The 72,089-nt window shown below is 38.2% G+C and overlaps 1 protein-coding gene across 1 annotated transcript; it reads left to right on the plus strand.

The window, feature by feature from the left end:
* The first annotated feature begins 11,114 nt into the window (after nucleotides 1-11,114).
* Adam7 (ADAM metallopeptidase domain 7) lies at nucleotides 11,115-45,524 on the plus strand. Its single transcript, XM_051195780.1, has 23 exons — nucleotides 11,115-11,166; nucleotides 12,131-12,234; nucleotides 17,078-17,154; nucleotides 18,440-18,518; nucleotides 19,813-19,889; nucleotides 21,004-21,193; nucleotides 22,501-22,554; nucleotides 24,743-24,814; nucleotides 26,282-26,451; nucleotides 29,962-30,046; nucleotides 31,725-31,855; nucleotides 34,552-34,726; nucleotides 36,150-36,239; nucleotides 37,353-37,548; nucleotides 37,908-38,010; nucleotides 38,847-39,033; nucleotides 40,661-40,741; nucleotides 41,359-41,437; nucleotides 41,842-41,947; nucleotides 42,310-42,409; nucleotides 42,785-42,847; nucleotides 44,458-44,514; nucleotides 45,480-45,524. Exons 1-23 carry the CDS (start codon nucleotides 11,115-11,117, stop codon nucleotides 45,522-45,524), a joined length of 2,373 nt encoding a protein of 790 aa, XP_051051737.1.
* The last annotated feature ends 26,565 nt before the right edge of the window (nucleotides 45,525-72,089 follow it).

Here is a 72,089-nt window from a genome sequence, read left to right on the forward strand (position 1 = left end):
GTCTGCATCAGATACAGTAAGCATTCAATGAACAAAACATGGTGTCTGCAAGCATTGGTAATAGACATTGTTTTTCTTTTTTGTTCACCCTGGGATTTTATTTTTGAAAAAATCTTCCAAAACATTACCATCTCTCAGACAGAAGAGAGTATCTCAGGCCTAGTTGGCTAGAGTCTTTCTGTGCATTTGTTGTGTATTGTACTCTGCTACAGCACATAATCTCATACAAACAATTGCATACATTAACAAAGAACTGTGCTCCAGTATTCAGGTAATACCAGCTATGCTATTAAAAAGAGAGAAGATTCATTGTTTAATTAATGAAAGCATTATGGAATCAACTTGCAGAAAGAATAGTGCAAGAATTTTCTCTCTTCTTTCTTCTTTCTTTAGGTTTTGCTCTCTTTTTGTTTTAAGTATATCAGTTCTTTGCCTACTTCATACATGCCTATAGTGCATCTGGGTCACTTTTCTCCAATCTTGTCTTATCTCCTATCCACTCTTATAAACGGTCTCTTTACCTAAACTGTCTGTTTCTGAGGTCTGTGACTTTGGTTTGGTTTTGTGACCCATTTAGTTTAACCAGGGCCATCTGTGTGACCATTGCATTGACTATCTCTTAGAGCCTGGTGGAGTCACCAGTGGGCACACAACTGAAAGCAACAACTCCTTTCCCTATATCTATTAGTGGGAAATAGTTCAGCAGTCTTTCTTTTATCTGTGTATGCACATGTGCATTGCACATGGATGCAATATTTTATTGAATTTAGCTGTTTGAGGCTTTTTATTCATTTCTTTTCATTCTATTTTTCTGTATATATTTTTCTTTGACAATATTTTTTATTTAAATTTGCAACAAGCTTGCTTTACATGTCAATCCCAGTACCCTCACCCTCCTCTCCTCCCATGTCCCCCTCCCAACCCCTATTCCATCCCCTTTCTGCTCCCCAGGGAGGGGAAGGCCTTCCATGGGGAGTCTTCAAAATCATATCATTTGGAGCAGGGCCCAGGCTCTCCCCCATGTGTCTAGGCTGAGGGAATATCCCTCTACACGGAATGGGCTCCCAATGTCCATTCGTATACTAGGGATAAATACTGATCCACTACTAGAGGCCCCATAAATTGCCAAGTCCTCCTAACTAACACCACATTCAGAGAATCTGGGTCCTTCCTGTGCTGGTTTCCCAGCTATCAGACTGGAGTCCATGAGCTCCCCCTTGTTCAGGTCAGCTGTTTCTATGGGTTTCTCCAGCCTAGTCTTAACCCCTTTGCTAGTCACTCCTCCATCTCTGCAACTGGATTCCAGGATTTTGGCTCAGTGTTTAGCTGTGGGTGTGTGATTCTGCTTCCATCAGCTACCAGATGAAGGTTCTATGATGCCATATAAGGTAGTCATCAATCTTATTATTGGGGAATGGCGTTTAAGGTAGCCCTTCCATTATTGCTTAGATTGTTATTTGGGGTCATCCTTGTAGATCTCTGGACATTTCCCTAGTGCCAGATTTCTCTTTATAACTATAATGGCTCCCTTTATTATAGTATCTCTTTTCTTATTCTCCTCTATTCTTTCCCTACTCAATTTTCCTCCTCCCTCATGTCCTCCTCGCCCCTCCTCTTCTCCCCTTCTCTTTCTCCTAACTTCCTTTCCCATACCCCCATGTTCCCAATTTGTTTGGGAGATCATGCCCCTCTCCCCTTCTCCAGAGGACCATGTATGTCTCTCTTATGGTCCTCCTTGTTTCCTAGCTTTTCTGGTGGTGTGGATTGCAGGCTGGTAATCCTTTACTCTATGTCTAAAATCCATATATGTTTGAGTACATACCATGTTGGTCTTTTTGTGACTGGGTTACCTCACTCAGGAATTTTTTCTTCTAGTCCCATCCATTTGCCTGTGAATTTCAAGATTCCATTGTTTTGTTTGTTTGTTTTGTTTTTCACTGAGTAGTACTCCATTTTCTCCATCCATTCTTTATTTGAGGGGCATTTAGGTTGCTTCCAGGTTCTGGCTATTACAAATAATACTGCTATAAACACAGTTGAACAGATGTCCTTGTTATATGAATGTGTTTCCTTTGGGTATATGCCTAAGAGTGGAATTACTGGATCTTGTGGTAGACTGATTCCCATTTTCCTGAGGAACTGCCATACTGATTTCCAAAGTGGCTGTATGAGTTTGCACTCTCACCAGCAGCAGAGGAGTGATCCCCTTTCTCCACATCCTCTCCAGCATAAACTGTCTTTGGTGTTTTTTTCTCTCCTTCATATTTCCACTTTATCTCTTCTAGGTAAAATACATGCTGCAGATACTTTTTAGGGATAATAAATGCCTTGAGAAAGATACACATCTGTGGGGAAACACCCTGCCTCCATGTAAATAGCACCAGTTTGTGACTACTGTATAACTGTAAAAAATTTGCTTCCTTAGAAGTTATGGTTATAAAGAAGCAAAGACTTTTATTGCTTCTATTTATGCTTGGTAATTGATTCCTTGGAATTTATTCTGCCTGGCATCCACTTTTTCTTTTTCTTTTTATTTCTTTTCTTTTGTTGGGGAAAATCACTGTTAGAGTAGATATTTGATGAATTTTCCACAATTCACAGTTTGTGTAAATTATCTTGCAACTTTTTCTTTTAGAGTTTTCAGACACCAGTAAGTATCTGTTCTTGCAATGCCTGTAGGCTTGCCCGTGGGTGAGTCTAAGAAGCAATTCCATCTTCCGTGGAATGCTATGTTGAAAACAAAGATTATCTTCTACAAATTTTTTATTCTGTCAAGCTGCCTTCTGATTATTTTTATAGTCATAGACCAGGTTTGCTCCCAATGTTGGCCAAAGAAGCTTCTTTCTCCTGTGGGCAGCAGTCACTGCAGAGATCTGTCACTGGTCAAAGTGCTGAGAGTGAGTGAGACACTAAGTGTTCAGACACAAACAAGACACAGAGACGAAGCTTCCCTCCCACCACTAAAACTCACGAACCATCACAGAAGTTGTGGAAGGAGTACAAAAGCTGGGTGATGGAAAGGACCGCTGTGATATGCTGTCTTTTGAACATGATCCTTGTAATCTTTGAACTCATGAATTTACAGTATCCATGGCTACTGGTGTAGTATCAAACCAGATGAATTTCCAGCACAGAGTAAGATCATTAGGGCCACCTCTTTCTAAAGAGATATTAGCAGTTGACAGGGTTTGAAGGAGGTACAATTATTCCACTTAAGGCTGTTCCTTCAGATACATACCCTGTGATCCTGTGGATAGCTCTACACTCACAAACATGTAGACACCACTAACTGGACTTAGCAGGTTACCAAAATACTGAACAAAACACATACATGAAATTTAGATAGGGCTGTGATGGCAGATTATGGGAAGAGTTATAGGAGGCATATAGGGAGTAGATGTGATCACATCTTATTGTTTACATGTATGAAATTTAAAAACAAATACTTTTAATACTCAAAAAAAGAAAAGACTACACTATTGCCTCACAATCAGCATTGTCGGGTCACTCCAGAGCCAGGCGTAGGTGGGAGGCAGCATTTCCTGAGAATTAGAATGTAGACCTGGATCCCTGTTTACCCAGAATCCATCTGGTTGCTCTACCTGGTCATCTTTAGGTTTCATCGATTCAGCGACTGTGCTGACTGTTACACATGGGAAAATGTGCAAAACACTGAGAGGAGAGCAGTGGGATCCATCTGTGTGTAGACACAGAAGTCGGGGAAGAAAATAGACTAAAGAAGCAGGACTTGTGAGTCGAGGGAAGAAGAGACAAGTTTCAGTTTCAAGCTGATGGAAACCCATTAGAAGATTTAAACAAATAAGTTGATGTGATTACACTGCAAGACGTTAATGCTCAGGAGGGTCCAGATGATTACAATGGCTGTCCCCAGTCTGTATATTGGAAGCATGATTTCCCAAAGTGGCAGTTAGGAGAGGTGGACTTGAGCAAAGGTGCTTGAATCTGGGGGCTTGAGTAGGTTGCCTTCCCTTATGTGTGAGAAATACATGGGCATGGCTATGTTTAAATAAAATCTTATTTATGAACCTGGTTGTTGCTCATGCACTAAGCTATCCTTTCTCCATTCTTAGGAAGGTACATGGTTATTTATTATTTATTTTGTTTTATGTGTGTGAGTATTTTGTCATGTATATCTATGCACTATGTGTATGCCTGGCACCCTTGGAGGTCTCAAGACGATGTCAGGTCCCCAGAACTGTGAGTTATTGATGTTTGTGAGTTGTCAGTGGGTGCTAAGAATCAAACCCAGGGACTTTGGAAGAACACTATGTGATCTTAACCACTGAGTCACCTCTCTAGCTCCTCAATCTATTTCTCAAAATTCAGAAAAATCACAGGTCTTCCAAGTCACAGAGATAACCCCACCCTCTAAAACCAGCAAGAAATCATGATATCTTTCCCTGTCCCATACCAAATATAGTCTGGATATTCTGCCTATGTAAGAAAAGGGCCCCGGAATAAAATTCTATAAACATATGAAAACTGGATTAAATTCAAGTTATTCTTTATTGCTAGCAGTTTAGCTCAATCAAAATGAGTATCTGCATACTCAAACCCCATTATTTCTGTGTTCATACCCAGAAAACATTGCTCATGACACTATTTCTGTGATTAAAATATTTATCAGAATATTTTCAGGATCTGTTTTCATGTTTTCACCATGGAACCTGAGCTCTTCATCATCCACTTTTTACCTACTAGGGTAGCATCATCTCCATGCTCTACTCTGGAGGATGATGCATATCCAGATTATTAAAACAATATGGCCTTACATAGAGCATTTGATAGTTTATGAATAGCTCTTACACACAGGCAGGGTCCTTGTGTCACTACACAAAACCTAAAGTCTAGAAAACTTAACATTGTAGAAGGGTCTTCAGTTAAGGTGGATAACATACTTGCCAACTATTCCATGAACCAAATACAAAAAAAGGGGTTACAATAACTTGAGTGAATTCTTTTAAACTCCTAATTTCCTTTTGAAATTATTTTTATGGGAGTACAAAACAATGGGTTTCATCAGGACATCCTCATACTAATCAAAGCCTTAATCTATTATTTATCAAGCCTCAATAGTATTCTCACTCTATGGTTAAGAGAATCTTCAAGGAACAGATGAATATTAATCAGGGGTACTGCCACTTGTTTGTTTCCAGAAATAAAATGAAAGGAGAAAAATTAATACTGGAATTCCTAGTGTTTGATGGCAGTCACAGGGGGAGTGACATATACCTTCAGATATATCACTTTGTTTAGGTCTCAAATCTACACCAACATAGAAACTTAACAGGTCTTACCATCATATGTTCACACTAGAAAAGAGAAACATCAAAATTCACTCATAGGTATTCACATCCTAATGGACAGGAAGGCAGAGGTGGTTAGTGTTTTGGGAATTGAAAGGCACTGTTATCATGAAGAATGTGGTGCCAGGTGTGTGGGTTTGGGAAGTGGACGGTGGAGAACCCCATGTCCTAGAGTGACTTATCGCATTGCCAAGCTGAAGGAGAAAGTTGGCATCAAGTAAGGAATATGATTTAACCACCAAAGACTAACTGGTGCTTTCAGTTCTGCCTATTCAACCTTGAAAGTCTCTTTGAGTTAAGCTGTAGGAAGATGAAAAGAAAGACATCTATGCACAACTCACACAGGTGGGACAACAAAGGAGATAGTGGTACCAAGAAATGAGTAGGCCAGTCAAAGAAATGACCAGTTGGTTAAAAGTAAAGTTCTTGATTTGTTGACAATGATGATTATAAAATATTTTTCAAGTAATACCTGGCTATGATACCCTAAGTTTCTTTATGTTGCACCATCCATGGCAACTAGGAAATCCTGGACAGCAAGGTAAAGAGTTTGAGGTCTCAGCAAGTCTTTTATAATACTCAGGTTCTTGAAAATAAAACACAAACTATAACGAATCCTTAAGCAAATAGGAAATTCACTAGAAGCACTTAATGAAAGTCTATTGCATATGAGGGACTATTAAAGATATTAGAGATGTAGCAACTGACACAAATCTATATTGCATTATAATTCAGGTAACTAGATGAAAAACAAATACTCATACATCATTTAATGAGGAGAAACCCAAGAGATGCATTTGAGGTTATTTTTGTCATTGTGGTCATTGTGCAAGCATCAGCATTACACACACACTCACATACAACACACACACACACACACACACACACACACACACACACACACATACACACATCCATAAGCATGCTGCTGGCATAGCAAAGATTACTATTCTAGAATAAGCATTTTTCTTTTGTAAACAGGACTACACCTTAAAATGATGGTAAAACTATAAGTCTTACCAAAATAATAGATTAAAAAATGTTTTCTTACCTTTATTGCATAGCCTAATAACAGATGTTTATTCTTAATAGCAAGTATTAATTTTTATAACAGTGGCTGTATGGTAAGCTAGGAGCAGCATCACCACATGCACACGATGATTGTGCTAAGCTATTATTATAGTTCAGCTAGCTGTAATATCTCTTTGTGGTAGGGATTTTTAGCATTATTATAATTGTATAGGATTTACTCTCTTACTGACTTAACCTGTAAATCAATCCTACAACTGATAAAGAAGTTGTAGAAATTCAAGTGTTAGCTGATTGTGGTTTTACTCAGAATGGTCATGGTGAAAGGAGTAGAGAGAAAGCCAAGTGTTCCAGATGACTTCAATGTTTTTGGCTTGCATAGTCAAACTGGCAGTGTCCATTTCTCTGAGAGAAGAAAAATACTTGGAAGAAGATTTTTTGTGAATAATGATCATGATTTAGTTTGTGTATTATCTATGAGACATCAAAATGCAGAAACCAAATAAAAGCAAAGTCATGGAAGTATTTTTGAGTTATGTGCATTTGGCAAGCAATAGCATAGCATATTAATAGTTTTTAAAATAGTTTGTGAGATGTGTAATTGAGTATTTGTAGACAGAAGACACAGTACATGAAATAAGTGAACCCTGGAGCCTCTCAAATATTCAAGAATGTGGATTATAAAGAGAAATGTATGGGGAGGTTAAGAGAAAGCAACTAATGTGGGGAAAAACCCTAAAATACTGGTCATGAAAATAAAATGTGTCCAAATGCTTGGAAAGATAGTCAATGAATCAAACATAAATGCTAAGAAAGGTCATTGCATTTATGATCTGAAGGTCACTGATGACCTTGATGAGGAAGCTATTCAGAGCAGTGAGGACAAAGACTTGACAGAGTAGATTAAAGAGAAAAGTTGAGAACCTGGGACAATAATAATTGAAAATTCTTTCTGAGCATTTTGAAAACTAGTGAGGTTTGTAGAAGAGGATATGTGTTCAGGAGAATGACTACAATGTGTTTAAAGATTAAAGAAAACATCTGAGGTGATAACAGCTGACTAATGAGGTCACTAGAATTAGAGGTGATCCTGTGCAGTTTATGTATAGTATCTGGGTACCTTGTACCCTTAGTATCAGAATGTGTTAATATTTATAGATTATGTTGTATTCATTCTGAGACATGTCCCGTGTGCATTAATAGAAAAAAATCTGTATGTTTTTGTCTCATTTGTTAAATGGAAAATATTTTTCAATATTTAAATTTTCCACAATTATATTTTCTTTTTCTTTTTTTTCCCAAATGACACTTGGAAAACTAAGTTAGGTCTTAGTAAAAGTAACACAGAATCAAAGTGCAGAAGCATGGCATCTTGATGTTGAAGACCTCTTCAAGGTTAAACATTATCATAGCAGCCCCTATTTATAAATCAGACATTGAAGTCCACAGAAATAAATGATTTGCCAAGGGTAGGTGAATCAGTTAATGTGGAACACACAGTTCCCAATTCTGAATATGATGTTCTTTTCAGTGCATTGAAAACATAATTAATAGACTGAAATTGGCTCCTGTGTCTGCAAAGAAAATTACAAGCAGACCTTCATTAGTGAGGCTTTGGACTAGTTTATTTACTTTCAAGTCAAATAGAGTGTTCTTTTTAACCCACTGTTAGATTACAAATGCTTTCTCCAATTGTGAAGGTTATCACTTCATTCTGATATTGGTTTCCTTTTTGGTGCAGACCTTCATGACTTTACAGAACCCTGTTTTTCCCAATCTCCTTTGTCTCCAGTGCTTGTTTGGACTCACACATGAAGAATTCTTCTCATCCCACTCCTTGGGATTCCTTCCCTTTGTTTTCTTCTAGAACTTCACTGTTTTAGGTCACAGATTTAAGCCTATGTCCACTTAGGTTGATTTTTCTAAATCATGAGAGCTAGTAGCCTACTTTCATTCTTCTGTACATAGATGGTCCATTTTTTAGCAGTACTTACTGAAATAAATGTCTTTTACCCAGTCCAAGTTCCTGTGATCTTAGCTGCACACGCCTGTATTTGCTTGTAAATGTCCTGCTTCACTTCATTGGTCTAGTGATCGCTTTTATGCTAATACCATACTGTTATGAATAGATTAGATTAAATCATAGAATATGTTTAAATAAAATAGTATTAGATCTCTTGCTTTGTTCTCTTTGTTAGGTTTACCTTGGATTTCTAATATTTTATAGGTCTATGAATTTTAAAATTACTTTTCTATTTTCTGTGAAAAAAATATCATTGACATTTTTATAGGAATTGAAACTAAAACTGTTCTGAATAGTGTGGCTTGGCTAGCCCTGGTTGAACTAAATGGGTCACTAATCAAAACATAAAGACCTGAATCTGGAAAAGAGACAAGAAGAAATGAAGGGGGCTTATAATTAATGACAGTGGGGAGATAAAGAGGGAATGGGGTTGGAAGGGAGTAACCAGAATGCTTTATGCATGGAATGTTAAAGAACAAAATTAATTAATAAAAAACTGCATACTTTACTAAATACCTGGTAGAGAAAGGAAAACAAATATAACCAGTGGTCCTTCAATAATGTGTCAGAGTGAAGAAAGAACCTGAAACTCAGAGAGAGACAAGGATGGCAAAACGGGATGCTGAAAATTTAAGTGCTGAAAATTGATCCCTGGTAGAGGATTCCTAATAGGTGTTTGTTTCCTTCACTGTTTAACTTCCTGATAATTAAATACTAAAATAATTATAGCTTACTTTAAATTTTCAATTTTAATTTTAAAATCATGTGTACAAACAAGTGTGTGTGTCTGAAGGAGGGTCTGAGCATGTGAGTGCAGTGCTCATTGAGGCCAGAAGATGGCATCTGATATCCTGGTGCAGCTGTGAGCCATTAAACTTGGTGCTGGGAGCCAAACTCAGGTCCTCAGTGAAAGCAATATTCAGCTTTAACTGCTGATTCATCTATCTAGGCCCCAACAGTTTACTTTTAATAAATACTTACTCTGAAACTGATACTATCCCAAGTTTAATAAGGCATTCATTCAATAAATATGTGTTGAAGATTAACCTATATGCTAAGATAAAATCTTTTCCTTTAGAAAGTTTCATTTTAGAAGAGTGGTCAAGGAATTCGAAAACAAAATAGATTAGCAAAACATATCATTTGAAAAGGAAGTTAAATAAAGGCCACAAAGATTAGTTTTGCATAAAACATTTAGAGAATATCTCAGTAATAGGATATTTACATAGATAACTGAAAAGAGAGGGGAAGCAGGTCATGTGACTCTCTTTGAAGAGAACTTTCCAGGCAGAGGAACAACCAGCCAATGTCCTTGATGTACAATGTATGTGGCATGCTCCAGGAACATTCAAGAACACACAAGAACACACGGCAGTTCACTCAAAGAAAATGAATAGTGAAATGCAGAAACAAAAGGGTATCAAGCAGAGATCATGGAAAGCCTGAAGGTTATTACAGACTTGGACTCTGAATTTAAAAGGTGTGGTTAGAAGAGCTATATAATATGATGATGTGTACTGATAAAATAATTCCATATGTGTACGTAAGAGGAAAATAGGAAGATACATTAAGAGGTTATTTCAATAAACAAGGGTAGAGGTAATGATGTCTTGTTAGAACACAGGAGAAGGGCCTGTGAGCAGTTATCAGCTGTCGCTTCAAGACAAACTGGGTTTGCTGATGGGTGAGCTACACACTGTCAGATAAGACTGGAAGATGAGTCCTGGGTGGGTGAAAAGATGAAGCTGTAGTATTCTACGTTAAGAGTCTATGAAGACTCCAACTTGCAAGGGTGAGAGTAGATGTCCAGCTTCATACTAACATTTGAGATATCAGACATTTAAGTAAAGAAAATTCCTCCTAAGGATCTTAAATTCAGATGTCAGTTTGGACAGGTAAATGAGACAGTAGAAAACTACCGCAGGAAGTTGAGGTAGGTCTGGAAGGGAGTTGAACTGGAAAGAGGTTGGCAAAGAAACTGAGAGTGACTAGAATTTTCTGGGAGTATGGTGAGTTTGTTTAAATCAAAGGAAGCTGAATATCATGGGAGATAGTGTGAACTGGAGGAGGAGACAGAATGGATCCCAAATAGAAACAAAGGGGGTGCATTGACATTGTAAGACAATACAAGTGTGTAAAAAGGCCTATCAATGACTCTTTGTACATCTGTCTGTCAGTATTTTCTTTTTTGTGTCAGGAAACTTTGTTATATTATGCAACTTACTTTTCTCTTTCAATGTGTCTTTTGTTTTTAATTAATATATAATTCATAACATGAATATATATATATATATTTTAACATTTCTTGTTTTTTATTGTTGTTGGTGTATTTTGTTTGTTTTTGTCCAGTGTTCTCAAGTGGCTTTTATATGTTGTCCTCTACTTCACCCACTTCAATTCAACTATATATAAGTAGACTTCATGATATATTTTCCTAAAATGTTCTTGACTCTTTTCACCTCAAAAGTTTTGAGACATCTATAATCACATTAGATACAAAGTAGAATCTGTGCCAAGTCCACTTCCACCCCCAGTATCTCAACTGTTGTCTTTAATTAGTACATTATGTCTACCTCTGGATTTTAGCCTCAAGCCCTGCATGAATTGTGTAACTGGGTCTAAGAGTATTTCCTGTGCTGGATCAAAACTGCCTGTCTACCTTCTAGGCTGGGCATCCTTGCAGTGGAAGCAAGAACGAGGACTAGAGAGAAGCTTTTCTCAAATAACCATTCAGAATGTTCCTCATAGGTATATTCTGGATGATTGTACTTATTTCTCTGATTGAAGGTATGTGTTATCCTTTTCTGTAAGGTTTATTTATTATACCTGATCCATTATCTCTTTAGCTACAATATTTAAACTGTAAGTTATAAAAACTCTAACTGTATTTGTGAATTGTCTGAGGATGTCATGTTGGTGTTAGACTGGGTTAGAGCTGATCATGATATTTAATGAATCTGTGAAAACTTCTATCACTCTTAAACACTGACAAACATGAGAGATGGAAAGGAATGGGTATTTACAAAATACCTACAGAAGAATAGACACTGTGCTAGCCCTTAGCTACCTTGTATGTTGGAAGGCTTAAAATCCAATACTATTATCCCTTTTAGTGATAAAGAATATGAAAATACTGTTTGCAGATAGACTAGATAGGATACTAGTGGTCATATCACTCATAAACTGGTGAACCCTTGATTCATATTTGAGTACACTCCAAAAATACATATTATTCTATGTTTATTGCTATACATGGTCCAAACTAGACTCACTGCTGACTGCCAATGTGGTAGGAGATGATAAAAGATAACGGTTAGCACGGGCATGGGGCTACCTAAGATTATCTAAGCCATGAAAGCTTTGAATTTTACCTGTGGGAGTTAAGACTTCAAATGCAAATTTTGCTGAGTAGGAAAAAAACCCAAGAGTTATTTAATGTTGAAATAGGTCATTCCTGTACAGTCTTTGGCAGGAGGTAGCATTTGGAGAGAGATGTGGAGAATAAAATCAGAAAGGTGAAAAGAGCCAAAGGACACTGTGTCTTTGTCCTTCTCCCTCCTCTAGTGTTGCTTATATCTTCCTCATCTGTAAACAGCCACTTCATCTTCCTCCCATCACCAACCTCAAGGATGATTTGAGCTCATGGCTGGTAATTGGAAACACATGAACTAGATGAGCATAAATCCATTTGTCACTCACTGGAAGATGGGTTGAAATAACACATGAGTTTTCCTTTTATGTTTTCTTCTAGAAGAGGTGATTGTTGGAGTAGAGGGTCAAGAACTGGTTCGTCCTAAAAAGCTTCCCCTTATACGGAAGCGGGATCTTGAACACATCCATGACTCTGATATGCCGGTATGCTTTAACTTAGTAAATATGACTTAATGGCTTTCACAGTTGTGCAGTAGAGACTTTTTACCAACCTCTGCAGATCTGTTTTTGAGAACTGGGATTTGAGGATGTCAAAGATTAGGAAAGACTACACTTCTAGTGCTGTAGACAATCTTACTTCAGTTTCATTGTACTTTTATACATGAATGTAGCAAAGAAATTGATGATCCATGGAGGACTGTTTGAGTTCAGAAAAAGATGATCAGAAAAACATGTAAATAAAAGCACATATGAAATATCGACAGAGCAGCCCTTTCCCAGAACTTTCCCAGGACAGACCAGTTTAAACACAATTGCTTGGCATGCACTATAGGTTATATCTGGGAAAGCATGAAAGCGAGGCAAAGGCCATATCCATATTCAGGGTTCACTGACCAGATTGGTTCTATAGTCCATCAAGAATAGCATGAATTATAAATTTAATGTAAATGTCAAACATGGGAGGCAAGAACAACTGGTGAACAAAATGCACCTGAGGTAAAAGGCCCTCTGCCTTTTTCCCTGGAGCCTCTCTCACAGTTCCCCAAGGCATTGTTCACCATGAGTCTTTTACTGACAGTGTGAAAAGCTGCCTCTTCCTCCAAGCAGAAATGAATATGAAGCAAATATGGGTTTCAGTTTTTTCTTTTTTTCTTATTTTTTTCTTATTTTACATACCAATCCCAGTTCCCTCTCTCCCTCCATCCCTCCCTCCTTCCCATGCCTCCTGACCATCCTCCCAACCCACTCACTCCCCCACTCCACTGGGAGGATGAGAGTGATGCCTTCCAGGAGGGATCAACAAAATCTGTCAAGTCATTTGGAGTAAGGACTAGGCCCTCACTAATGCCTCTAGGGTAAGGGAGTATCCCTCCATGGTAAATGTGCCCCCAAAGTCCTTTGGTGCACCAGGAATACATCTTGATTCTACTGCCAGAGGTCCCTTAGACTTCTCAGGCCTTCTAACTGAGACCCATGTTCAGGGGGTTTGAGTCGGTCCAATGTTGTTTTCCTAGCTATCAGTCTGGGGGTCCATTAGCTCCCCCTTGTTCAGGTCAGCTGTCTCTGTGGGTTTCTGTAGTTTGGTCTTGTCCCATTTTCTTATCACTCTTCCCTCTCTGCATCTGGATTCCAGTTCGGCTCAGTGTTTAGCTGTGGGTGTCTACTTCTGTTTCCATCAGCTAGTAGATGAGGGCTCTATGATGGTAGAAAAGTTAGTCATCAATCTTATTATCAGGAAAGGCCATGTAAGGTAGCCTTTCCACTGATCCTCAGATTATTAGGTGGGGTCATCCTTGTAGGTCTCTCTCTGGACATTTCTCTAGAGTAAGTTTTCTCCTCAAACTTATATATTAATGGCTCCTTCTTTTATGGTATCTCTCTCTTTTTTTTTTTTTGGCTCTTGTCTATTCTTCCCCTAACTCAATCTCCCTTGTCCCACATGGTCTCCTCTCCTCCCCTTCTCTTTTTCCTAGCTCCCTCTCCCCTCACTACCCCCCCACTCCCAGTATGCTCAGGAGTTCTTGTTCTTTTCCCCTTCTGTGAGGGACCTTGTATGAATCTCTTAGGTTCCTCCTTATATCCTAGTTCCTCTGGCAGTGTGAATTATAGGCTGGTGATCCTTTGCTCTAGGTCTAAAATCCATATATGGGTGAGTACATACCATGTTCCTCTTTTTGTGACTGGGTTACCTCACTCAGGATGATTTCAGTTTTGTAGAAACCCACCACTTGGTTTACAGCATTGCTTGGGTGTAACTGACCCTCAAAAATTTAGCAAACAAAAGAGAGAAGTGCTCATACTTTAGGAGAGCTGCTTTCTATGTCTCAGTTTCGGGGAGGCAGTCTCCTGAGTCTTTGCAGACTTGTGTGATGCACCCTCATATATTTTTTTTTTTGAGCTGGTGACCTTGAAGTGCAATCCCATGCCTTTCTTTTGCTTTTGCAGATTTTCAGTGGTCAGGCTTACTTGCTTTACAGATTCTGCAGCACAATGAGACAGCTCTCACCGAAACAAAAAGTACCAGCCTTATAAAGGTTTTCATTGGAGTGTTATCATTTAAAAATACCGCAAATATTATTCTAAAAAAATATTTACTATATAAAACAATATACATGAGATGGAGCAAGCATTATAATTTATTCAATATCTAGGATTATGATGATCTTAGATGTATGTCCTTAGAGAGTTGAGATGACTCAACTATTAAAGGCTAGGCTCACAACCAAAAATATAAAAGAGTTATAATTGGATACTTGCATTTTACAACCTAGGTTTCCACTTGGGTTCACAGAAAACACTGACAGGTCTTCTGCCCTGAGAATGACATAGTACAAACTTCTCCTAGTGCCATGATTTTTCTTCCCTTTCCCATGGTGGCAACTAGTTTTTCTTACCCTCACTTATTAGACTTCTCAGTCATTAGAAAGCTATATTTCATCTTTTCATGTGATCTCATAACTTGATGCCATGAAGAAGCAGCTCTCTGCTCACATCCTTCTGTTGTGTTATTTTTCTCTAAGAGGTTCTTCACAAATATTATTTGACCTCAACTCTTTCCTTGTCTTCTCAAACATCTATGTAGTTAAGGGTTGATAACTAGCCAAGAGGGAAACTGCTTCCTACTCTTCACCGTGTGGGAGCTGTTGTCTTATGTGCCATGAGAGTCAAATTTTATATCAGAAGCTCTACTCTGACTGTAAAATTAGCCTGGGCCAGAGTGGAAATACATGGGGTGAGCCTGGAGCTGAAAAGTGTCCCCCTGCAACAAAAGTCCTGCCCTCCAACTCCAAATCTGTATTTGTGGAAATATATCAAAAGAGATCAGGTACCAACCTATAGCACCCCTAAGAGAAAACATGGGACAATACAAGTAATAAAATAAAACATTTTTTCTACAATATCAATAATCCAGTAGGATCCATGAAGTTTTATGGATATTAATTGTTGTTGGATATTTTCCTCTATATTGCCCAGTTCCACTAAACTGTTTTCTCTCCTGCCACCCCCTCTCCTGGATCCTACAGCCACTTATGAAGTAATACTCTGAGACTTACTTTCAAGTACTGTTTGGACAATGGCTGAAACATATTCCTGGCTAGCTTGCTCTTATAAATTAACCCATTTCTATTAACCTATATATTCCTATGAGGCTGTGGCTTACCAGTGATGTTCTGGCATATTACTCCTTTGGTGACTACATGGCGTCTCCCTGACTCTGCCTTCTTTCTCTCTGTAACTCTGTTTGGATTTCCTGCTTAGCTATATTCTGCCTTGCCATTGGTCAAAAACAGTTTTATCCATCAACCAATAAAAGCAACACATTTTGTAGGTCTCCACCCCTTAACCATAGGTTTCACAGTATATTTCATTCCGACGAGTGAAGTATAGGAAAGAAGAAAGAATCACTTCAAAAAAAAAATTGTAAATAAGTAATATGTCTGCCAGGAGACCAAGGTGTGCCCCACCCATAAGAAGGCATGTTGATAGTAAGGACTCTTGAGGTGACATCATGGTACTGTCTTTAGTGATTTTTCATTGGGAAAACCATAAACTGCAGTCTAGCCTTAAGAAGAGCAATCAAAAACCCCAAGAGACATCCTATAAGACATCTGATGGGTACAAGACAAAAATGTCAAAGCCATCAAAAACAGAAAATCCATGAAACTTACAGGTTTGAGAAGAACAAGGGGCTATGGCAAACAACCACAACATGGCATTGGGGTTAGAACTATGCAAAAATAAGAAGATAGCCAGTAAAATTGAGAGCATTAAAATTACATATGGACTTCAATGATAATACAACCTTGGTTCATGAGTTGTAAAAATTATAATCATATAATACGGTAATAATAGAAAGCTTGGATGGGAACTCAGTAGTATCTTCTCAAATAGTTTTAAAATTTACTCTATTGATCTTATTAACTGCTATGCCTGAAGAAGCAATTTTGTCAAACAAATGGAGAATTAACTTAAAGAATGAGCAACACATGTGAACAGCAACAATTACGAACCAGTATTATAATGAATTCTCACAAAGTATAAAAAACAAACAAACATAATGAATCAAAACTCCAGCAAATGCCTAATAACTATACCAGAAGAAAACAGCTCTGCCAATATTCATCAAAGGAGAAAGTTAGAGTTTTGTCATTTATTACTGACAGCATCTACAACTAATAAGCCAACCTGTCAGGACTAGACACTCCTGTTGGCATATCCAGTCACAGCTGCCATGGATTGTGCTGGTGGCATTTCTAAATCTATATCCCCTTTTCTTCAGAGCATCTTACCGGTCATATCAAAAGCCTTACTTATTTTAACCATGTAGTAGAAAATGCAACTCTAGCTGTAATGAACATCCCAAACTAATTTCTGATAACCAATGTAGAGTAAGTGAATTAAGTTCTTTTTATGTTTATGTACAACAACTATAAAACACCTTCTATATAAGACTATTCATAATAGGAAGTGGCAATTATTTATGAAGAAGAGATGAGGAACACGGAGTATATTTACAAAAATGTTTTTAAAACACAAAAGGAAAGGTCTTTTATAAAAAAAACAAGTTAAGTTATATAAGTGAATAATAAGTGATTTATTCATTACTGAATGAGGGGTGAATATACATTATCCATTTTATTTCCTTAGTAGAAATGTCTTTTTAACTAAAATATAATTGGTAAAAATCATCCTTATAATTCTGTCTCTCTTTAAATTCACCTTTGTCAATGTTTCTTTTCCTGAAGTTACTGTGGGGAGCTATAACTCTATCCACCCCCTTACAGTAAATAGATGTGCAAGTCACAGGGGGGATCTTGTCTTCCAGGAAACATATGAAGAAGAAGTGTTATATGAAATAAAATTGGGCAGAAAAACTTTAATACTTCACCTTCTGAAATCAAGGTAAACTGCTTTGTTTTGTTTCAATAGAGTCTCTTATAGCCTAGGCTATCCTTAAATTCACTATGCGGACGAGGATAACCTTGAACTCCTTAGCCTTCTATCTCTGCCTACCTAGTGCTAGGATTACAGCTGTCCACTTACCTTTCCCAGCTTAGATCAAGATAAGTTGTATTGTGGTGGCATATCTTATGTGGTTAGATGCATATAGTATCCCCATTTTTGTATAGACTACCAGTAATGTGAATTCCTCCTCCTCAGATATAAGCCTATCATATCTCAGCAGCAAAAAACACTATAGGTTCTGCTCTCTGGTTACTAATTTGCTCTTCCTGTTTCAATTCCTGGGAACATTTTGAGAGCTATCTTGACCCTTTGAGAAGAATATTAGTACACTGATACAAGCTTGAGTCACTGTTCATTCTTAGTAGGAGGGAAGCTAATGATTACAGAGAAATTTCTATGTGACCTTCTTCAATGCTGTTTTTTATTATTTCCTTCAATATCTATATGTAGTGTGTACATTAAAACAAACAAGCAAAAAGCATGCGGGAGGCTGAGATGCATTTCTTTGAACATTTAAATTTATCTTGTCAATTCAAGACACCATCTGCTGAAACTTTAGTTGGGCTTTTATTAAATCTATAAATCAGTGTGGCTAGATCTGGTTGACACGTCAAAAGGTTTCTTATTATGACTCTGTTTATTTAATACACAGAGATATGTCACTGAGCTCTTTATCAGATTTGGAAAGTACACTGAGAGGTGTTTGGGGATTACTTTGTCTTAGCATAAGTGGATCAGGGTGTGGAAAATCTGAAGACAAATTAAAAATATACATTTATATACAACAGGGCCATATCTGGAGTAGGCATTCTTTGAAATAGCCATAGTGTGATTTACATTTGTTGCTTTTAAATGTTGAGCCATCCTTGCATGACTAAGTTAAAACCCTATTTGCACCTTATACATTATTTTTCAGAAGTTTCAAAATACTGCTTTATTAAAATTGCCCATTTTTTCCCGAAGTTTTTGTAGCATGTATAACCATATGTGATTCAGTTTTGAAAGGTTTCCCATCAGTGTTTTTGATTCTGTAAGTATGTATGCATGTATGTATATGTATATAGAGAGATTATAGATAGATATGTGGTGTGTGTGTGTGTGTGTGTGTGTGTGTGTGTGTGTGTGCAGGAAAGGGCTTCTTGATATTAGAGGGCATCTTTGAGGTTTTTTATATAATATTTTTAGAATGAATAAATCTCATGACTTCTCCTCTCTCTTTCAGGGAATTCCTCACCTCAAATTACAGTGAGACGCACTACAATGTAAAGGGAGAGATGATCACCAGGCAGCCACAGATCTTGGTACCTTGTAAAACCATCCTCTGCCTCCTCTTTGAAACCATTATTTCCTGATAGACTTTTTAAAAACCCAGATTTACAGACTGTTTCAAAGCTTCTCTAATGGAACTAGCCTTGAGTTGACTGCTACTACTAAATGGTGATAGAATGGAAACAGAATTCTGTAAATGGTGGTAAGAATAGAAAACAGGAGCCAATAAGTCCTGGAGAGAGCTGATCAATTCCTAACAAGCAGAGCAAAGATATTATTACATCTTTCTTTGCTAAGGTTTCTCTATATTCACTATGGTGGTAAGTGAAAGAAAGCTGAAGCAGGAGTCAAAATAAGCATAATATATCTTGATGGGGTTGTAATTAAGTAAAAGAGATGAATTCTATCTAAGGACAAGAAACAACTTTCAAGATTTACTATAGCGAACTAGTTCTTATGTGGTCTGTGATAGCTACCCAGCCCTTCTGATACACTAGCATTGGGGTCTCCTCTTCATTCTCTGGAGGAAGCTTTGCATATATCATTACTATTATTCTAGAGGTAGAGAATCTCTCTTTTCCTTCATCACCTTTGCAGAACTTTCTATCGATAGCCCTTAAATGAGAATGATCTCTTCTGCCCAAAATCATCCTTTCAAAACTCTATTTCCTCTGTGTAAATCAACTTTAAACTTCTTTAAGATATGCATCACCATGCAACCTTAAAAATAGAGGACAAAAGGGACACACAGAGGAGCAAGTGCATGGCACTTGGAAGGCCACGGAAAGTGTAATCTGTGGGCTGGTGAGCAGACAGAAGAGACAAGAAGAGTTATTGCCTGATGGAATTACAGTGAGCAATGTACCAAGCAGGAATAATGAAGAAGCCAGCTGGATTGAAGCAGAGAAACAAGAGATAGGGGTATTGAGTTGGGGTGGATGGAGAGCAAGAATTAATTTTAGAAATATCAAAAGCTTGGCTTGATTTAACAGGAATCTGGCGAAATGATGGAATTTTGTCAAGGATTTGAGGGTGGACAAAAGGAACCATATTTATAAGAGAAAGTCACATCTGAAACTGGTCTCATTGCCTAATAGACAAACTTATGAAGAAATAGTTTATATATGGGTTTACACAAAGTAGTGATTCACTCAGGATAAAAGATCCCTAGAGCAGGTTCAAATATATTATTTAAATGAATCTATGAATAAATCAGTGTAAGTGACACTTATGAAATATTCATTTATTCTCAAAGGAAATTAATTAACTATCAATAATTTAGAGGCGCAGCATTTGTATCTGCCTTAATCAACTCTTCTGTTTTAGGATCACTGTTTTTACCAAGGATCTATCATACATGAATTTGATTCTGCTGCTAGTATCAGCACTTGTAATGGTCTGAGGTAAGACAGTGTAGCCTCCTAAAGCATTTCCTGTAGATTTTAATGACAGCCACTTGATTGATTTCTTTTCACCAGTCTGGTAAATAAAAAATTGGGAGGGGGTCAAGGGCATGGGAGGGAGGGAGAAGGAACTGGAATCAATATGTAAAATAAGGGGAATATATATATATATATATATATATATATATATATATATATCATACACACACACACACACACACACACACACACACACATGTTAGCTGGAAGGGGGCACTGTGGTCTCTCCATAGTAAATGTAAACTGTAGCCTGTGGTTTACAGTCAACAATTAGATGCCTAACACACAACCCCCAATAAGGTGCCTCTAGCACAGGATGGAAGGATTCGGATGGTAGATTCCAGGACACCATCTAGCATGTACTCTCAGAGGTCAGGATGCTGGAAGTACACAATTGCTTCAGAACACAGAACTTGCAAGCATTGGACTGATTCCACAGTGCAGGTCCTCTTACTCCAGGGTATGTGGGTTCCTCTGACATTACAATGTTTCAATCAGTTTGCTTTTTAGTATCTAGGGCCCATTCTGGTTTAGAAAATGAAAAGTCAGAAACAAAGCTTGTAATCTTTCTGTAAGTCTTAGACTTAAAGATAAAAATAAAAATAAAAAAGGTGAGGAGAGATGGAAGGCCAAAGGGGGTGGGGGGGTTCTTTTTTCATTTGTCTTGACTTTCCTTGAGTGGTTCTCAGAATTCTCATGAATTCGAACGACCATTATGATAAAACTACCTAACAATTGTACATTTATATAACTACCCTGTAGTTAAGGCATGGTAAATATATCAAATTTATGCAAAAACTTGGAGGCAACCATGGATGAAAACTGCTTTTCATCTCTGCTCTACGCAGAAAGCATGGTGACCAGCTTCTGAGGACAATTGACAGGTTGACTTTTTCTTAGAAATGTTGACTAATTCAGCCAAAGGCCTCATGCTGTGTCACTCCTCTGCTACCCAAGATGCCCAGCTCAGGAGGTTTGGTTCCCAGTCATCTCCCTGACATTAATAAGGCTGATGTTAATAAGATAGAGTGGGAGAGCTAAATATTTGAATAATGTTGTATCCCCACTTCCATAGGGGCTTCTTCAGAGTGAATGAGCAACGGTATCTCATTGAACCAGTAAAATACTCAGATGAAGGAGAACATATGGTGTTCAAATACAATGCTAAGGCACCGTATGCTACCAATTATTCCTGTACGGGGCTCAATTTTACCAAGACGTTTGCTCCGATAGATGCTAAGAATATAAAAGAGCACAAAGTAGAAGTGAGTATTCTAAATCCTCTTTATTTTAAGAGACAAAACAACCCCCCAAACAAAAAATACTCCTGACATCCTTTATGATCTCCCAAGAAAAAAATTATGCTATGAAATGCAGGTCGTCTTATTCTGAATTGGAAATTCATGGTCCAAAGGCTGGACTTAAACTTCTTTATGTATGTGTAGAAAGTATTTATTCTCTTCAGGAAACTCCAGTTTGTTCCATCAAAGGAAAAGCTTTCTACCCTCCATACAGAATGACAGCATTAAGGCTGTAAGCAACTGGAAAAAGATCGTTTGCAGTATCCTATCCTACCACTTTGGGAGGAGTTGTTGATGACAAACAAACCCACCTCTTATGTCAGTGCTATGTCAGTGCTTATATCAATGCTATGATAAAAGGCAACCAAGGATGATAACAGGTTCAGTTTCTGGTGGGATGGTTCCAAGATTCTCAGTGTTTTTAGGCTTCTTCACAATCAGATGTTGTCTTCTTGACTCCCCTAGATGTTAGCTGGCAGGATGCAGGCTTGTTTTATTTCTCATGTTCCTGGTCTAGGCAGTGGGTGTCTAAAATATTATATACCTCACAGGTAGTTCTTAATTAAGTACCTTGATGGGTAAATAATTACATAGTCCAGCAAAGAATGACCTAGTCAGATCTTTGGAGAGTGGCCCTGAGCACTGTTCAGAAAATGCACTTGCTCCTTAGAGCTAAAAACGTAGAAGAATTTCCTGGTATTTGTGTTTCCTATAAATGAAAGACCTATAATTAACTGTGTTTATAAGTATCCCTGAATTTGAGAATAACACACAGGAAAAAAAGGGCAAGAAGCATTGAGGAGAAGTAGGAGAAATATGGGTATTCTTAGCAGTTATTTCATATATATATATATATATATGTATATATATATATATATATATATATACATACATATGGGACTATGTATAGATATAAACACACAAATATATGGGGTAGTAGCACATGAGCTTAGTTACAAGCTGTTTTGTTTATAAATGAAAAAGGAAACCCAAAATATAAAAATATTTAATTCATAATAATTTATAACTCTTATTTTCAGCTGGAAGACTAAACAAAAAGATGAAACAGTCAAATATGGGACATTACTCAAGGATTATTAAAATCTAATATGTAGGTCCAGGTATTTTAATAAGACAAATTCATAGACATATTAGATACACTCATTTGCTTCACCTTCAAATATAATAGAATTATTTCTCAACATGAAAATGTTGTTTTTTTTCCTATTAAATCAGTGATAGGTTTCATTGAGCTCTCTGTCCATTTTCAGGGCTTCCACCAAGAAAAATTCATTGAACTGTTCATTGTTGCTGATGATTATGTGGTGAGTTCTCAGATGGGCATTAGACTCTTTGTTTCCCTGTAAAACTACAGTTGTGGTTCTCATTTAAAGAGGAGGAAATTCCACTAAGCTACATTCTGGATTCACATGTCGGCTTTCAGATCCTCAAAACATATGTATTATAATAAACTCTTGAGTCTCTTCACTATCTTACAGATTAATCTAATGTAGAATCCCCTTGCTACTGTGATTAAAAGAAGTTTTGAACAATTTATAAAAGATTTAAAACAGGTCATCATCTAGACTTGACCTCAACACAAGACACTGAAAACATTTAAATGCTAAAAATTAAGGAGAAAATCTTCATCATCAGAATGGGAAGTCCAGAGGTTGTGTGCCTGAATTTAGGGCATATTGGAAGACAGAATTCAGAGCTTGACCATTCTAATGAAGGAAAGGATAATTTTTCTCAATAGTACATCTAGCCATGAAGTCAACCCTAATATCAAATATCTCCACAAGGACCTAGGAAAATAGGGAGAACTTCCTGCCTATAGCTATGGCAACCACAAAAAGACACATCCCAGGCCTGTGCTATGCACAGATGCTCCACAACAGACATGACAGCACCTAGTATTCAATTGCTGGTGTGCTAAGCAAAATTTTCAACATAAACCAGTTTGGAGAGCTGGTAAACAACTAGAGCATGAGTAGAAATTTCCTAGCAAAGCCATTTCAATACCCCTAGATAAAATGTTCCTCATGAGGCAGCCAACCAATGTAGGAAAAAGTAAGTCAGTTGTTCAAGAACTGTCAATCAGCCAATGATACTTCAATGATTCTATATAATAGAGGTGTAGACAAAGTCATTAAAATATGAAAAGTGAATAGGGCAAAGTGAATATAACAATAAAAGAGAGACTACATAAAGTTATGGAAAAAAATAACTACCTAAGCATCTATAAGGGAAAAAAAGTGTGTATCTTCAAGTGAATTAAAGAGAGATTAAACACACATGAAGAGAGACTATGTGAAGCAAAGAACAAAGTATAGAAATCACATATAGAGTACAGGGAAGTAAAAGGTACAAGCTATATAAGAGGTACTGAACATGAAAACCAGACGAGTAGTGGTAAGTGCATGCCAGCACCCTGATGCCACCAGATGGTCTCTGAGAGGCAATCCTTGAGTTTTCCAGAAAAAAAAAGTTAAATAAGATAGAAATACATGAAAAATTCAGAACAGTGAAGACAAGGAGGGAAATATTTTTCAGATCAGTTGAAGCAAAGAGCTATATTAACTCTGTACAATTTATATTACATGTGCAATTTGCAAAAGGACATTGTGTTCATTTCAAGAATAAAGCATTTAAAACATTAGTGAAAATATTATTATCCTCAAATTTGGCACAAAGTATCTGTCAGTGATGAAGGAATGGGGGAAAGAAAACATACTTAAAATATAATTGGTACCACTGACCTAAGAACTTCAAGGAGAAATAAGAACACACTTGTCTGGATGCCAAATACTCAATAAAGGGTTGGAAGTAAAGGGACAAGGCTCATACCCATCATGCTCCTCTACTCCTTGGGCTGCAAACCTTAACCCTGCTGTCTCTCACACAGCCTCAGATTCTTTATCTACAGTGTATTTTGGGCAATTCCTCCCAAGTGCCTACTAGAAATCATGTTTATCTTGTAGAATTTAAAGATATTGTAGGAGAAAAGGAAACAGTGGTAAACAGTAGTAGAAACCAAGATGTAAAGAAACATTTTGAAAGAAAAACTGGCAAGTAAAATATGTACAAGGTGCCCAGAAAGATGATGAGTAACTGCTCAGTACAGTTAAGAGGAAGGCACTTGTGGGTTACAGAGAAGACTTTCAGAGACTTTCAGCAGGATTCAGGAAAGGCATACTTGGCTCTGATTTAGATGTAATATAATTGGAAAAGGAGATGACCAAATTAAAAGGAGAAGACCTTAAAGTAGGACTAAGCCAAAGCACATCTTCAGGGACTGTTATTTTATTTCAAAAACTATCATATCACGTCTTCATAATTTATTCTGTTTTTAGCTCACTGAAAAGATAATTATTTTCCATTGCTGTATTCTTTCTTTCTTCTTCCTTCCTTCCTTCCTTTCTTCCTTACAATATCTCATAATAAGGGTAGTATTTTCCTCGGCTTTTTGTCAATGTTGATATGTAACAAGTGCTACACTTGTGTTTCCAGTACCACAGGAATAGTAGACCCCAAACCAAGCTAAGGAAAAGAATTTGGGGAATGGTCAATTTTGTCAACATGGTAAGTTTTGCTACAATTTGAATCAATCAGTAAATATAAATGCAATGGATTATTTAGGGAAGGCACATGAAAGGACTGTAGTAATCACCTTGACATTGAGTTACATAAAACCACAGATCCACCAGGCCAACTAGTTTGTAAAACTTGCTTCAAAACAGTCAGCAACAAACCACAGCACTGAAGTTTGGTTTACTAAATAAGTTACACTTAATATCTAAATAAATTCCAAACCTTGCTCACTGATGGGGACTGGTGAGATTCCTCAGTAGATAAAGAGGGGTATTCGATACACACCATGAAGATATAACCTGAGTTTAACCCTGGAATCTTCAGTAATGAAGAAAAAAAGGGTAGATTTCACTAAGTTGTCCTCAGACTTTCATACAAGTACTTGCCATATGCACCTCCTGCCACTACACACACATCCACACACCCACACATGCACACACACACAACACACACACACACACATTCACATGCACACACAAATGCACATAAGTGCACACACACACACAACACATTAACAATAAATAATAAAAATTTTAAAATCTATGATCACACAAAAATTATGAAGCAGTTTATCAGCAGTTTAAGAACCAAGCATGTAAATGTTAGACCATACTACCTTCAACTCAGTGCTCTGTGTCTGTGTATAACAAAAAAAAAGTCATGCTGTGATTTATTGTTTGTGGCTTGTCACTGGAATCAGGACAACTTCACTACAATCTATTATGATCTAAATATTCATTAGTGGGAACCGTTACTAAAACAAATTGCGAGTTGTTCTCATCTTCCTTTGTTGAATCATTCAAACACATCCTAGGTCAATTATTTGGGTAAGGAGATCCTGGAAGGAGTAGCCTATCTAAATTCGTGGTGGTTCATGCAGTAGTTGAAGGACATTTTTCTATTTGCATTTTTGCTAACTAATTTAAACTTAATCTGTGCATTTCTTAGGTGTAAAACTAAATTTGTTTTACATAAATATTAAGAGGTTGGAATGCTAGGTCACACAGAATGTGCCTATTTTAGCTCTTTCCCACAGCATTAGACTTTGATTCATTCTGTCAGTGCTTTGTATTTCAATTTGGATAATTCCTGTTGAGCCAACAGGACTCTTCCCCTTTTTACATGCACAGCCTTGTAATGTGCTCATGAAAGGCTATGATATTTTTCCTATTATTTTCATTCATTCTTACCATTTCTATCTCTATGCTGAAATTAAGTATTTTCAAACATTTTTTTACCATGTTAGTTAATTTATTGAAATTCATGAACATTCATAAAGTATTCTATATAGTACTTTGCATTATAGTTCAGTCTATCAATTTATAAAACAAGAGTTTTACTATTTAAAATGTGCATCACAAGTTAAAATTGTTTTCTTTTAATACAAGGGAGTACAGGTAATAATGAAAGAAACTTCTAACAATTTGATTTTGTGAAAATTCTTTCCCCTTTGAACAGATATATAAAACCTTGAATATTCATGTGGCATTGACTGGCCTTGAAATATGGTCATCTGGAGACAAGGTAGAAATAGCATCAAATCTAGAAACTGCCTTATTACATTTTTCAACTTGGCAAGAAACAGTTCTCAGAAAAAGGAAGGATTTTGATCACGTGATTTTACTGAGGTATGTGGTTATTCTATTTTCCTTCACATATTAGGGTGATAATTCTTATTTAAAAAGAAAATGGGGCTCAGGAGATGGGTGTGTGGGTAAGAATACATGCTATGAAAATATAAGGACCTGAATTTTAACCCAAGCACTTATGTAAAAAGTTAGCTGTGGCTATGCACCTTGTTAGCTCTTGTGACCCCAGTACTGTAAATCAGGTAGAGACAGGAGAATCATGACAGCTTGCTGTCCACCAAGCCTAACTCCAGGCTTAGTGGAAGACCCTGTCTTAAGGGAATAAGGTCATAGCATGATAGAACTGGATACCTGATATCCTCTTCTGGCTCTCATGCCTGCATATAGGCATATATGTGTGTACACATGTGCAAATAAAGTACACACACTCAAAGACACAAAAGAAAATGTCAAGTAGAAAAAATAAACAGCACAGTCACATTTAAAATTATTTATTTGGGGGATTTTATTATTATATAAGAAAAGTTAATTATGAGTACAGAAAAATTCCCAACTAAAATTTTTAATAATTTTTTGGTAACAGTAGTTAAGACTGTAAAGAAAAAAATATATTCTTATGCAGAGTTGAAATTGTGCCAAAGCAAGGTAAAGTTGGGGACCCATGGCTATTACCTATACCAAGCCCAACTTCTCTCTATTATTCAGCTAAAACCTGCCTTTCTGAACAATCCTATCTAACGAGTTTATCCTGCAATAGCTTCAATATTTCTAAATAAAAGTTTGAGAGGATCTATTTAATCATTAATTCCTCTGTTCAACATATCTAGTATTATACTTAAGCCAGAGAAAAGTGGTAAATATATAAGCTCTGTGATAATAAGCACCTTTGTTATCTTAAGCAATATCACAACATGAGAACAGTAGTAGCTTTCAGCATGTCGTCTGATGATGTTAAAATCACATATTAGAGAAGCACCCACTCCAATCTACCTACCTGCTTCTCTGCCTATAATGTCAATATTACTCTGGAGTTCTGCAAATCTCATTTGCAGAGCCTCCTTCCAGGGTTAGCTAGAGCTGAGCTTTCAGGCCGTACTCAGAAGCAGACAGTTTTTAAAGCCAATTGTGAGAGGTCCAGTCTAATCATTTAATAGATTGATAAGAGTGAGCCAGACAGTCGGTTTTCATCTGATGGGTCCACAGCATTTCTCTGAAGGAGTGTAACTGTTCCTATATTAGGTGTGGACATTCACACACTGTCATGACCAAAAATGACAGGGGATGAAGCATAGTAAAATGTCACCATAAACTTCACAGTGGTCAAGATGGTGTATCCTATTCGTACATGAAAGTTTATGATGTGTGTGTGTGTGTGTGTGTGTGTGTGTGTGTGTGTGTGTGTGTGTGTGTATGAGACAGTATATTTGTGGAGGTCATAGGACAACTTGCAAGAGGAAGATTCCCCCCTCTCCCTGTGGATCCTTGGGATTGAATGAACTCAGGCTGTCAGGTTTGGCTACTGCCTTTACCCACTGACTTATCTAAAAAAAAACAGTGTGTGAATTTTAGGACACCAAGCATTATCTAAATAAGCATAATGAAGAACAATATTTTTCTTATTACATGGGTAACTTTTCAGATCAATAAGTTGTTTGAAACAGAGGCTTGAAGTGGGTGGCTGCTCACTGTCCACCTGGGCATTGTATCTAGGACTTCTTATACATTGAGTTATTGAATATCTTCCATCTATAATCTCATAGATTTAGAGGGAACACGATACATATGGTGTTATAATTGTGCTTTAAGTTCAGTTGACTTTGAGAGAAGTGATCCTCTGGCCTGTCCTTCCTTAGTTCTTCACATTTGTGATGATCTTCCAAGATCTCCTCTAAAAAGCACAGCCAAATATTGACACATTGAACACAGGGACAGAAACAGAGTGAATCCTCTTAATTGAAATGACAAAAGGCTGAGAAGAGTCCCTTCAGCTCACCTCTGTTCTTGTATTTGAATTTCCTGATATTCGAAGTGTTGTCTTCCAAATGGTGTTAGCTCTGTCGAAGTGTTGTCTTCCAAATGGTGTTAGCTCTGTTTACAAAGGACCAAATCTAAGAACTGCTCTCAAGTAAACTAAAAATTAAATCCCTAGAGTGTAGACATTTATCCTTTTAGTTATTATGAGAATGTTCTTATTTTTAAACAAGGGTTCATTTAAATGTTGGATTAGAACTGTTGTTGCTCTTCTGAGCTTCTATAATTGATAAAAGATTTTCAGTGTTATCAACCATAATCAAATCATCATGATTTTGAGTGCGTTCTCTATAATATATCTTCCCCCCCCAAAAAAAAACATTAAAGTTCAATTGATTAGCTTATTGTAGTTTTTGTTTGTTTGGTTTTTGTCATTTAAATTGCTCTATCCTGAGATGAGTACAAGGTAGATAAGAATCAAGAAAAATGAGATTCATTCTCTTTCATTTTGTTTTTCTTAGAAAATAATACATTTTTGTTGTTGTTGTTTTCCAATTTCATCCTAGACACATTTGACTTTTTGGGAGACTCTGTTACCAGCAGTTTTCTGCCAGCTGTGTCAACCCCAAAATAACACACAGAGACTCCACTAGTTATAAAGCTGTTGGCCAATGGATAGAGCTTCCTATTGGCTAGCTCTGTCTTAGCTATTAACTCATTTCTATCAATCAACACACACACACACACACGCACATACACACACATACACACACACACACATATGCATATATATGTATATATGCATATGAGCACTGTGTTTTTGTGTGTGTTTGTTTTCTGCTTATGTTGAGTCAAGAAACCTCCCTTAAAGAGCTGCATGAGTCTCTGCTTGTCTCAAGCAAAACAGAGCCCACCTGAGAAAAATGCTGCTACCAAGAAGTCTTGCTTGTCTCTTTTATTTGTTGTTGTTTTGTTTTTAAAATCCTTTTTGAAGCTTTTGTTAAGTTTTGAGTGGAAATTTTTAGTACCCACGTTGTAGGTGCCATTTTGTTATGAGCACTTGCCAGCCTGGTCCCACAGCCTTGTCAGCCCCAAAATAACACACAGAGATTTTATTAGTTATAACGCTGTTAGCCAATAGCTAGAACTTCTTATTAGCTACTTCTGTCTTAGCTATTAATTCGTTTCTATCAATCTAAGTATTTCCGTGTGGTCTTATCTTACCAGAGAAAGGGTCAAGGCCCCTGCTTTCACATCCCACATCTTGACTCCTCTCTACTACATCTCCCAGAACCCTCCTTGTCTCCTAGTCCCACCTATCTTGCCTTCCTATTTGCTAGCAGTGCTTTATGCATTAACCAATAAGAGAAGCATATTTACAGAATGACATCTCCCATCACCTCTAGGTTTAACTGAGTCCAGTATCAACTCAGGTCATCTATGGTATTCATTAACTTCAGAGATAAGATTGTTTCAAGATAAAGGTGACCATTAGGATGGGTCACTGCAGTTTGAACTTGGTGTTAATGAGAGTGTTCAGTCCAATTAAAAATAAGTATTCTTGTGTCTTGTTTATAGTGGGAAGTGGCTCTACACACCTATGCAAGGAATTGCTTACCCAGGGGGAATGTGCCAGACTCTTCATTCATGCAGCATTGTTAAGGTGGGCATAACACATTCCTAACATTGTACCATTTATTCAAAATATTTGAGTTAATTTTCTATAGCTCTCTGAAACACATTGAAAAGCCATGTGTGATCTGTATTTGACCTATATTTTCCAAGGTATGTCCCTTTAGTAAATGATAATAACAAATTTGTCTTATAAGAAATCTATAGGTGAACCATGAAGGTAAAACACAGTTTAAAGCTCAAAAGAACAGGTATGACACCAGCACAGCATATTCCACTACTAAAACTCTTTTGTGTATTAAATATAACTATTTATAAGGATGAGTAAGGTCCATGAAACTTAGGTTGATATAATCAATGTAATTGTTATTGAACTGAAGTAAACAAGTACAAAAGCCACTTAATTTGTCATATCAAGACAACCTTGAAAATCATATTCAGCAAGTAGAGTACCTATGAGCCATTGTCTTTCCTTGCTTATATGATGTTTCTCCAAGACTCACAGCTTCCAGTAAATGCTGTCCATGTAACTCTGTTGGAGAGATAGTTGAAAACATGAAGGCTTGTATTTTTCTCCTTGATATTTATTTCCCCAGCTTAGTCTTGTTGCAAGCCAAGCTTAAAATAGCTACTATTTATTCAAATAACCTCACCCACTGCTTATTTTATAATCACTTTTATGAAAATAGATTTGCCTTTGGTATTTGAATGACATGAAGCTATTACTGTTTCAATAACCATATTTTAGCCAAACCAAGAAACATTTGAAGCTTCATATGAGTAAAATGAAATGAACAAATTAGAGGTGATCTATTAGCTTTAGCATAGCTGGATGGCCTATCCCTCTTTGATTTTTTTTTCATGGAAATATAGGTTAAAGCATGAATAAGGTCTATGAGGCAAGGTAATAACAAATTATGCCATGGGTTTAACATTTTTGACTCCCAGAGGATTCTTATGACAGAAACTCCCTCCACGAAATTATACAGCATTACTGATCAATCTATGAGGACAGATTGAAAACAAGAACATGAAACCTCTCACGGAGGCCCTGGAATATCAGTACAGAGAAGATACCAACACCATTCACAAAACTGGTTGGGACATGTGCCTTAAGTCCTCATGGACTTCAGTAACTAAATTTCAGAAAGTGAGTAGGTTGTAAGCCACAGAAATGTATGTCTCACAGTTCTGAAAATTGAGAAGTCCAAGGGCCTGATATGTTTGTAACTTCATGCCTTAAGGTTGACCCACACATCATTGTGTCCCCCATGGTAGAGAGAAGAGTTTCCTAAGAGCCTATGTGGTTATCTTGTTCCCTTGGCCTAAACATTGCAGTCTTTGGGGCTTAAGGCTTCAAAACATACATTTTGGAAGGATACAGCAGTCCAACATAGTAACATTAGTTAATGGATTTTTAGCTGTATGGAAAAATGAGTCTCTGCCATACAAAAAAAAAAATAGGAGTATGCTGTACACCAAAAAGTTAGAGTTAGAAATACATAAAAATTTGTTTTCCAAATTTCATTATAAATTATATTTATGGACTGAAATATAGGTGAGGTATATGAAGTTGATCCCTTCCCAAATCCATACTAACTAAGATTTAGAAATTGATCCTTTCAAACATTTATTTAAAATGATACCGATGTACTACTTTGGAGTCACATATAGACATCTTTTAAGGTTGTTGTTTTTTTTAAAATCAGGATCTTCTACCAGATGTAAATATAATCGGGAACAGAATGGCACATCAGTTGGGGCATAGCCTGGGCATGCAACATGATGATTTTCCATGCACCTGCCCTGTGGGAAAATGTGTGATGGCTGGTAGTGGAAGGTAGGATCTGGTAATATATATGACAAATTTATTTTATATATATTTTTGAAAAAAATTCATATACTGTAGTCTGATCACACTTTACCTTCTCCTAACTCCTTTCACTTCCTCCCCATGAACCCAACTCTACCCCCTCTTTTCTCTCTCTCTTTAGAAGAAGAAAAAAAGTGTATCAAAACAGAAAAGAAAGTAAAAACACAAGAAACACACACAAAACAAAATTACCAAACCCATAAAAACACAATCAGAAACTATAATATACAAGCAAAAGACCAGTAAAACAAGAAATGCTCAAGCAAAGCCTTATGAGACAAGAGTCTACAAAACTACAATTTAGTTTGTTTTCTGTGGGCCATTTAATGCTGGGCATAAGACCTACTCTTAAGTGTGGTTAATGTACCTAGTGAGACTTCTTTGGAGAAACTCATTTTTCTTTATAAATAGATGTCAATTAGAGATTGTTCCACAATATATAGTGAGTGACTTACCTTGTAGTCATGTCTTAGTCCTGTGCATCTTTGGACTCCTTTGCGGCAAGAAAAGTAAGAAAATTGTCTGTTAGTGACAGGGGTATCTTATGGATATGGATTGGTTAAATGATACAATATTATGGTTGGAGAGATGGCTCACTGACTCAGAGCACATACCGCTCTTGCACAAGACCCATGTTCAGTAGCATACACTTTGGGAAGTACACAACCACCTGTAACTCCAACTCCAAGGAATCTGATTCCCATTTCTGGCCTTAGTGGGTACCTGTACACATACCCACATATCAGCACATACAAATACACATACTTCTAAAACAAATATTTTTGAAATGATAAAAAAAATACCTAAAGCTTGAAATGCAGTGGCTGCCACAGAGCAGAACTCAGTAACTAATATTAAATAGTATTCTGTGTCATACCAACCACATTTAATGAACTCAATCTCTAAAAGTTATTCTGAATTCAATTGAAGGCAATTAAACCAAATACAGAAAGGAGTGAAGTGTTAGTTTAAAGAGGGGTGTTTAGAAGCCATAAAAATGGGGGAGCAAGATGCAAAGCTAACTCAAGGAGTTCCCAGGGAAGAATATGGGGGGATTTGGCCTGGCCTGGTCCCAGACTCACCTCAGGCAGAGGGCAGGCGATGGGGCCCAAAACTCAGGTGAGGGCAGGCACCAGGTGGTACCGCGTGGTTAGGCGGGTCCAGTATGCTCAGAACCAACCCAGGAAGTTCCAAGGAGATGAAGGGGCTAGTGGACCGGCACTCTGGCCAAACGCTCACCCTGAGCAGTGGGCCCAACAGGGCCAAGGATTGATCCCTCCTGGAAGGCCTCACCCTCCCTGTGGAGTGGGTGGGGAATGGGATGAAAGGAGGGTTGAGGGCATGGGAGGGAGGGAGAAGGAACTGGGAGTGATATGTAGGAATATTAAAATATATTTAAATTTAAAAAGAATGCAAAAAAAAGAAGAAGTCATAAAGATGATGCTAATATTTTAAGGAGTTTATTTCCACAAGTATAGTAGAGGCACGATGTTAACTCGTGGTTATTTTTTAAACAGATGAACATGATGCCCTCCTGGATTTGGTTGAGAAGTTTGTGATCTTTCAGAGATGAAAAATCAGATTTATGTTATTATGTGGTTATATTACAAGGAGCACATTCAGGGCTAGAGAAATGGCTCGGTTCTTAAGAACACTTATTGCTATAACTGAGGATTGGGGGTTAATTGCCAATATCTACATGAGAACTTGTAACCATCTGTAGTTGGTTGTTTTTACTCTTTGCTCTTTGAGGGATCCAACACCCAGCTCCCAAATAAATCACACAGAAGCTTGTTCTTTTTTATGAATGCCCTGCTTTAGTTCCTTTCTAGACAGCTTTTCTCAACTTAAATTATCTTGTCTATCTTTTGCCTCTGGGCTTTTGTCTTTCTCTGTTTCTGTATTTCTTTCTTTACTTCTTTCTCCATAATTGGATGGGTGGTTGGCCACTGAAGTCTTCCTCTCCTCTTTCTCTTTCTCTTTCTCTTGCTCCTTGATCTCTCTTCCCAGATTTCTCTTCCTATTTATTCTCTTTGCTGGACAAGCCTGCCTATCCTTTCTCCTGCCTTGCTATTGGGCATTTAGCTCTTTATTTGACCAAACAGCTGATTTAGTTAGACAGGCAAAGTAACACAGCTTCACAGACTTAAACAAATGCAACAAGAAGAAATGCAACACATCTTTGCATTACTAAGCAAATGCTCCACAGCATAAACAAATGTAATACATCTTAAAATAATATTCCATAATAACCATCTTTAGCTCTAGTTCCTGAGGATCCAACACCCTCTCTTATCCTCTGTAGGCACTGCATGCATGGTCATAGATATGCATACAGAGAAGCAAACCACCCATAACATAAAATAAAAATCATATTTTTTTAAACAAAAGGGACATATTAGAGGGTAATTAGAAACAGGAAGCACAGATAACCAATTATGTTGACTTCAGAAAGGATTTGTCAGAAGACACATAACCTGAATTTTTTCACTGAAATGGCATTTGATAGTTATGTTTCTAGAGCACAACTAATAAGTAATATGGAGCCAAGCCATGGTTCTGCTCTTACAGTTAGCATTTGTATTTCTTTTCCAATTCCTCATTAAACTTTTACAGCTTCCTTCATGTGATAAATCTTCATTTTTACCTCATCTCATCTTTAGCATCCCTGCAATGAAATTTAGCAAATGCAGCCAAACCCAATACCAGCAATATCTGAAGGATCAGAAACCAGCGTGCATACTCAACAATCCACTCCCTGCTGATTTTAATGAGTATCCATTTTGTGGAAACAAGAAGGTAGACGAAGGAGAAGAGTGTGACTGTGGAACAGTTCAGGTATTTGAAAATGATATCATCTTTAACAAGGTTGGCACTCAGCTGGAATCTCAGCAGATGATCATGGTCTTAGTGAAGTCTTAAGAAGTTGTTTTTATTGTCCATTTGGAGCCCGGCTGTTGAGGCAGCCTCATTTCAAGCCTTTTTAGGACATCTCATGTCCTGTGTGATGATCTTGCTAGAGATCAGCAGGATTCCATTTGCCTAGCTTGTATGTTAACCTCCTTGTCTTGTGAGAAGTAACCCTTACATGGGATCCCTCAACCACACAAAGTAGGTGGTGGCCATTCTATAAAGCATTGCCTAGTCAGTCCAGTTTTGTTTAGATCCTTGAGAAGCTTGTCTATATCATAGCTGGGCAGTTGTAATTATATAAAATCCTCTTTTAATAGGGGGACACAAGGTCTTCAAATTTTTCATATGTTATTGAAATTTAGAGCAATTAGAAAAAGCCTTGGAGGCAAATTTTCAAGTAATTCTTAGTCTGCTTTGAGAAGCTATTTCTTTTAGAAGCTCATCAAATAAATAGGCGTCCTCCACTACTTTTGCCTCAAATGAACAAGGGTGTGTAAACCTCAGGGGATGTGTTAAAAAATTAAGTGAGTATTTCTTCAATATAGTTCAGTTTACATTCCTATCAATGTGCTGAGGCTGCACTCTGAAGACATTGTCTGTGATTGTCTGTGTTAGCTCTAGACACTGCCCAATTAAAAGCGCTGTGATAAGACAGCAATAAAGAACATTATAACATGGGTAGGCCTGACCTATCCACAGAATTTGAGAAGTGATCTTCAATATCTTGTATGAAACATGAAAAATCTTCTGGTTTTGGACATGGATCCATTTGTCCCATTCATGTTTTAGAATGTTCCACAGCTCCATTATAATGTATATAGGCCTTAACTGATCACACTACTGCCTCTGAAGTTTTAATTTTGTTCAAGAAGAGTCAGGACGCCTAAGTGTGACTGTTTCATTATTAAATAATAATGCATTGGGAAATACACACATGAGAGAGAGAGAGACAGAGAGAGAGAGAGAGAGAGAGAGAGATAGTTCAGGTTGCATCTCAAGTTGGAGATCTCAACATCAGATCTTTAGACATTGGATTAACTCACATTAGACTTTAGCACAGGGGAGCAGCAGGGTTGGGAGTTAGACAACAGGGGTTGGAAGGTCACTGTATTTGGACTCTTCCCACCAATGACAGTTCATAAACTTGGAAGTACTGAAAGAGCATGAGAGAAGGCAACAAATTAGAAGCTCCCAAATACAAGCTGCACTAATAATCTGATTCATATACCAAAATCAAGGATCATGCATTTCTTTGGAGCTCTTGAAGGAACACAAGCAATTAGATCATCAAACAGTAGCCAAGAGAGGAACGCATTTGAGATGTTTATTTACATTTTCATCTTGCCAGGAATGCACCAATCCTTGCTGTGATGCACATAAATGTGTCCTGAAGCCAGGATTTAGTTGTGTGGAAGGAGAATGCTGCGAATCATGTCAGGTGAGACCCTTGGCTCCCAATGATTTCTGTGGTCTCAGTTTAGATGTGTAGAATAACAAAGTACTATCTGGCTTGGCTGGATCTGCATTGCTATTTCCAAAATGGAGTACCCCTTGTTAACAGCCAGGAGTATTTAATATTAAATGTTCTGGTGTCTGAACAGGCAGTGCTCTGGTCTGGGTAATAGAGAAGATGGTAAGCATAAAGTTGTGTCTTTAGGAGTGACATCCCATTACCAACACTATTATTACTCATGTGTAGATCAGTGCTAATCTGTTTAACCTCAAGTGGGAGGGAAATCGATATCCCAACAACAGTATCTAAAGGAAAACAGAGTATACTAGGTACTAGATGCCCAGAGATAGGAGCTAGAAATACCTGGCCAGAAATTCAGATAGCTCCAAGGAATTTATTTATACTTTTTGACTCCAGGGAATTGCAAACTCACAAATGAAAGAATCATTTTATGTATCTTCAACTCTTCCTAGGAACCCCACACATTTAAGAGAATATCTCTGTGCACTCCTCTGAACAATGAGAGGCAGGGTATTGTTACAGTAGATGTTCTGGAATCCTTATCTGCTGGTGACAAAGATTCTGTGTAATGCACCAGATAGGTAAGGATTCATTGGAGTGATATATCAGAGCAAGGAATAAAGAAAATATAAAATAAATGAAAAGAGCTGTCCATTTTACCTATTTTGTCCATGTCAAAACCACCATCTTGGGTTGGAGAATCAGCTCAGCAGTGAAAAGCATCTGCTGCTGTTGCAGAGAACCCAGGTTAGGTTCTCAGCACCCACATGGCAGATGTAACTCTAGCTCCAGGAATCTGGTGCTCTCTTCTGGCCTCTGTGGGCACCAGACATGAATGCATGCAGGCCAACCACTCACACACATAAAATAAATAAAGCTTTTGAAAAAGACCTCACTATCTTCCCATTCTTACAGTCACATAAAAACCATAGTATCTAGAAACACTAATAATCCTTAGCATCAAGAAGGAAGCTGTGAGCCCACCTTTCACAGATAAATTATGTCAAATTTCTGCCTATACACTAAGTTTCACCTACTAACACATCAAAGATTTCATTATCTGCTTCTCTCCAACAGATTAAGAAAGAAGGGACCATATGCAGACTAGCGAAAAATGAATGTGATTTTCCTGAAGTGTGTACTGGCCATTCCCCTGAGTGTCCTAAGGACCAGTTCCAGACCAATGGATTTCCTTGCAAGAATGGGGAAGGCTACTGCTTTATGGGGCAGTGTCCCACAGCAGATGATCAATGTTCAGAGTTGTTTAGTGATGGTGAGAGACCTTCACATGGGGTGAATGGTGAAGACAACAGTCAGTATTTCTGTTACTATCTAAGAACTTGGGATATAATTGGAGATGATTTACTTTGTGACACACTTTCAAGGTCTCATCTAGCATCCCTTTGGCTGTGACCTCTGTTGCTGATTCTTCTTCCCGTGTAATTGTTTAGCTCTGTTTAAGAGCTAATATGCATCTGTTCCTCTCACATAACTCTGTCCCCACTTAAAAACTGACCCCTTTTTACTGCACCTTTCTGTGGTATGACTCAGCAAGCTTCACTGTATTAGGAAATGAAGTGCTTTATGATCCTCAATAGACATTTGTTTTTATCATGCAATTTTGAACCCTAGGAGCACAAGAGAGTCACAGTCTTTGCTACAAGATGAATAAAAAAGGAGACAGATTTGGATACTGCAAGAAAAAGGGAAATACATTTGCTCCCTGTGAAGAGAAGTAAGTGCCCAGTGGAAACAGATCTCTAGGAAAGTGTATTGAGAACTCACAAAGGCCTCTGTTCTGATAGCTGTTGATCTGAAAATTAGGAGGAGAGTGGGGAGCACAGAATCCCAGCTTCATTGGTTGAATTCGTTTTGGGTGTTTATTAACTGGGGTCCTGAAACAGAAATAACAAAGAAGGAGTAAGATGGGTGGAGAGAGAGGGAGAAAAAGAATGCTACCAAATCAGAGCAAAGTCAGGAATGGAAAATATGTTATAAAAGGGGAAAAGGAAAGAATGGAGGAAAACAGTTGGAAGTGAGACTGATCTACACGAGTTAAGCTCCCTTCCAGGTCTGTAAGCTGCTACTCTGTATGGCCTTTCATGTATGTCAAAATGAGAGTTAGACTAACAGGGACAATCCCAAAATCCTCCAGTCAAGCTCACCTTCCTTTCCATATACACTGTGTGAAAGCAGAGTGCCCTTCACTTCACTCTCAGGAGTGCTATAAATAGCTAACATCAAGAGAGGAAGACTGGTTCTTAGTGTTCCCGTTAAAGTTACGCTAATCCAATCACTAATAAATATTCTTCATGAGCTTTAATGAATATTGAGTTTTGAGAACTGAGAAATCTTTCTGTGATTATTTCGCACTTTATTCATGTCAGTTCTCAGAGTTGGGGCTGAAAAACATAGACGAGCCCTCTCAGCCTACCATGGCCCTGGAATCTGCTGACCCATGGGGTTTAGACAGAAACAACAGGGCCGATTGTCTCGCCTCTGACACTTTGCTTTGGTTTCTTTGCTTTGGTTCCTGGTCCTAAGTCTGAGAACATTCTGCTTTTCCTTCAGAGATCTCAAATGTGGGAAGATATTCTGTACCGGAGGGCAGCACTCATCTCTCCTTGGAGAGGATAAGGCATATAGCCTTAAGAATCAGAAACAGAATGTGACCATCAAGTGCAAAACTACATTTTTATACCACAATTCTGGAGACATTGGCCTGGTTACTTCTGGAACAAAATGTGGAGAGGGAATGGTAAGAGGCCAGCTGCTCACAAACATCATGGGTTGCTGGGATTGGCTCCAGATGGATTTCTATATGGAAAAACAGGGGAAAAAATGGCCACTTTCCCTATAAATGATTGAGGGAGAGGGTAACAATAATATGGTAATATTATTCTTGCTTAATTGTAGTTATAATAAATTGTATTTAATTGCTATAAATATGCTTAATTAGTATCTTAAAATAGGCATTTAGTGGAACCATACACAGCTTCTATTCCAATTAATATTACTGATGTAGGCAATGACTATTCATTTATGTTATCAATTCAACCATATTTACTGGCTAAGGACTAGGTTTTTGGTAATTAGGCTGGATTCCCATGCCCTACAGACCAGTGCACTTGAGAATGTCATACACAGAACATAGTCATAGGAATGTTTTCCTGGTGGTGTGAAAACCAGTGCATACTTGATCTAAAGGAAGAGAGATGGCTACCAGCAGAGTATTGTGGCTACTCAGATTTCAGCTTGACTTGCTACACTTCTTTTTAACAGAGAGAAAACAAGAAAGGCTTTTTACTCGATATTCTGCATATTTGTTTGGTACAGGATAATCTTTCAGTACACACTTAGAATGAGTAGTGCCCACATGTGAGTAGTTAGGATAGACACCACTTTAATAGCTGCCCATTTCTTTATGTTGGAAATACCCCAAATCCTCTCTTGTAACTATGCTAGAATATATACAGTAGGTTATTATGAATTACAAGCATTCTGCTATATGAACCACTAGAAATTATTCTTCCTGGTTAATTGAAAAGTTAAACCTAGTAACTGGAGTCCCCTTTTTTTTCTCCTGACCATGCCCACCAGCCTCTGGAAGCCACAATCCAGTTGTCTGCTTCCTTAAGATCAGTATTTTTAGCTTTCATGTGTGACTGAGAATCCTCAGTCTGTCTCACATGTGAAACCCCCAACCTGTGTCTGCCTTATCTCACATAATCTACCTCCCACACTTACTCAAGGTGTCACAAATGTACACTTTTATCCATTTTACACATAAGTTATACTCAACTATATGTTTGGCACACTTTTGTCCATTCATGTATTGGTGGGTACTTAGGTTGAGTAACTATCTTCATTAGTATGAATAATTTTTCAAAAAAAAAAAAACATCAGAGTATAGAAAAAAATCTTTTTTAGAAAGAAATCCCAACATAAACACAACACAGGGCTCTTCGGTTCCTATCTGCTTGTTTAGAGTATACTACTAACAGAAAAATAAAATGAGAAGAGGAGGGGAGAGAGGAATGGTGGAAGACTGGAGAATAAAAAAAAAAGGAGAGAGAGAGAGAGAGAGAGAGAGAGAGAGAGAGAGGTTATTTTATCAATTGGCACAGGGGAACTGCAAATCTGTCTTTGTGGTTATCTTTGTCTAAACACCTGAAGATGGTAAAACCGTCTATACCTTAGTTAAGCTTGTGATCCTTGCAGGGAGATTGACATGGGTGTCACAAACGTGAAAGCAATCCACTCTAGTGTTGTATCCAATATGCAATTAAGACACTTAAGAAGAGTTTATCATTTCAATTGTCGCTATGTAAAATCATGCATCTTGTAAGTTGCACCGCTCTAATTGATGCCAACTTCCTTTCTAGGTTTGCAGCAATGGCGAATGTGTACAAATGGAAAAGGCCTACAATTCAACCAGCTGCCCCTCCCAGTGTGATGAAAATACTGTAAGATTTTATTGTCTCTTAAAATACTCTATTGCCAACCTTTTTCTCTTACCTTAGTCTTCGCTCTTAAGCCTGTGTGGAAATATACCTATCCTTTTAAAGAGCTATATATTTTATTTACATTTTATATATTATCAGTAAAATCAGAACAAACACCCAACCCAGATTTTATTAAACATAGTTACTGCCTAGTTATAGGCAAATGATTTATTATCTAGATTGATAATTTAGAAATCTATTTTGTATGTACATATAAACTTAGTATGACATTTAAATTTAAATCTTTCTTAACAGCAATTAAATTTCACCAATATCAACAAGAGCCAAAAGGTTTTGTAAAAAATACACAAATTCTAAATTTGCTTTTAGCTCAACAGTTATCAATGCTATTGGTTTATATCTGGGTGGAACATTATCCCTAAACCCAGTTATCACTTAAAATTCATTAATATTCATATCAGGTACTCTTTCAAGTACTAAATATTTATACGTATGGATATAAGGATGTGTGGGCCTGATGTACAACTAACATTAACATAAATGAGCTGCAAAGCATAGCTTTTCTCAGTAACTCAATAACAATACCAATAACAATACATGATTGACTGCTCTTCCAGGTGGATGACCATGGACAGGAATGCCAGTGTGAGGATGAACCAGTAATTACTGACTGGGGAGAAGCTTTAAACCTTACCAGTAAGGAATATAATTCTCACACATGTTCAAAGTCTCCTACCAAGAAAGCTTTGCCTCATCGGCCATGTATTTATTGTTCTACACAGGTTTTTATGGTCCTGTCTTACTAGTTTGCATGTTTGGAGCTAATACTACATTTTCCTTTTAGAATTGGTGTATCTTCTCGGGGCCTTTTCTATAGTTGGTTAATAACTACCAAAATTTTCTTGCTGACATGTCTTTCCTTAAGCATCCTGGAATCTGGAAGTGGACTGCTAATTGTTAATAGTGATTATAATTTGTGGCATGTTAGAGGACAGGATGCTAAAGTCCTTTGGGGGAAGAAATGAGGTTGTAAGTTCTACTGTCCCAAAGTTGATGTCCAGCTGAAATACTGTTTATTTATTTATTTTTTTATGTTGTAGGTGTCTCTGTTATGGCCGTTGTACTTGTCATGGTCATTATTGGTGTTGGACTTGTCATAATATTAGTACGTTACCAGAAATGCATCAAGATGAAGCAAGTTCAAAAGTATGTCTGCATATTCTGTGTCACAAGAAGCTGTCACTAAATATATACTAATGTTGTGGCCACATAACATATCAGTGTGGGGTGGTGTGAGTCTAGTCCTGAAGACCAGATAAGAATACCAAATCAAACTTTTACATGCCTGTTTTTATCCAAATGCTTATCCCATGGATATCAACCCTCTTTACATGTTGAAAAACTGTTCACATTCATAAAATACAAATGTTGGTTTCTCTCTGAGCTATTGTAATTAAATTATTACCAGGTACAAGCTACACATCACATAAAACTATCCAGTGTGATTTAATTATAATCACTTTCTATTCCAAGAGCAGGTGTCAATGTTCCATTTTTCCTCTTTGCAGCTCACCTAGAGAAATGCATGGAGTGGAGAATAAAGCATACTTCCCTGATGAGCATCACACAAGGAGTGACCCAATCCTGACAGATATTCATCCCCTACATGTGAGTGCATCTGCATATTCACAGGCAGTTTGGGAGCACCCAAAGAGCTTCCAGATTCACAACAATGTAAGTAGCTGTGGCCTTTCAGAATGCCAGCAGAACTTTCAAGATTTGGAGACCAGCATACCCATCCAGTGCTACTCAGGTCACAGCATACTGAGAAGATCCCATCTTCTTCCATTGGTTGTATGTTATAGAACATATGGTAGATATGCTCATTTGTAAGCTGGCAATCTAAGGAAGATGACTGTTCTACGTGTTTTCTTATCTGTACATTTCCTGGGTCTATGTCCCAGGAAATACATTCAGTGGTCTTGGAAAGAGTGATCCTTCCTTGAGTACTAATTGCGGGTTAATAATTCTTTTCATCAACAGAGTACTGCAGAGACACTGGAAAGCCTTCCATCCAGCTTTTCAAGCCCTCACTACATCACACTGGTATGGCCCTCCTCTCATTTGCTTGTGCCCATTTGCATGCATCTCATTAATCATTTTATTGTCACTTATCTACTACTAGTTCCTTGAGAAGACCCAGATTAACTCACTCTAGTGTGAACATGTGCTTAGCTTGGTGGGGCTAAACAGAAGAGAGCTAAATGAGCTTGTACTCCTGGGGACACACTTTGCTTTTAATGTCCATAATTGGTCATAAATTCTTGTTGATTAACTGTGACTTTAAAAAAAGTCTTTTCTTATAGTTAGAATACTTGGTTACTGGTTGCAGTATGGCACTTTCCACACATACTTTGTTTTGCTTCTCACCCTCATTCCCCAAACTTGTACCCCTCACCCCCAATATTCGTCTTTCTATTTTTGTGTTATGTGTATTCTATTACTACCTCCTCCCACCTGTCTCCTTAAAACCTAATTTTTCAATCTCTAGCACTCTTTCTAGTTTTGTGATCTATAATCAAACCCAAATGCAAAGTTAAAAGCCATGGTCCACATAGGAGAGACACTTGAGATACATTTGTCTTTCTGAGTCTGGATTAATTCACTTACTGGAATAATTTCCAGATTCATCTGCCTTCTTACCAATTTCATGAATTTATTTTTGTATACAATTCTATTGTGTATATGGCTATGTCTCTGTTACCTCATTTATCTGTTGAAGGACACATTCAACTTTCTTGTTGTGAATAGTGCAACATTATAATGGATGTCTGAGAACCTCCTTGGTAGAATTTGGAGTCCTTCGGTGTGTGTCCGGAAGTTGTCTAGCTAGTATTAGTCACTATAATTATTGAGTTTGTTTTTGTTACTTAAGTTCCATTTTTAATTGAATTCCTTACTCATCACCCCAACCCTGGCCCAGTTTTGAGGGGCAGAAACACAGCAATGGTTTTCACTGAGGCCTTGCTTACCTTCAGGGCTCTGAACTCTCATTTAACCAAGATGCCCAAAACAAAGGATTATTGCAGATTCTCCAGTAATGACCCAGATCCTTTGTGCATCTTCAAAGTCTCACGGGAAGGTACCTCACATTTGGAGATGTATGTGCATCAAGATTCCCAGATCTGCAGTTTAAAATGAGCCGTTCTCCCTAAGTGGATAACCAAGATGCCGTGAACAGACTAGTTTCACTTGGGTTCTTCAGTATCACAGAAAGGATCTGGTGTTGTGCCTCACAAGCTGTGCATGCAAATTTACAACTGAAGAAGCTGTGTGGTTCATATCAAAGATGGTTCTAGTGAGTTTCAATAGAAATGCTTGAAACGTCTTTTATATAATGTATTCTTAGAGATTCACACACTATTAGAACTACGTGGCTTCTCATGAGACCTTCCCTAAGCAGAAATTCCTTAGCCTTCCCTTCCACTAATTACTCATGAACTGCCTTAGATGTCTCCTGCCCATGGAGCAGGAAGCATTTTGCTGAGTGTGTGTTCATGTGTGTGCATGTGTGTGCTGCTAACAAGAAGTGGTCTGCCCTGACTGTGCTCATGTGCATATATATATATATATGCATATATGTGTGTGTGTGTGTGTGTATCCTGTTCACAATAGCTGATTCAGTTCCTGATTAAAGCATGCCTTGTGTGTTATAGAAATCTATCAGCAAGGACTCAAGAGGAATTGCAGATCCCAAGCAAAGTGATAACGTGGTAGGTACCTATGACAGGGAATACATCCCTATTTAAATTTTCAAATGTTGGCATTCTTCGGTGTCCCTTACCTACCCATTCACTGACTAGAGACATGCTCTGCACTTACAAATGACAGGATGGTTGAAATTGTGTTCACAGACACACAGAAAATTCTATAGCATACACCACAATGTATATTTGCATTAAGACTTTTAAGCTTGGTGAAGGAGCAAGCTAAAATTTAACAGTGTCGGATGCACAAGATTTTCTAGAAATAACAAAAATGACAGTTGTCTTTCAGATTTTATTGGCCATCCCCACAAGTTGGGGTTCCTTGATATACTTTATAGGGCATGATGGGCTGGTTACCATGGCGAGGGAACACTGCTTACTAAATTGTTCCATTACTGAAGAGTTTTCTTACCAAGCCAATCAGTGACTGTGGGTGAGGGGCAGTGTCCCATTTGAATGACTATGTCTGTATTGGAAACAATTCTTAAAAAAGTATTTTTTTTTTTTAAGAACAACTATTCAACTATTTCTTACCTGTATTTCCAAACTTTTGCCTTTTCTCTTTCACAGTCTTTCTGTTGTGATTGGCCCACTCATCTTAGAGAATAAGTAAGCATGGCTACTAGCTAAGGGGTGTGAATAAAAGCAGAACAATGGAGCAGTGAGAAGGTTTAGCAGGAAAGGTGCAAACCCAGATACCCGAGTTCCATTTCAGGATCCCATGGTGGAGGGAGAGAGCCATCTCCCTGAAGTGTCCTTCTCACCTGCACAGCTGTTCTGTGATGCGCACACACGGGCTCCCCGCCTCTCTCTCTTCCTCTCTCACACACACTAAAAAGTAAATAATGTTAAATTAGGAAAACAGAATCCACGAAGCCCATTCTAATTTGTAGATATAAAAGAAGGACTAAAATACATGTTTACAGATTTTACAGAAAACAACTCATCTTTAACCATCTGCTTCTGTTTAGAACTTGAAACTGGATATCCAAAACGGCTGTGCAAGACTGGGGTGAAGATACTCCACGCAGCTTGATCCAGCCTTGATGTCTACTAAACAGATTTTGGCTGTTTTTCCAAATATTCTTCATTTGGATAGAAAATGCTCAAGAGAAACCATTTCTTTTTGTTAATATTTAGTCACAGACCCTATAGCACAGATTGTAAGCTCCAGAAAAAATTGTGTATGAATTTTCCAGTGGGCTTTAATTGAATGTCTGAATAGGAAGTTTCTCTGCTCTAGTAATTGCCTACACAATATTAATCTTGTTGGGTCTATAAGAATTAAAACTTCGACAGTGATCATTTAGAGCCTCCTGTATACGGAACAAACAATGCTAGTAGTTGAATGCTTACTTCATTAAGGTCGTAATAGCACCAACTTTCAGGCTAGGTGTGGTGGTCCAGGTCTGTGATCCCTGGAGGCAGAGACAGGACGGTGTCAGGTTCAGGGTCCATATGGGATGCAAAGAGAGATCAAGTCAAGACTGGCATACTTGATGAGAACTCTTTAATAACAAAAGCTTAAATTTAAAAATGGACTAGGTATATTAGGAATGAGCTCAGTGGTTCAGCAGCATGGGAGACGCCCTGGATTCAACCCCCAGAGCTAAACACAAAACAACAGAGAAATCAAAACAAATAGAAAGGGTGCCTATTTTGATTTTCAAGCTACATCACTGAAATCTGGTTTAAATAAAATTGTCTCCTATATGAGCTCCAGGGAGGTAAGTGAAGGCAGGGTAGTGAGTTATACTAGTTGACTAAAAGTGGAGGGAACTGAAGAGTGGCCTCATTGACCACAGAATAGTCAGAAATTACACCATCTGCAATTGGGGTGCAGGGGCTCTTACAAGCTCTGGTTTCCTAGGTCTGCATATCTAGGGTTCTACAAGAAGCCCTGTAGGTGTCAGGGGTCTTAGAAAGTTCACTCCACCTCCTCACATGCATGCTAGGGTCTCAGTTTCTGTCCTGCAGATCTCTGCAGGCCCATGGGTTTGCTGCTTTATGTGGGGTATTTCCTTATACAGCTGTCTGTGGGTGGGAGCGCACTCTCTCTCTCTCCCTCTCTCTCTCTCTCTCTCTCTCTCTCTCTCTCTCTCTCTCACACACACACACACACACACATGCAGCCTCTTTTTTGTGGGGAACTGTTAAGCCTATTGAAGCTATTGCTATTTTCCCCTTACACTGAAATAAAGATCTCAAACGCTAAATGAAATTTTTGTGATTCAATGAAATAAAAGCTAGAGAAGAACAGGGTATGTTGTCCTTGGCGCCTTTCTGTTGCTGCACTGTTGCTGTTTATTCTCCTGCAGGAGTCCTGAGAACCTCGGTGACTCAGCACATCACACACATCAGCTTTCCAGAGCATTTCATCGGTGGATTTAACCAAAGCTGCTGCTTTAAGAAAGAATATTGGGCTGGAGATGCAGCTTATGGCTGGGGTGAGGGGGGATGGGAAGAGTATAGGTCATGCCAGGGAGAGAAAGAGGAGGGGGAGGGAGAAGTGGAGGAAGAGAAAATGGAGGGAGAGGAGAAAAGAAAGGAGGAGGCAGGGAAGGTGGAGGAGTAGCAGGGAGGGAAAAGAGGGAGGGGATGAGAATGAGGAGATTCCAGTATCAATGAGAAAGAGGCAAGGAATTACAAAGTCTGAAGTCAGCCTTGGCTGTGTAATGAGCTCAAGGCAGTCTCAGCTACATGGGGAGACTTTTCTTGAAAATTTGTGAGCTGTTAACATAGCTCAGTGGTAGAGTTTATGACTAAAATCTTTAGGGTCAGTCTCTACATCATAAGAAAAAAATGGTAGGCAGGTAATATTTTTATACCTAAAGACACTAAAATATGTAAATCTATGAGGAATGAAAGAGAAACTCCATTGTCTAGTGAGATGCCCTGCTCTGAGTGTGCTGTGTGAAAAGTCTAAATATATTTGAATCTTTCTACAATGTCAGAATGTATCGAATAACTGCAAATTCAAGTGCTACTTTAGTTTTATTGGCTATGATTTTGCTTGATAGCTGGTCTGGCCGTTAACAATCACAGGCTCTCTCATTCTACTAATTACTAATATTAACTTGTAGATCAAACACAATAATACACTGCTATGCATTTTGCAGAATGACTAAAAAAGGAGATAATGAGGCTGCAGAGAAGAGAGGTGCTGTCCTAATAGAGAAGGAGAGCTGAAGAAGGTATCCAGGAACAGCCCATAGAGGCCAGATAAAAAGTATTACCAAGCACTGATTCAGAGCTGTTCAGCTCAGATGTCAAATGCAGGTACCGACAGAAGGCCACGGGGTCAGCTTGACGTGGACCATTATGTCATGAGTAGAAGAAGCTGAACTCAAGCTTGGGGTGAGGCATGAGTCCTTTTCTGTCTCACTTTTCCTGAATGAGGCTGATGGCAAGTGATCCTTTGATGCCAACGTGAAGGTAGGGTTTAAATTAATCCACCAGACCCAAGCTAAATGAGACATAGGTGTTTATTAGGAGAGAACTTACACAGATAATAGTAAATAACCACTGCAGTTTTCCTGCTCTAGAAGATGTAGTCTCTGTCCTGATGCTCTTGACACAATCCAAGAGAGCAAGCCAACCCCTCCTCTATCTTATAAGGGGTTACCGCTGAACCCCTGAAGCCATGCCATAGGGTGTGGCAAAGCAAAATGCCTCTACATATCCCCATTTTGTCTAAACAAAAAGATTTTAATGTCAGTTTTGTCAGGAATGAAACTATGATGCTACAAAATGAACTACAGAAATGATCCATGAATACAGTCTTGATGAGCCGCTTCTTGTGGCTCCTAGCATGTATTAGGCATAGATGTTGTTATGGCTTCTCTCCCACTTTGTCAAGCTATTTATCCTGGCAACAACTACAGTATTCAAAACTCACTTTAGATGTGTTGAATTTGGAGAGCTACCTCCTCAGCATTCCCACAAAGAAAACCATTTCCTGCAATGAAGTTCACAAAAAGAACACAAGGTGGCGACATAGCCAGCGAAATTTCAAGCAACTGTGCCTACCCAGACATCCCCAGACTTTCAAAGTGATGACTTGAAATAAACTTACTAAGAAATTTGCTGACTTCACTCTCAGTACTCAGAAATGGAAATTGGTGTGAAATTTTCCCCCTCTCAATTACTTCTCACCTAAATCAAACAAATAGGGAAATGGATGGCAGACAGACATCTTCATATGGAGACTTCCAACCAGAAAAGCAAGTGGGTTTACTTTTAGCTCTGAAGATCTTGACACTAACACAGCGGACTCGAATAAACCAGACTTCAAAAGCTAAGGGGAGATTGACTTTATTTGTTTTTACTATGTGCTGTCCACTGGTTTGTTTTTACGAAGGTCAGCAAGTTAGCATAGCCTTCTGCTGACATGGAGTCCTCGAAGAGCCCTTAGACCCTCATCCCAAGGCTATGCAATGAATGGTCAATGTGAGGAAAGGCTGAACACTTGGATGATGTATCTGGCTTTGTGGTAGACTGTTGGTGACAACTGACATCCTTCTGCTAATCACAGCCAAAGAGTAAGAAATATTGACCAGATTCTCGGGCTTATTTGAAGCTTCCTGATCACTCCCTTACTGAAGGTCAGGCTTTCAGAAGACTCAAGTGCCTCTCTGTAAGGAAATGGCTGTGCTGTGGTTGACAGTCTCCATTAATGTCTTTCACCAGGACATCTGTAACCCTGAGCTATGTGTAATGGGTATTGATTGCTAAGAAAAGAAGATAGAGATAACTTTAAGGCTTCAGAGGTCTTTAGGGACAAATGGTATAGAAGAGTAACACAGGGATGATAGTTAGCAAGAAGCTGAGAAGAACTGTGTTAGACAATGGTACACAAGTGAATTGAGACTCCAGGGCTGCTTACTGAAGGATATCAGATGTTTGCCTTGAGAACAGACACATTTGCTGAACACATGCTATGGGTAAAACATTACTCTAAACACTTCATCTGCATTATTCTGTGTAACATGAACCAACTTTATGAGTTAACCATTATTTTCAATTGACAGCTTAAGAAAATTGACATCAGGACAATTAAACGGTATGCTGACAGATTCCTGATCAGTAGTGCAATTGAATTCCCAAACTAAGAGGTCTAACTCTAAGGAGCACACTTCACATTAGTCCTAGGATGCTGAAATACAATTTTGATGAATTAAAAACATACAGTGCATGTACATGCACATACACGTGTGCATGCACACACTCTCACACACGTAGCCAAATTCAGACTTGTGCAAGTGAGATTAATATATGTCATTCTCAATCCCATTTTTCATCCACCAAACTTCTCAGCCCTCACAGCCACATTTGCAGAGATAATCAGCAGAATTTCAGGTTCACCAGAGAAAGTTACTGGAGATTAATTCAATCTTCTGAATGGTCTCTAGTGTTCACTATGAAGGAGACATTGACAAAGTCTAGAAAAAATCTAACCTCAACCCTAACTCTAGCCTAACCCTAAAACTAACCCAAACCTTATTCTTTCCCTTAACCCTAACCCTAATGCTACTACTAATACCAAGCCTAAACAAAACAGGAATGTTCTGTTCCAGAAGTCACCTAACTGGAACACTAACCCAACAAGTGGGAGAACACTCATACTAAGAAGAAAAGATGGTAATATGGTAAAATTACATGGTGCCACTTTCTGCATCTCAATAGCCAAAATTGCCATCTTCTTTACCAGAATACTCAAGGTTGGTTCTCTTCTAAAACAACCAAACAAAAAGGGAGACACAGTCCCAGAGTGACTGTAGAGTCCTGAGGGAAGATGTGACATTAAAGGTAATTAAAGCAGCTGATGAAATGGATTACCTCCAGTTAGTTCCCATTATAACAGTTCGCGCCTTTCAGCCTACATTCATTGTAAACTTGAGTGCTTTTACCTGTGTTTCTGTTGTATTTGACTTTTCTTCTAAGGACATGGAAATGCACTGATGTATGAAGCTCTGCATATATGCGAGTGGGTATGGAGACAGATTGAAGGTAGCTTTTGTAGGATATTTCTTGCTGTGGTTGTCTTACAGGCAAGGAGATTATTAAATGATTTAAATGAAACCATGGTTCAATTTGTATTTTAGGAAAGGGGGACAACTTTGACAGGAATGCCTGCTGTAGTGAAAAGGCACCAAGCTTCACAGAGACAAAAGTGGCAGAAATGGAGAGGTGGGCAGGGAGAGTGAGTGATAGGCATCGCTGTGGCTTCCTGAGTTACTTCACTGAGAAAAGAAATGTTGGATGACAAAGCAAGTGGAACCAGAGGTGACAATGCAGATTAAGTCTGAGGTATTTAAAACAAACCTTTACGTAATTATAGGGAAATAATATGTAATTGATAATAAATATATATCAGCAAAATTTCATGTAAAAACATTGCTTTAAAATTGCTTCTACTTCTCTGACAGAGGTCCCAGCAGGCAGCTGGGCCTCCAGGCCCAGGGAATTGGGCACTGCACTCATATGGACAATTCCCTCTCCCAGACACACAGATAAACATAATTAAAAATAAAACACACACGCACACTTACTCAGATGCTATGTTAATAGACGACTACCCGAAACCTCATTCTAGGAACATAGAGTATATGAATTAATATTGATTTAGACGTAAATGAAATGTGTTGCTTTGAAAAGTCATGAAAATGAAGAATGATGAGGTTAAGTAAGCAGAAAATAGCTAAATATTCAGAATCTTGGAAACAGGGTCTAGGTTCCTTGACTTCTCCGACACACTCTCTGCTCATACTCAAAGAACGGCCATGATAGAGCAGGCTAACAATGTTGTTCCAGAGCTATCCCAAAGTAACACAGTTTCTCTCTTCCATTAGCCCCATACAGGTCACCGAAAGGACAAGGACATTTTATTTTATAAGGCAATGACATTTTCATCTAATTCTATCCAACAAAGTCTTCCTCGTCTCTTTATCTGAAGCCTCTAGTCTAGTGCAAACCCTGAATTGCATTTAATTCTTCCATGTCTCTACATGAATACATCAATGTATCTTGTATTGCTGTAATATCTGATAGTAAATATCAGCCTTCAAATTTGAACATTGTAGTCAATTTTAGTTAGGTTTGATTAGATTTTCTTTTGAGGTTGCTTATGGACATGATATATATTTTTAATTATAACATGACTTTTAAATATTGCTCATGGAGCTGGAGAGATAGCAATTAAGAGCTCTTGCTGCTACTTCAAAGGACCCAAGTTGAGTTCCCAGCACCCACATAACACTTGCCCTCTTCTGGCCTCTGTGGGTACCTGTACACATGTGCACACAGACACATGTGTATCCACAGAAATAAAAGCAATTTTTTGTATGTTGCTTATGTTTTCATTGCATTGTGCATATGATTGTAGCAGGTTTTTTTCTTACTTTTCTACTTACTTTTTTCTTTATTGATAATCTTTGCTGTCAACTTCCCAATTGTGCTACAGTTTTGGAAAGAAGGTGCAAGAATGTGAAAGGGAGAATCTTTTTCATAGCTTAAAGTTAATAAATAATTCCTAAAACTGTCTGGGGTAGAGGTTGGAGCATTAGCAATTTTTTTTGGAATTATTGGTTTAGCTGAAAGTAAAAAGAAAAATACTTAAAAGTTTTGAATGTGCATCAAATAACAAAAGGGAACCAAGAGTCGGAACATACAGGGCAGAGTCCATGTGTTTTGTTAGAAATGCTATACTGTTATTTGATGTATTAAACTATTTGTAATTTTCATAAGACAGTTTTGAAGGAGGTAAGTAATGAGATCCAGTAAGTTAACAAAGAAAATTAAGAAATCACGGTCCTCATTCATACAAATGAGTAATGGCTGATTTGATATAACCTTGCTGTCTTTATTTTCTGCTTGAGACACCAAAAGAGGCAATATTTCTGTACCTCATTAAAAAATGTTTCCTTATTATTTAAAGTTGGCTTTCCTTAGTGGAGAACTCAGGAGAGCAGGCTGAGAGGCTGTGTCTTTGATGTCACAGCAAGCCTTCAGACTAATCCACACTATGTGGTGCCAGAGGCCCACCTAAGGTTGTGGCTGGAACAAAGCAGGGGCTGAATGAGAGAAGCTGGCGAAGCATGAGGACTTAAAACTGTGATGTGTGGAGCATCAGTTGGAAACAGGGCAGCTGGACCATTTGATGCGAGTTGACTAAAGTGGATGGAATGACTGAGAAGTAGTCGTTCAGAGGTGGGGACCAATATCCACCAAGCCCGCTTGCCTATGTGGATTTTCCATGTATATTTATGTGCATGTGTAAGTTCATCCAGATTTAGAAGAGCTTCAATCTATCAGGAGGCATTTATCAGCTAACAGAAGACTAAAGCCAAGGTGTCCACAATAACCCAAGGATTCTCTAAAGTGATTTACTCTTTTAATTAGACACAGTTCTTAGGATTGTATTTTAGACTACATCATAGTAATTAGATAATGACTGTGCAGTTTTGCTTTATTCACTGATACCGAAATATTTTTAGTGAATTCTAAGGATGTGGTCATGTATAAGAGAAGTCAGACTTTTTTTTTTTTTTTAGAATGATTATGTTAAAATGAAAAGTAGAAAACATTCCAAGCTAATGACATCTAACACTTCCATTTGTTTAAAAAAATCTTTCTTTATTCATATTATAATTCCTCAAGGACACATGTGCTACATGGGTTACTATTTATCCTGTTACAAGAGGTATAAAATTATTCCTTGAAGCAGCTGCATTTGGCAAGCTACTAGAAATAAAAGTAATGAAAGCTTTTAGTCGTGTGTGTGTGTGTGTGTGTGTGTGTGTGTGTGTGTGTGCGTGTGTGTTGTGTGTTTGTGGGGGAGAAAGAGGATATGTAGGGAAGACAGAGAAAGAGAGAGAGAGGAGGAGGAGGAGGGAGGGAGGGAGGGACAGACATTTTATTTTGAGACCGGTTCCCACAGTGTAACCCAAGCTGACCTCTAACTCACTGTCCTCAGGTCTTGACCTCTCAAGTGCTAGAATTATGGGCATGTGCCACCATGCTGAGTACTGTTTCTATTTTTCCCCATATCAGTATTGCCAGTGGGTCAACAAAGTGTGGCTGGAAATGACCGAAGTTCACCTTGGTGCTGTTTGAGTTCTGTTTGGCCTGTGAAGGGAAACAAAGATGTTCAAGTCCATCCTTGTCCTCAAAGCGCTCTTGCCAACTTGGGGATGAAGACATACATGGACAAGAGGAAACCAAGTGGCACAGGCAATGCTGCCCTGACACAGGCTAGGAACACAGAGAGATCTATGTTTCCCCTGTGCTTCAATATGAACACATGCCTTCACCTACCCCATTTGATGCCCATTTGATGCCATGGCAGGTGCATCAAATGTGTTTCAGCCCCCCTGCCCACCTCTCTTCCGTACAGAAAGCTGCCAGTGTTCCCAGCACACCTGGGTTACTGAAAAGGAGGCTCACGGATGAAGGCACTTGACTCTGGCATGTGAAAATGTGGCTTGGTAGTTAATATCATGTGAGAGAGAAACCTCGGTTAAAAGGGAAGTGTGACGCAGAATCAAGTGCATTAGAGGGGTTTCTAGGCCACTTTGGGGTGCAGCGTGGGGCTAACGTTGTCATCATCCAGCTCTGAGTGGTAACAGCCTAGTCCCTGTGACAACACTGAACCTACATGCAAATGCTCATTTACAGAGGGCCCCAGTGCATCTGTTCATGTGTAGACCTGTGTGTTTGTATGGATGGCTGGTTCTCACTTTCTTTTTAAATCATTTTACACATAATTACCAACATAACCGCACTTGTGTTTGTGGAATGCTACCAGTGAGAGTGTGCACCAGACACAAAATATGTGAGGCTGGTGCTATGCTGACCAATAGTGAATATATAAATACTTAGATAGAGAGGTGCCCACTAACTGGTGCTCAGCAGCCATCTCCACTGCCGTCCTTGTATGTAAGCCATTAGAAGATATGCGTGGAGGAAGCAGCGACAGCCAGACAGTTGTTTTATAAAATTCTAGTTTATTTTTAAATTTTTATTGTATGTGTGAGTGAATGCCAGATGTGTGTAGGTAATGCCAAAAGTGTGTGTCAGATCTTCCTGAGCTGGAATTACAGGTAGTTATGTGATGTCCAACATGGGTGCTGGTGTCCAAACTTGTGTCTGCTAGAGGAGCAATATGAACTTAACTGCTGAGTGACCTCTCTAGCCCTCAAATTCTAGTTTTGAAAGTTAAATAAATATTTAATTGATGTCTACTATTTGCCCAGATGTTAACATCTTAAATTTATCTCATGTCTATAAAAAGAAAAAGTATGTCTCAGCCTTCTGTTTAGGCCATGAAAACAAGATTTACCAATACAAAATAGCATGTCTTTCAAGGTTGAATATCAGGGCATGGAATGTAAAGTGCAGTTGTGTGACTTTTTTCCTGGGGGTGGGGGCATAAATAAACATCTATTCCCTTCAGATAGGACTACAATAGCATCCCCAAAATAAATCCACTCATGTCTAGATTGGTGAATCAGTGGATGTACTGGGGTTACTTACAGGAGTATAGTGAACAGTTATAACAGGAGCTTGGGTGACTCCAAGGACCTGCATTACCAAAATGTCTAACAGGGATGGGTGACAACTCACAAAAGTTGAGTCTCTGGTCAACCCTGCATACCTTAAAGGCATATCAACTGGCCAGAAAGTCTCATTCCCCAACAACTTTTCACTCCTTTATAACTTTGGGGAGATGCCCCGTAACTCTTGTAATTTTCAGGTCTTCCTGGGCCATTTTATTGACTTCCTGGTTCTTATGAAGTTCCTTTCTCTCCAGAAGGGAGAGTTTCGATTCAGAGCAAAAGCTACAGAACAAGAGCCATATGACCCAGATATTCCAAGTACTCAGTTACTGTGAGTTCACATTAGAGGTAGGAGAATAGAGTGCAGAGTCCTCAGGAGAATCATGTTCACACATCCACCCCCAGCTCCAAACCAAGCAAGTGAGACTTCTGGTTCTGAGATGTACTACTGAAATATTTTTGATCATTACCTGTTCATTTGGGGCCTCCCAATATATGGCACTTAGGGCTATTATGCTCTGTCTAAATTCCACCATTTTGTTTCTGGTGGCCCTTTGTGGATTCTCATATATACCCAGAAAATCTCAGGGTTGGCAGCTGTTGTGGCAAGGGGAGTATAACAGGCTGCTCAAAGGCATTTGCACAACCAAGCAGCATGTTCCCAGTGTCCCGTTCCGGCAATAGGCATGAAAAGAGAGCAAGAAGTCAGAAAAATCAGATAAGAGTTCATTTGTAAGATGAGAATGATAGAGTCTTGACAGATTAGAAAGACAAAAGAGTTCAGTGGGCATCTTAGGGAAGAGACACATCTGTGCAAAGACAGCCAGAGAGATTATTGCCATTGTGAAGAACAGATCTGGGGGGACATGGGGAGATGAGGATGAATGAAGAGAGGGAGCCTTTTCCAATCACCCAGAAATATCTAAATTCTGTGTAGTCCACAGCTAGAAAACACCAAGTTCTAAAATCGGCTTTGAGAAGACTAGTGATGGACTTCTGCCAGAAATTCTGCTCTGGCGATTTTGGTTAATTTAGCATGACCTTGAAATCTTGCAATTCTCTCTCAGAAGGCCAATATTGTACATTTACGATGATGTAGGGTCAACAGGAGCCAGGCAAAACTCTTCAACAATTACACACATGGAGATCTTTAAATCTTTACTTAAAGGAGCCCTATAAGAACTATGGTGTTTTGCTGACCCTATGCTTGATAGAAAAGAGTAGGCCTTGAACATACTCTGCACTTGGAAACCACAAATCTGTCAGTGTGTTCAGAAACCCAACCTAAAGAGTCTGCCTTACAAAAGAAATTCCTAATTTTTATTTCTTGAAAATTGAGAGGTTAATAATTCTTGCTTGGTAATGGTGCATTTTTTTATTTTCTGTCTAAAAGAAGCACATAAAAGGAGATAAAGAGATGAAAGTTATCAGAAATGGCTGAGCAAGCCTCTCTGAGCAATTTACATAACAAACAGGAAAGCAGCAGAATAGGCGTTTGACTAGACACTTCAACTATCTCACCCAGCCCTTACAAGTCCATCCACAAGAGGAGAAAATGAGAAGAGATGTTGTGTTGGGGGGCTGGTATCTTTGTTTTTGTATCAAAGGAAACTGAGGCTCTGAGAGGTCATCACTCCAAGTCACCTTATCTATAAGTAACAAAGCTGAAAATAACCTTTGCTTCCAGAATCCAAACTTATGCCTTTCAAGCCCATATAAGTTCACTCATCACATACACCAACTTTGTCCCTAAATCAAACAAACAAAATTTGCTTCCATATAGCAGAATCAAATATTCTGTGGTTTTCAATTAATAGGCCCTTGTTTGAATTTCAATGGTGTCCTGCATTTGTCAAGTTCTTGCATTCCTTGTTATTGCTTGCTCAATGAGGAAATTATTAAAGTGATTTTGCAAATCACCACCATTTTTAAATGTATATTAAGGAGTGGGGTCTGCTCTGTTGCCTCAGAGTCAGGGACACATATCAAGTATTAAAGTTTTTCTGAGCAATATTAATGTCCTAGATTGTAAACATCCATCTAACCGCAAAACTGCCATGGTCCTGAAGAACTATTCTACATGCTAAGGAGCAAAATGTAAAATATTACAAAGATAGTTATGGTCGTCCCCAAACTAATATTTGTGAATTACCATTAGCGTCACTAAAACGCCAATGCCATCAAACAGGCTAATGAACCTTTTGCCTTAAGTCACCTGTTATTACATAGTGTAGTAAAAACCCACTGGGGTGGGGAGCAGATTGTCCTATGTCCTCACCCAATGCCTGGTGTTCTCACACAGCGCCTGCTTCTCATTCATTTCCTTTGGTTTCACTGACTGTGTGCCTACATTGGCATAAACACTGCATGGCCTTCGTTTTAGTTTGTACTGCATTGACTCTGAGTTAGCACCATCTGTTTTCCAGCTGCTTCAGCCTCAGTGCTCCCCAGACTGAATTTTGGGGATGGTATACTTAAGCAAAATGAGAGTCTGCAGGTTGGTCTAGAATGTGGGAGTTAGTCTTCTCATCCACCTCCAGCTACAGAAACAGACAGGCTGTGGGATCTTTTTAGACCATGAGCAGAATAAAAAATGAGACATGGAGGAACTGAACAAACAGGTTGGGAGAAGTTGCCTCAATAATGTGGCTGGGTGGCTAGGGTATATGGGCATGCCCCTCCTTGCACACAAGCTCTTAGTCTTGGATTTTTATGCTTGCATATTACTTCCACACCCATAGTTTAGGTCATCCTTTTCTCATGACTAGTGTTCAAGAACAAATAATTTATAGAGGTGGCCAAAGTTGAGATTTATTGAAGAAGCTGGAATATGTTTTTTTAATCCATATTATTTATATGCCATTAGGGGCGTGAGTCAGTGGGTGGCTTGGGCTCTCAGCTACAATCTTTACTTAATATAATGTTAAGCTCAGTAAGTAATCAGTGCTACAGTTTCCTCAGAAGTGAATTATACTACTAGGACCCATGTCTTAAATATTGACAATTACTATTTTCATTAAGGTTTTATTTATTTATTTATTTGTTTGTTTGTTTGTTTATTGTGAATATGTGTGTATGTGTGCAAGCTCATGCACATGTATGTGTGCCACTGTGTGCTAATATATGTGTGTGTGTGCATCAGAGGACACCTGGCAAGAGCCAGTTATCTCCTTCTAACAAGTAGGACCCTGGGGATTAAACTCGGGTTGTCAGGCTTGGCAACAAGTACATTCAGCCACTGAACAATCCCATAGGAGTTATGCTAGAGCCTGGGAGAACAGGTTAGTTAATATTACCTCACTAAAAGGCCCTTCTTTAATTCCATACTTCCCTATTTTTATTCTCCTTCTGATGACCTTTTGTTAAGGACATCCAGGAATCCTGGAAATGGCTATTGCAGAACAGGAGACATTGAAGGCCACAATGCATATTCAAAGAGAAAAAAAAAATCACATTCTCAGATTCTCCCAAGATGCTGTCATGTCCAGATGAAACAAATCAAAGCATTTTCAGGAGGCAACACCTGAAAACACAAGTAATTGTTTACTCAGAAACTAAAAATAAAGGCATGTTTTAGGCAACTGTGAAATTTACTTAGTTACTTTCACTGTTGCAGAGATAAAATATCCTGACAAAAGGAAATCAAGGGATAAAGTGAATACTTCCACCCAAAGTTGAAGGTATAGTTACCTTGATAGGAACTTTAGAGAGCTGGTTACATTGCATCTGCAATCAGGAAGCAGCCGATGACAAAGCCTAGTGCTCAGCTCCATTTATCCATTTTTTTTTTTATCCACAGTTTAAAATGGGCCTCCCCACATCAACCAACCCCTGCATATCCACTCTCTCATTCTGTACCCACCCTACTTTATTTCATCATTATTTGTAAACGTATTTAATCCAAATAGTGTTGTCTATATAGTCTCAGGTTTGTAGTGGTCCCCTGGAGTGTGTATCACATACCAGAGGTCAGACCCTTAAGGAAAATTTAACTCCCCAACTTAGTTCTGAACCATTTTAGGTTGAACCAAAGAAGACAGTGAGGAAACTGTTTGGATGGTGTCAATGATTGATCTTGCTTCAACCAGTCCTGAGTTGGTTCTGTAGTCACTCAAGATCGCTAGATTGAAGGCTGAGTTGCAATCTGGCATGTGTTTTGGCCATTAGTTCCTAGGTGATTGTTAGGCTTCTGTCTGTTTTTACTGAAGTTTCCTGATGGCGTGGGCACTTGAAGCTGAAACAAAAGAGAAATAGATAAGAGCCCTCCCATCAATTTCAATTTAACTCCATTGGCATGTGTCTTGGGGATTGGGCCTATTTTTCTATGCCATCTGCACTGTTATATATTTTTGTTCTAAGCAAAATGTAACATCTGGACTGTGGATTTTACTGGATAAGCCATCTCCACACTGCAGAAGTCCCTGTTGATTTCGAGCCACTATTAAATCAGGTGTCCTTATATGGAATGAACAGACCCGATCAACAATTAACTGATGATACTTATAGATAGCTCAGCATTCTGCCTCTGAGCTACACTCTGGCTCATGGCCTCAGATGCTATCTTCCTACTTTGTGTCTGTAGTCTTCCCTGCGTCTTATTGTGGTTAACTTCACATCAGAAGCTGTTGTTGTACCTCCTTCACTGATTTAGAAGTACATATTCATACTTAAGTGTGGAGATTCTCAGTGCTATTACAGATATAAATACCTACATTTGTGCAACTATAGATACAAGAAGGTTATAGTAGTGTTGTTCTAAATTTCAAATCATTTGGCAGTACATGAACTACAACATAATATAATATCACGTTGAATATACTACCATCCTTCTCTAAGGTGATACTTTCTAATTTGAGGTTTGTGTACTTTCCTGAATGTTTATTATATTACGATTAAAACATTATTAAAAGTCATATCCCCTATAATTCAGAACCCTGCTACTTCATTTGGGTGCTAGAGATTCATAAACAATACACATTATTTATCTTGGACATTAAGCTACCTTCACTCAAGGAACGTTATCCTGTGGATAGATAATACCAAAATCTACAGCTATATCCCTGGCATCATCAACCTACTCATCAGCCTGACCCCATGCACATGATATTCACCTTGGAAAGTTTCATTCCACAATTCCATGTTTTCTGCCTCTAATGTCTTGAGTCTATTCCTTCCTTTTCCCCAACAGCCTTCATTCTCCTTACCACCTCATATCCTTTCCTAGACAATGACAGTAGCTATATAATCTGTCTTCACAGCTACTACATTTTATATACAGAATAAATACAACTTCTTTAACTCACCACATTCAGTGATGATACTCCATTGCTAAAGCTGTTGACATCTCTCAGTGGCTTGCTAAGCACAATCAAAGCTCTGGACCTGCCCTATACAGCATCCTAAATATCCCCTTTGCCGCCTACCTATGCTTCCTTCACCATTTGTGTCTCATACTTGTTCCACTTTTTCAACTCTCTCTGTGTCATCTTACTATCAACACCTTTGTTTCATATAATTATAATTGTTCTTCTAAAGACATCTTTAACTCCAGAATCTTAATTGTGTTTATTCTACAAGGTCCAATTAAAATTCTACCCTTTTCATGAATTATTTTTCCCATTCCTTCCTGATGCAATGTCTCTCTCCTTTATTGCTTCATGTATTATGGAGGCAGATTAGATGGAGGGAAGTGAAGGAACAGGGGAAGAGATGGGGGCTCTTCACTCCAGACTTGCCAGCTAAGAGTTAAAACTTCTAGCACAATTAATATTTGCTGTGAAATTTGTTGATGAAGAGACATTATATATTTAATGTAGAAATATCTTCTAAGGAATGTTAAGGTACAATAAAAACTTGTAGGCTGAGCAATGAGACCTTAAGCATGGCATTGCTCCTTTCCCAGATATTTTCCAGAAAATTCACATTAGGGACAATTAATTTTGTTTATAGTGAAAATCTTAACCTCCTGTGTAATTCTTAGGATCTGGGGTTTTAGTCCATCAGCTGCAATTATCCTGTCTGGTGCACTTCAAAAACAAGCCTATCAGGTCATTTAGGTTTCTTAGCAAGTCTTTGAAGCTATAACCTCACAGCTTCCCAAATCGTGTACATGGCTATTGTCCAGGCAGTCAAGGGTGACACTTCTTTGGGAAGCCCACACCCACACTTTGATGAGTCTCATCCTTTCTTTGAGTATCTATATTTTTATTAGTTCCCTTCTATGCTTATAGATTCCTTCCGTAAACTGAAAATCTGCTGCATCCTGGCTCTTCCGAAAATTTCACTCTGTGGCAAATGAGCCTCCTGGCTTCCATTGAGTGAAGGTCTCTGGATTGGACTCCTTGGGCTTCAGGAGGTAGTGCAGAGCTGTTTCTCTGGCCCAGGCCTGACTGCTCCTGATAGTATCTATGGCTTGTACTGAACTGTCTGCAGCTATATGTAACTATCTATTTTCTGCCTGAATCTAAGCTCCTGCACAGAAATGTTGAATATATAACCAAAAAGCACCAGTCTGGACTTGTGTAATTTCAGGGAAGTCAACTTGAGTTTCAAATTTCTTTTCTTTTCAGGGTTTGGACAGGAATGAGAATTTCCAGAATTGATGATAATTTAAACCTAATCATAAAATAAGGTGCTCTAAGATCTCTGGAGAGCATTGGGATTCAAATATAAGGCTCTTAGCTAAGGAACTTCTACAGTGACTCACGGTTCGAAAACTTTTTCCCCCATGTTCAGGGTACTTATATTCCTTTTCTTGTCCTTTACAGACCTTTAACCACTTAGAAGACAGTCTATGAGATGCATTCATATGCATTTTCTGAACATAAGCATGAGCCTGGAAAATTCTCCTCACTCCAGAAACACTCTTGCTTCAAGTAATTATGCAGAGGAACCATGTGGTGGCAGGATGCTATATCACATAGAGTGAGATAAGGAATGTGATCAGAAATGGCCGAAGACTCTGGTCCATGGGGGCCAGGAGCAGAATCTAGACACAGGAATCGAGACTTTAATAACTGGATGGTTCATTTTTCACAGTCACCACAATGAAAGGGACTTAGTGATCACCCAGTCCCCAGGGGTCATTTTGCAGGTCCTTGTGCCAATTGCTCAAATGGGTTTCCCACTTACTGCAGCAGGCAAGCTACAGGGAGATACCAGCTTTTCTCTGCTCTCTAGAGGTTTTCCTCAGCCTGTCACATTGCTTACCCCTGAAAGCCCTGTTGCTAGGCAACCATGAGCTCTTTCAATCACTTAAGTTTAAAATGCATTTTATGAAAGCTCCCTTCTTGACATACTTGAGTGATGGTAGAGGTTACTAAGTAGAAAGAACAACCCTGAAACTGTCCAGTTTGTGATCTCAGGGTGGTTAACTAAATCAGTTTCTTCAACTAGAAAATGGAGTGATCCTAGCTGATGGAATAATCATCGAGATCATAATGGCATCATAGTGCCAAGCAGCAAGAGTCTACTCAGGCTGCAGGAAAACTCGTGGAAACTGTCATACTTGATTCAAGGTCAGTGACTATTATCCCTTCAATCAGTACACCCTTTCAAAATACCAAGTTAAAAGACACACACACAATTTTGACTACTGGCTTTCGTAGGATTCCGACTTGGAATCTTCTGCATTTAATTTGGCTCTTGCAGCAGTATGAAGCAGAACAGAGGGGCTCTCCTCTCTCCAGACTTATCATTTTTTAACCTGCAAATTTGTCCTGGGATTTCTCTAGCCAGTTGCTGAGCTCCTTGCCCTGGGTACCTCAGGCTGTTCCACCACAGGAGCACATGGGACTCAGAACTGACTTGTATAACTAGATTTGACATTGCTGTTCCTATTTCCCTGCAATGCACCACGGAGGTTTCCTGCAAGCAGAGCTGGTCTTTGTGCTGCAGCAGCTTAATAATTTATGTTTTAGTGTTAGAGCTTAGAACACATATTCAGCATGGCTCAGCCTGCTGTTTCTCAGATGCTTGGACCATTTTGTAACTCATTCAACTCAGGACCACCATTTGGAGACAACCTCTGAACACAATATACTTTACCAGGAACTGACAGCTCTGATTTTATGTTTACCTTTTAATTGAGCATTGTAGTGATAATTAGCCAGTTTGCATAGGTAATGCAAAAGCATGCTTCAAAACTCAAAAATATTTGCAAGTTTCCAATAGCAACAACATAATGAATGTGTGCTGGATATGACCTGAGGAGGGTGTGGATATTAGATCCCCTTTAAGCAAAGAAAGTGCTGAGAGTGAAGTGTACCACGTGACCTGCCAAGAAGCATTGTAGCATTGTGTGGAGGATCTGGATCTCCATCAAAGACTCCTAACTCCAAATCCAGTTTTCTAGTTAGTGCTACTCCTTGTCAAGTGCCAGGATATTAACCTTCTGAAATCCTGAGCCAAGTTTCTGTATGTTAGTAAAATATGATGCTTTAATTAGCTAATGCTAAGAGTAGACGATATGTTTTGAAATAATACTTTGTTACATAAGTGTTAGTGATTTCACCATTGTTTTCGTGGACACTCAAGCAAAGACAAACTATGTAACTTGGTAACCATCATGTGATTAGGAAATGAAGATTCAACTACAGGCAAGTTGGTGAGTGCTGTCCACAGTTGGGATCTGGGTAATCTACATTTTAGAAGTTCCTGTACAAATTCCCTTAGCTAAGATCTGGGCAGTCGAGTGGAGACAGGTTACAATGGTGTTTAAGCAAGTTCACATGCTTATTTGGGTCCCCATTCTGTGGCCCCCCAAGTTTGTTGGCACGATCCTGATATAAATCACTATTATTATTTTTTACTTCTTTCTAAAGTTGAAAGAAAAATCTGGTAGACAGTAGTCACGCACTCTTATTTGCTCAGATCTTATCTGCTGCTTTCCATCTGTTGTCCATACTTGTGCTATCAATACAACCTTTGTATTCTCAACAGCTTCCCAGCGTGAAGGACTGATCATTTGGTAAGGAATGTAGAGCTTCTCAACAGCTAGCCTTGCACAAAGAGTGTAATCCTGCATTACATTGTGTAATTAGCTTGAGTGTGGATTCTAGCCACTCAGTCCTTGCAATGATTAAATTATGAAAGTTATCAAGGTTTTCTGTCTGTCACCTACAGAGTAATAGCTCCTATATGGATCATTCGCATTTATTATGAGGGTAAATGGCCCACTTACATTAGTCTCATGAGTTTATTCTATTCTTCATTCTACTGTCATTTATTTAATATTTAATAAATCTGATACTGACAGTTTTCCACAAATGTGACTTCTCCTCGAAATTAGATCAATCCTTCAGTCACCAAGACCAGGTGTTAAATCATGGCACATTAGTAAATACTCAATATGTTTCCTTGTTCCTGCTATTTGTGTAATAAATGAGTGGACCTGAGTATTAGCTGATTATATGGACAGAGTTAATCATCAATAATAAATGACAGTCACAGAGTCAAGAGGACTGCTAGAAAGCCACCCACCCCAAACCCTTCATTTACTTGAAAACAAAACCAGCTCCCAGGAAGAGAGCAAATCTGACTCGCAGGTCTTTCTTGGTGAGTATAGCATGTCTTTACACTCCTGAAATACCCCTTGGTAAGCATATATAAAGGTGTTTCATGTGAGAGTGCTGCTTTTGCAGTAAGAGTTATTTCCACAAACATTACGTCTCTCTGACCCTTGCATTTTTATTTTTCATATGACAATATTGTATATCCTCCACTGAGGACGTAAACAGGACAACAATCTTAAAGGAGATTGGGCTCTCTGGAAGAGCTTGTCAGCTCCTCAAGTCAGTACTGCAGTGTCCTTTAAGAAGCACGGGCTTGCTTTAGCTATAGAAAAAGTTCCAGGGTAATGTCCATGAGAAGATGGTGAGACTGTTTCCAACCTCATATAACTGTCTGCTCAAGATCTCAGGACTTGGTTAGTATGAGCTGGGAGGGACAGGGAAACAAGGTCACTTGTATGAGACACTCACAGAGCCTTGCTGGATGTTGCTATCTTACAACAGAGGCTGGCTCTGGAACTGAGCAGGCAGCTGATAGGAGAGTGAATCAGAATTTATATAGTCAGTGTTAAAGCATATACTCTGACAGGGAGAGCATACCATGGTGAAACCCAGAGGAAGGGGGTGGGGAACCTGGCAATTAATAAGCTATTGTTTGACCAGAACTCAAGCCCTAAGGACTTGAACACACAGGGATTATACCTCTCTAATTAAAATTCACCACATTTTATGCAATTTCTTGTTAAATTCCATCACCTAACTAGACTGGAAGCTAAGTGAAGGCAGAGCAATTTCATATGGTCCAATCCAGGACCTAGCAAGCATAGTTTATTATTTAACAAATATTTATTATTCAAGTAAATGGATAACACCCCCCAAAACAGGCAGGTAGATATGAATTAGTCAGAAATTAAGTGGCATCTTATGTGTGAGGCTGGATTTCTGAAAGTGATATGGACTTGCTTCTGTAGACAAGATCCAAGGTGGCAGAGAGGGAGATTTTGTGTGACTATTGAAACTGCATCTGGAGTAGATGACTTGATATTATGTTTAACCAGAAAAGGAGCCATTCTGTTGGTTTCCCCTGTTCTTGCAAGACTTAGCTCAGAAAACACTATCTGAATGCCAGTAGATTAATCACTAGGGGTTCACAAAGCATCTTAGTGTAATTTAACCTGCATGAGATCATTCAAAATAGGCATTCTGGCAGATTCTGGAAAGATTATATCTTGGCTTCATTTCTCATCATAATTTGGTGGAATGCAGAGTATTGATTTTTAAAGTAAAAGCAAGAAATATTTGGATAGGTTTAGATCATTTCCATTAACATTATTAGGGCCATAACAAATCATCCATGTATTAAAACTAAAGTATTCCTATAGAGGAGTTGGGTCCCAGTAAGTTTGTCCCACTCTCAAACTCTTACTAGAAAAGCCCAGCAGATTGTTTCTCCATGGCCTACTCTGCTTGTCTTAACTCTTTCAATAAAATGTCCTACTTAGAAAAGAGTATTTCCTAGTTTGTTTAGTGGTGAATTAAAATATTAGGAAATTTCCAAATATGCATTGGAAACTATTAACATTTTCTTTTCATTTCTTTATTGAATATGGTTTTCTATGAATAGTATAGGGTAGCATTTAAGGATAATTCAAATTTCTGTATGAGTCATGCTGGGGGAAAAGAATGCATTCTGAGGTAAAGCTGAAACACAGCCAGATCAAAACCAGTGGAAACAACACTAGTCTAACTTTGTATCTTAGAGCTTAGGCAAAGGACTCAAAACATAGCTGCTCAAAGATGAAAAGGGGGAGCAAGAAATGGAGTGGGTATGTTAATTGTAATAATACAAAGCAGTGTTTGAAGAGACTGTAGGGCATGGTGAATAATTAGTCATAATATACAATCAAGTCAAACTTGTGTTTCATGAAAAGATGGGTTCTTGCATGACTCTATCTTAAAGACAAGCAGATGGCAGGAATAAGTGCTTGCATATTAACTGTGTGAACCACAATTGTGTTTAAGACTCTCACCTCGCCATGGAAATAAAAGATCAGCAGGGCAATGAGACTCAGGCAGTTGTAAGTGAGAACTCTGAGTTATAGTCATTTGTGGAACTCAGAGGCTCAATGTTCATCAAAGGTAGAACACACCAGTGACAACAGATGAAATTCAAGACCCCTCAAGTCGGAAGCTGGATGCTGTCAAACTGCTTCTATCTCTTTGGAGAAGTTAGACCTGGAAGGAGGTCAAGCTGTAGTAGAAAATCCTAGCCAAAAAAAAAATGAGTAAAGTAGGGGCAATACCATAAAATTCATTCTAAGCACGAATAAGCCAATCATACCCAGAGCAAAGAAGAGATGCAAAGAAGACAGCAGGTGGGCAAATGTCTATACTTTTCTAGAATGCTTAAAAGTTATCTCGTGAGCTAGATCCCGATTTTTTTTTAGTTTTATAGACAATCCCAAGAAAATTGAGTTACTAATGAAATATACTGACAAACATAGTCAAATCTAACCCTTTGAAGCACCACCCATTGACTCTGAGAAACTAAGTCCCTCGACTGCAAAGGAGGCTCATCTTTTCTCTTGTGGACTAATGGACTATTAAGAAAAATGATCATTTCCAGACCCTGTTCTGTATTCTGATTAGAATCATCTCAACATCATCCAATCTTCAGATGTCTGTTGTGCCAAGTTCTGAACAATGCAAACTTTTATAACTCTTAAAACTTTAAAATGTCAATGGTCACCAAGAATAAAATGTTTTCACTAGCAGTATAGTTCGGTCACAACTTGTGTACAGAACTGTCAAGTAACAGTACAATAACCATGTGGGATGGATCCATGGGAGAGTGGGAAGTGGCATAAGTAGAAGATGTGGGATTTTACTTTGATTTGAAAGCAAGTACCTGCTCATGATTCAGGCTAGGAATCCTCTAATTCCTGACTTCTGGCATCACTAAATCTACAATGTATTGATCACTTCCACCACATCCATAGGTTTCTAACTCCCTTTTCAGCAACTAAGCCCAACATTAGCTTCCAGATACCAAAAGACAGGTAGGCAAGGAGGTATAATCCATAGAAATAATGGTTCTCTCAGAAGCCATGGGCTTTGAGATACAAAACATGGCTCCAGTGTGTAGTTATCCCTGCTCTTTCTGTTTCATGGATGGGCATTTCTAGCAGGCAAGTGAAAGTACCATGAGTCAGCAAAAAAGAGAAGTAAGTTGTATTTTAAGTCAGATTGACCATTCATTTGTGCTGCTGACACATTTTGAATAGAAATGAATGCCATTTATGTTTTTGATCTAGTCATATGGTATCTGAATACATCAGAAAGTCTTTAGCATTAAGAATTATCTCCTTCACTGCACCACATAGGTTTATATCCATAAGAGTTAAAGTACTAGAAACTGTATTAAAGCTACTTGGGAAGTAAGCAGCCAATGAACAATTCTTTTGATGATGTAATGCCATATGCCTGAAGTACATTGGTTGAGTCTGGAATTCCTGTTTCCAGGAGTTTGAGGACAAGTTTCTCTGCAACCAGAAAGAACTGGATAGTCTCCAATTGCTTATATAAGATATTTTATGATCACTCAATAAAAGCAAGTCCCTCTTCAATTTTCCAATAGCCTTCTTGAATTATTTCCCAACAACACTCAAATATAAACTCGACTGCAAGGAGTACTGGTTGTTCCAGAAGAAAAACTACATTAGAGAATAAAAAAATTAAATTCTCAATAATTATATTTGGGTACTATGTTGGGAAGAATACTGAACACAGGCAACATACCTTAGTCCTCATCCCACTTCAGACACCTACCCAATCTTCACTGCTATTGCTTTTTACTGGGGGAGGGGGTGACTTCTTTAGTCTCATCTCTCTTTAAGACTTTACATTCCTTTGCTTATAAAGACAACATATCAGTCCCATCAACTTCATAGGGTATGCATGCAAGACATCTAGTTAAATACTGCACGTAGAAGAGCTCTGAAAGCTGTAAATGTCTGCTTAGATTTTCAAGTTGCCTATTTTTAAGGAAAGATGACATTAATAATGTCTTATTTTTGAGACAATGTTAGCACCCTTTAGAAGCAAGCATGAAGAACCTCTTGCTAGAAATGATGCTTCCATATGGTAAAACATCCCAGGAGCAGAGAAGGCTGTCTGTGTATTACTGTGAGGGAGAACACTTAGTAAGCCAAACTGCCTTGAGGCTTAATTATTTAATTCAAATATTGCTGTTCTGTTTACCAAATATAAATAGGCAGTCTTTCACAAAGGGTTTTAACTTTCATCTTCCAGGCTAGTGGCCTTGGAAATGATCAGACTATGTTACATTACAGTTTCCAACAGTCTGTTCACACACCCACTGTAAAACACATCAATTCTGAGCTGCTGCTGTCTTGGAACAAAGACATTGAATTAGATTCTTCTTCTGAGAGGCCATGCTCATTATAAATCTTTCAATATTTAAAAGCAAAGCTCTGACACTCTTAATATCCAACTCCTAGCTTAGTAAGTGCAATACTACTGTTCCTGATTGCTGTTGAGTCAAAAACTCCATGAAATGATTCTGAATTTCTTTCTTGTCACTCAACCCCAGATCCATCAAGTCCAATGGGCCAATTTTTAAAAAAGATCTAAAATCTGAACACTTTCTCACTGTCTCATATAAATTTATGGTCAAGTTTATTTATATCCATTTCCCAACAGATGCAACAACATCCTAACTATTCTTTTTGTTCTACCCCTGTACAGTCTACTGTTCACAAAGAAACTGAAACGATTTTTCTACAGTCATGAGCTATGTCACCCTTTTGCAACAAAGTCTTTTCTTTCCTCACTCAAAAATACAACAGCAACAACAACAACAAACCCAGAGCATAGAAATTAAGGTATTATATAATCTGATGGCAGCACAGTCTGGACAGTCATCTTTACTTCCTACATCTGCAACTCAGACACATAACCTATCTTATCCTGCCCTATCTCTTCATGTACTCCCATATCAAAAGCTTTTCACTTCAATTATCCTTTGTTCCCATTCAATTCTTAAATTGAATACAACATTATAGGGCATATCTTGGGATTTCTTCCCTTCATATTCACTTGAAATCTCCATACTTAAATTCTCATCCTTTCCTCTGTCTCTGCTATTGAGTATGTTTCTTTGGATCCTCTTGACTAATAACTTAGAAATAAATATTGCTACATTCAGTATAAAGTCAATCCTTCATGTGTTTATGTGTAAACATGAATGCATTACTTGAAAAATTTTGAAAATGTCATGTATCTCAACGACTATAGACAGTCAAATTCTGACATATGAATATACTGGTCTTTAGGAACAAATCAACTAGTTACTCCTTTAGGATATATATATATATATATATATATATATATATATTATATATATATTATAATATATATAATTTATTTTAGATATTTAGAATTTTTAAAAAGTCTCCAAAGGACTGGACTCTGTGTACATTTCAAAAACTCCATTTGTGTGACATTGGAGAATACTCAGGGGGCATATCTGTTAAATAAGTTATTGAGATTCCTATTAAGCATTTTATTCAGGACTTTAAGAGTGTCAACAATGTGCCAGTATAGGAGAAAGAACAAAGTATACACAAGACTGGCAAGGATTGAGTAGCAGAGGTAGAGTCACTCATATCAGAGGAATCCTGGCTAATGAGAAGTAACAGGATTCTTGCTAAGCCTGGACTGAGACAGTACACAAGAACTAGGCTCTGTCTGAAAGGAGACTCAGAGAAGGTTAACTAAAGACTGGTGGAAGATTTCATCTTTATAATAGAAAAGAGTTCATTTGAAAGCCGTTAGTCTTAAAAATTAAATATGAATCACCCACTATTTAATGAAAAAACCAAGCAAACAATGAACTAAATCCAGAAAAAATAAACTCGTGATTTCATCCTGACAAGAAAGTTGGGGAAACCAATCAGCAAGCTGATAATTACAGTGTCATTTGAGGGTCAAGAATAGGCTACGAGACACACCATAGAGATATTTAATGCTAACCAAATAAAAGAGATATCAAGGGATGTCTTCACAGGTGGAGATTTTCTGGGGTTTCATTTTGATGCAAGTGTAGTACATTCCAGCAATGAAAAATCAATGACAGGAGAAGGTCTTTCAAGGCACATATAACAACATATACAATGTATACAAAACACAAAACAACATGGTAGCTCACTGAGAAATAGGGGCAGAGGCTCCTCCCCATGGAGGGAGGCAGGAATGGATACAGCTGGTCTTCAAGAGGACCAGGATACCAAGGATGCTGTGCTCTTGTGACTGACTCCATAAGAAGACCAGAGGACAGAGATTTAGATTTACAGCTTAGATTTATTTCTCTAGTATGGCTCAAAGAATATCGGTTGGAGAAAGAACAGATGAAAGGCAAATGACTTGCCTTGCAGTTTCTAAGCTCTGGGGGAAAAACAAAGGAGTTTCAAGAAAGGGTAATAGGGCTGTAAAGGAAATAATAGATTTAAAGATGACAGTTTTCTTCAGCGGGTTTATGTTAAGTATATGGAACTGGCACAATTTAATAATGGCTCTCATATATCTGAAAAGATGGTAGTGATATTAACAATTATAAGAAGAATAGAGAAAACTAATGCAGAGTTCCTGGAAGACAGGCGCACAGTGAATGGCTTTGAATATGGTGAGGAACTTAAAAGGTTATGTTCAGATCTGTGTGTGGGTTTGTGGCATAGAAGGAAATATGTTACTAAGAAACAAATTTGCAACAAAATTGTAAAACAGAGACAAGAGTTTGAGTCGCTGGAGAAGAAAAGAAAGCACAACTAGTCTACAAGAACACGATGAGAGGCTGTGCTGAGGCGCACACATGCTTGAGAAAAAGCACTGTGGGTCTGCTGAAGAAGACTGGGTTTCATATTATGTTCACTCCCACTATTTCTAAGGTGGATAAATTAAGTTAATGGGAGCACATTGATAGATTCAGACAAGCTAATTTGGGTTATGCAAATTTGCTAAATTGTTCTGAAAATGAGAAAGAAAATAATTGAAGGGTTTTTGTTTGCTTGCTTGTTTGTTTTTGTTTTTAAAATAATAGATGGACCCTCAAGATGGTTCAGCTAGTTAAGGTGCCTGAAGTTAAGCCTGAGGATCTGAGTTCTATTTCCAGAGCCTACAGGATGGAAGAAGAAAACTGATTCCTACAAGCTGTCTTCTGATTTCTTCAAGCATGCCATAGCATGCATGTATCAACACACCACACACATACACACTATATAATAATAATAATAATAATAAAAAGTATTAGGAATGAATAGGTGTGAGAGTATAAAAGAAGGGAAATCAGGAATAAGCTTCATGGAGAATTAGAGAAATATTCTAAAAAGGAATTTTGAAGTTCAATGTTGTATGAGTTCAGGAATTGTATGATTTTCTTTGTGGCTCTATTGGCCTGGCATAGGGAGAAGGAGTGGTCAATTCTCAAAAAGCAATTCAT

Source organism: Phodopus roborovskii, unplaced genomic scaffold, assembly GCF_943737965.1.
Source record: "Phodopus roborovskii unplaced genomic scaffold, PHOROB, whole genome shotgun sequence".
NCBI classification, from domain to species: domain Eukaryota; kingdom Metazoa; phylum Chordata; class Mammalia; order Rodentia; family Cricetidae; genus Phodopus; species Phodopus roborovskii.

Excerpts from the sequence above, each read along its gene's own strand:
- Adam7 (XM_051195780.1), top strand. The coding sequence starts at position 11,115 with ATGTTCCTCATAGGTATATTCTGGATGATTGTACTTATTTCTCTGATT. Across the intron at positions 36,240-37,352 it reads AATGCTGCGAATCATGTCAG|ATTAAGAAAGAAGGGACCAT; the intron begins GTGAGACCCTTG and ends TCTCTCCAACAG. Across the intron at positions 41,948-42,309 it reads AAGATGAAGCAAGTTCAAAA|CTCACCTAGAGAAATGCATG; the intron begins GTATGTCTGCAT and ends TCCTCTTTGCAG.